General features: G+C 41.0%; 1 protein-coding gene across 5 annotated transcripts; it reads right to left on the bottom strand.

Moving 5' to 3' along the window:
• Positions 1-35393: 35393 nt before the first annotated feature.
• On the bottom strand, positions 35394-69858 carry ADSS2 (adenylosuccinate synthase 2). Of its 5 annotated transcripts, XM_015621994.3 has the most exons (14): positions 69787-69858; positions 68607-68639; positions 58555-58657; positions 56048-56116; positions 54577-54627; positions 52217-52283; positions 49157-49264; positions 48787-48868; positions 47004-47130; positions 44011-44165; positions 43458-43582; positions 42332-42429; positions 37598-37747; positions 35394-36852 (listed from the first exon to the last, which is right to left on the bottom strand). In XM_015621994.3, the coding sequence occupies exons 1-14, from the start codon at positions 69841-69843 to the stop codon at positions 36800-36802; spliced, it is 1278 nt and encodes a 425-aa protein (XP_015477480.1). In that variant the 5' UTR covers positions 69844-69858; the 3' UTR covers positions 35394-36799. The 5 variants fall into 5 exon arrangements, with proteins under 5 accessions (XP_015477480.1, XP_033368495.1, XP_015477481.1 ...); XM_033512604.1 differs by lacking the exon at positions 56048-56116; XM_015621995.3 differs by lacking the exon at positions 68607-68639.
• Positions 69859-72089: the final 2231 nt, after the last annotated feature.

The raw sequence follows: 72089 nt of genomic DNA, 5'->3' as shown, positions 1-72089 counted from the left end.
GTTTGAAGAAAAATTCATGCATGCAGGCTCCTAAATATGGATCTACATGGTTATTTTCAGCCGGAGTCTTGCACATCCATAGTTCTGGGTTAGAAAACATAAGCCTCAGGTGAAGTGCATTTGGAAGATCTCTGCCATCTGATGTGAATGAAGACCCCTGTCACAGAGTCATCTGTATGACCTACTTGCTTCTCACTGCTAAGGAATTGTCCAGGACTCATGTAACAACTTCAAACTCAGGCACATTCCTCGAGCTGTGTGAGGAAGCTTGCACATTGCCTGACCACATTATATCTGCCTCTAGGCAGTGTTATCACTCCTTCCCTTCCATATGCTTAAGCAGAATTTTTACAAAAATAAATGAAATACATATGTACATTATGCAAAGAGTGTTCTTGAGCCGTGCTATATTTGGTTTTGCATGATACGTATCCAGCGTGTAGACCATTGGCACTCGTTTTTTAACTGTTAGAGATAAGCAGAGTCACAGTAAGCTATAAAAGAGTGTAAAATATGCAGGGCCTGATTCTCCGGCTCGCGGAGGCCCCTTTACATCACGCTGGCACTGCACTGGAGTCTAAAAGCAAATGCACATGTGACTGGAATCCACTTTCAGGCCCTTTTATACTGCCAAAAGAGCTTAAAGTTGCCTGAATTCAAATGAGACTCAGATGCTTGTAGTACAAGCCGGTAGCCATCATTAAAATCTTTATTAATGCTGCTGCCCCTCTGCCCCCCAGCAGTGGGGTGAGCAGCAGGAGTCGACCCTGGGCATGAGGCAATTCTGGAATATTGGGGAACACTGTCCCTGTCACTATCCCTGGGGGTTATGGGGGGTGTTCCTGTGACCAGACATGGTGAGATGAATGTAGTGGGGGCCACCACAGGCAGGGAGATGCAGGGACACACGAACAGGGTGTGCGTGGGCAGATGAACAGGGAGGAGTATATGGGGCTGAGCACCCCACTTTTCCCAGATGGTTCCACGTCCAAATTGAGATCCATATCGCCTGAGTCTCCCTTTTCATGGCTGGTTTTTCTCCCTACAAAGAGCTAACACGGAACAAACTGTATGTACAAGTGCAGGTACACCCGCCCTTAGTTTTAATCATTCAGCGCCAGCCAAAGTGGGAGGGACAGGAAGGCTCTGCCCGCTCTCCCTATGGCAGCCGCCTCCATCTCGGCCCAGGTTGGATCCAGCCACCCACCGTGCAGGCTCTGGCTGCAAGCGCCTTGCCCCAGGGCCCAGACACAGCCGCTTCTGCATCCAGGAGGGAAACCAGAGCTGCTGGCTCGTGACTGGCGCACAGATCACCAGTTCATGGCTCTCTCTTCTGAAAAAAAAGTTCGTTTGCATTTAAAGTGTTGGGGGAAAGGATTTATTTTTTTATTTTTTTTTTCCTTTTCCAATCCCCAAAGTCACATGGCCAGACTATTTTAAACATTCCTGGCTATTCCCCCATGCACCAGCTCCCTTGGCTGGCACTGGGGTATTCTCGAAGCTCGGGTAGGAGAGTAAACTCTGCATGTATAATTTATCCATTGTAAAGGATGCAAAATCTACTGGGAACAGGAGGGGATAAGAAAGAGCGAAGACACTTGTGGATGCCAAGAATTCCAAGTGCCAGACCTTGCTAGCGCTCTTCCAAAATGGAGGGTCCTACACGGCTCCCGTTTAGCTAGAGCTGAGCCTAGCCTTGCCTGCTGTGTTGAGATTTGGCAGGCTGCAGCTCGCCATTGTTGTGAGCTCTCATCCAGGCGGCGGTGCCAAGCCTTGCCTCCGGCTGCAGCCCTTCCAGCGTGCACTAATCCCTTAGTATCTGCCTCTCCCAGATCCAGCAGGGACACCCTTCAGAGCTGGGGAGGGAGAGGGGGAGAGTCCTCTCTGCAGAGAACCCTTTCCCAGCAAGCTTCATGAAGAAGCCCTATTTGTTAACCCTAACAAATTGCCACTATCAATGTAGCAGAGACATTACAAATGAACAAGAAATCCATTCACCCCTGGCTCCAGAGCTGGGCAGCTCAGTGCTTGCTCTCTCGCCAGGGAAAGTGAGGATGGCATGGTGAAGCCTGACTTCTCATGCTATCTTTAGTTTGCTGTTTCTCCTCTAATAGCCTGCCTACATGGTGAAAGCTCATAGGAGACACAGGTCACTCCCTGTGCCCAGCCATCCCGTGGACAGTGTCAAAGTGGATGCAGCCAGTGAAGGGTGTTCATCCCAGCATTCCCAAAAAGAGAAGGTTAGAAGCTCTGCACTACCAGGCAGCTCCACAGCACTTGGGCCCCTCTTTCTATCACCTGCTCCTGGCTCAAGCACAAGAGGCAGCTGCCCCTTCCCTTCAGCAGAAGCATTCAGGGATCATGAAAGCTCTCATTCAGGGTAGGAGTGAGGGAGGCCACAGACCTCAGGCACCCACAGAGGGATCACCCTGAAACCCTCAGTCCACAGCTGAGGCCAGCCCTCCCTGGCACTCAGCCTTTGTAGCCATGGGGCCTCCAATGCCATGGTTGTGCAATTGCTGTAATTGTGTAGGTTTTCATTAGGCATAGGTGTTTTTGTAGGCATTAAACTGGATTTTTCAAATGCAGTAACTGAGTTCTGGATGATGTCCCTGCACCCTGGCTGTCATCCCAAAGAAATTCCTGAGGGAATGGATGTGACAACACCCCATTGCGTCCCAAACTCATTTGGGAGCAAAACAGGGTCCAAGGCACTTGGCCCTCCTGCCAAGCCCTTGGGTCTTGCCCATGGAGTGGGAAAGCATGGGCTTTCTGGCACCCCAACACAGGGAGACAAAGGGCCTGCCATGGGTGCTGCAGGGCTGCTGTAGCTCCAGCCCTGCGAGGGGACAACACACATCTGGGCCACATCAGGAGCTGGTGAGGAGCCCCCACAGAAGTGACCCCTCTGCACCATTGAAGCTCTTGACCCTGGACAGGATGGGGACAGCCTATGTGAGTGATTTTCAGAGAATAGGTCTCCTTGTGCAAAAGAGGTATTATTTCAAAGCAGGCTGTGCCCACCTGCATTCATATATGTTTGAAATTTTAAGACCAGAGTGCTGCTGGTCTGACCACAGGGATTGGAGTTGTCTTGAGGCTATTCCAAGACATTGATGGCTTCTCTACCAGAGGCCAGGAGATCAATTCAGCCTTCCTGTCCTAGCAGGGATAAAATCTGCCTTTTCTATATGATGTGATCACCACCTCTCCTCAGCAAAGCATCTGTTTTTTTCTAGCACCACAACCACAATTACCCAAATACACATGAAGCAGTGGGTTTGGCCACATCTGTGCTCCATAGGCCTGCCTGTTAGCATGTGTCCCAATGTTTTAGACAGTTCATGGGTGTAGCAGGTGGATGGGAGCTTTGGACAAAGTTTAATTAAAGAAGCTCTGCTGCTGAGTCACAAGGGGCCAAGAGGACCTTCTTGCTTTCTAAACTCATTCTGAGAGAGAAGAGCTAAGGGACAGCTGGATCTGATTTTAGCCTCAGACTGTCAATGGCTTAAACTTTATAAATTTGCCCCACAAGTTTTAATGATGGCAAATCAGATGTATTTATAAAAGATGAGTCATTTATTAAGACAAATGAACAGTCAGAAGATCTTCATTGGAATTACTTACTACACAGTATAGAAGATAGGCAACTGTAGTATAACATAAATGATATAGTGCAGCATATTAAAACAATTGTGTTAAAGCAATTATATTAAATCTAGCAATAGAAACATTAAGTTGAGGTTGATGTATCTCACCACACTTCTATTCGTGGAGTACTTCTTTCTCTTTCTCTCAGTCCCTGAGAAAGAACCACAAAGAGGTGTCCCAAAACCCATGGGAGAAACTCTGCACTTCCTAATTCAAGAAAAGGATGTGGAAGAATCTAACTTGTATGAAAGTAGACTGGACTTTTATAGCATAAAGAAGCTGGCTGGCAGTCATAGGCCTCCAGGTCAGTTTAACAGCTTATCTGTCAAGTCATACTTCAAAGGGACAGATGTGTGTTTGAAGCTGGTAAGCCAGGCCTGCCTTTTAGCATATTCAGCACCAAAAAATACCACTGTGGTGCCACGGCAGCTCCCCTAAGAGAGCTTGCATTGCTTTGTCTTCTGACTGGATTCCAGGCCAAGCAGATCAGCTTTTTCAGGGCAAAGCATCCTGCTAAAATGGGAAGCTGTGCTGCAAATGAAGCCAGGCTGCACCCCTTTACCCCTGTGCATGTGGCCCAAGATTTACTTCAATGCCTGCCAAGGTGCTGGTGTCAGGGTGCTGACCTTTTCCCTGTCCCCAGACACTGCAGAGAGTGCAGTGCACCCTCCACGAGGTGCCAGGGACAGCAGGGGACCTCCTGCCCCAAGCACTTCACTGCAGGGCTTCCCTCCAGCCTTGCTGCTCTCACCATGCCAGTGGGAAAGCCTTCTCACATTTCTGCCAAGTTGCTTCAAAGATCTCAGCTTTATGTCCCCAGGTTGCACTTAGTGTGGGAGTCAGGATTCCTGGACTACCTGTGCCTGTCCTGGGCTTTCTGGGGAGGCCAGGCAAGGCAAGAAAATTATTTTTATTGTCTTATTTCACTTTGATAATCAGCAATAAATCTATGAATTAAACAGAACAGCATCTCTGAGGCTAAACTCTGTAAGTAACTTGCCTTAGTCCAGCTTCCAGTGGGACAGAAAGGGAGGCTTAGTAATCGAAAAGAACTTGCTTCATAAAGAAAAACAAATAGAAGCAATTTGAATGAGTCACACAGCACTTTTGAAGGAAGGCAGTCTGCATCCTTCAGGAAGGGCAAAGCACTATCACGACACAGCCTGGCTCTACTTTTAATTCCAGGCTGTCAGGTACCATACATCTCCAAACTTTCTGAAGTGCAGGAGCTGGTGTGATGGGAATGGATAACACACAAACATCACAGACTGGGCAGAGCGATGGAAAGACAATGTGTAAGTGCTTGGCTCACAATCTTCCTGCATATGCAAGCTGAGAGACCACAGCATGCAACAGTGGGGCCATCCTGCAGAAAGTTTAGGAGGTTCACAGATAAAGCAGGCTAATTTCATCTAATGGTTAGAAGCTGGCTAACTGAACTCAAGTTCCCTTAGAATTTCCATTAGTGGCTTATGAGAAATCAAAAATGTCCAGCAGCCTCTTTAAAGAGGAGCTACCAGTAAAATTACAAATTAGACCAGTCTAGAGAAATATGCCTTTACTTGCTGACTCAGTGAAAGCCAATTGAGCATCTTCTTGAGCAGAAAACAGATCATAAACATCATCTTGAGAGAATCTCCCAGATGTTGGCTAAAGTTGAGTTTGTAGCAGGAGCTACTGAAGTCTCTGTCATAACTGTTTATTGTGCAAGCTGCACTTCAGAAAAAAAACCTGCACTGTGAGTCCCATGAATACAATGACTCATGGTAAAAACAGCTCTCAAAGGGCAGCCTCTAAATGATGGGCAGGCCCAGGTTGGTGAGGGCAGCCTCACCTTCTGCAGGGTCAGCTGGCCTAGGCACAAATCTGTGCCATTATGGAAGCTCTGGTGGGTTTTGTCCAGGCAAGATGTGGAGGGGAGCAGGATGGGCTCTGCTGTCACCGGGGACCCCCTCCAGCAGGACTGCATAAGCCTGGCTTGACAGAATACTGAAAGAAGGATGGGGAGTGCATGCTTGTGGAAAGCCATCACAGTGAATAGGCCTGGAGACTGTGTGATCACAGCAGCAGCTGCCAGGGAGGTCTTTGGCCAAAGCCCACATCACCCTGTGGAGCTCTGTAGCACCCTGGAGCCCTGCAGAGATGGAGCCAAGATGGAGCTGGAAAACCAGACGTCCTCATCATTGTCATCTTCTTGGGATGAAAATAGAGCGTATGTTCATTCCCAAATGCACAAGAGGAATATTTACTGATTGAAAAGCCTTTTTTGTATAATGTTTAACTGACAGTTTATAATTCCCATTGAGTGATACAGTGTTATTCAGATTGCCTGTGCTACTAATATGCTTAAAAAAAACCCACATTAATTGTCTTTAACTATAACTTTGTATAATTGTAATTCAATATTTTTTATGTTACCAATTCTGTGCTGTTCCTTGCCTCTTGGCAACATTCATTGCAACCCACTTCCCATTCTTCTGCTGATGTATGGAAGTCCATGTAACACAAATACCAAGGTTCCCAGATGCTTCATGATCAATGTGGGAGTGATTAAAGTGGGAAGGAAACCATGAAACCCATCTCTTCTGTTGGCCATTCCTGAAGGCCACTCATGCAGACATCCAGTGCCCAGGGAAGACTCCACAGGATCTTGTCCTTTATTAGTGAGTTCCCATCTTTATTTATGTGTGTGTGCAAACATTCATATGTAGGTACAATTCACATATAACCCTCACAAACATATTTCTTTATAAATATATACACATAACTTCAGTTTTATTCCCTTCTAATTGGGTTGGACACAACCTCTCTATCTTTTGAGTTTAGGGATTTGGGCATTTAAGAAAATATCTTTCAGTAATAACAATTAACATTTTTCTTGTTTTCTCTGCCAGGTTATTCAGCCCATAATCTCTATCAATGTAAGCACCAAATGTCCCTAATTAGTACTGGGTTTTAATTCTTCTTTTTGCACCAAAAAAATGAGGTCATGATCATCTGGTACCTAACCAACAGCCAACTTTTATTTCCATTACTCATTTCTCCATGTCTCAAGATGGAATCCAGTGGAGGACCCCTCTGGGAGCATCAGGGCCACCTGACTTGGGAGATGGTCTTTCCTAATGCCCAGACTGCCCGCCTCCACCACAGGCACTGCAGGAGAGGACCTGCGGAGGCTTCCGCCACGCTCAGTCGTGCTCAGCTGTGGCCGTGCCAGTCCAGCAGTCCCTGTGGGACTGCCAGCACTCACCTGGTTTGCATGGCAGCAGCCACCATGTCCAGCCCTCAGACCCTCCATGCCCTCCCTGGCAGAGTAATCTGGCCCTGAGGATCTTGGTGGGAAAGGTTTGCTGCCTTCTGCCAACTCCCCCAGCATGGCTGTTTCCCTCACTGTGCTCCAAGTGAGGAGGGAGGCTCCTCTCCCCTTTAATCCCTCAGCCACGAATACCTGGGGGCTGCTGGGCATCTGGCAGGCACCAGACCAACACCTGTGTGCCACATCTGTCCAGCTGTGCCTGTGACACACCGTCCATCTGCAGCACTTCTCATGTGCTGCTGCCAGTTTCTTTCCCTGGGGCCAGCTGGGAATGGAGATGGGGTCAGTGGGAGGGAGAGAGGGAGCAGCAGGGAAATTTTATAACAATGATTTGCATCCAAATTTATTTCCTCCTGTTGTCTCCTTGCATAGGGCAAGGCTCACAGCTATTGTGACCTGAGGGTGCCGAGCCCAGTGGGGCCAGGTGGTGCTGGCTGCTCCCTTCAGGGCCTGGGGCTGGGTCATGGAACATTCCTGGTGTGGCTCATTCCAGGTTAGCTAGGGGTTCCCATACAGAATATGGCTGAGAACCCTGGTACAGCTACCCAACACTTTGCATGGCTCAGGCACTCCAGGGATTCACTGTGTGTTTTGTTTTCCCTGCCTTGCCCAGCTTTATGCCCAGAACAGTCAATGTCAGTGGCAAAACTTCCCCTGACTTTGCAAGGACCAGCAGGAGGCTCTGGCCTCTGGGTGGGCAGCCGAAGAAGCAGACCACTGCTCTTCCAAATTAATCCTGGAGTCTCATGTTCACTGGAAACTGAGGCCTACATGATTTTGCTCACCTTCAGAGACCTGCAGGAAATGAAACAGTGCTTGAGCAGTAGTGTGCTCTTGGAGATTTGATGGAAAAGCTTTTTGTGTCTGTATTGAGGGTCTCTGACCCACCACCCAGCATGCACATGGCCTCTCTCTTGGCATGTGGCTCCCAGGGCAGCCACTCTCTGAATGTGCACCTCTCACTTGGGCACATGTCCAGGCAACTACAAAGGGCCTAGCAGAGAAAGGAGGACACTCCAGAGAAGTGTAAGATCTGGACACCTTGGTGTGAGCCAGGCAAGCAGTCACAGCGTGTACTGGCAGTGTCACCATGGCCTTGCTTAACCCCTCTCGGAGCGAGACTGGATGCTAATTAAAGGGATGCTGGGTGCCAGTGAAGCTGGTGGTGTTGCTGCTGGTCTGCATCAGTTCAGTGGAAGATTTAACAAAAACACCCTTGGCTCCCTCACTGCATTTGCTGCAGAAGAGGGGTTCACCCCTCACTGCCACGACCCGCCCTCCCATCGCTCACCACACACTGGGGCACAGCGAAGCGTTTCCAGGCACGAGGTCCCTGGAATGGACAGGTGGGAGCAGCCAGAGCAGCACTTAAGAGCCTGCTTTTCCCTTGATAGGAATCCTCAAGTTTCCAATGCTTTTCCACAAACTCATCTATGACCCAAAAATTCTGCATCCTGCTCCTGCTTTTTGCTTTGCAATCAAAAGGCAAGAAAATTCCTCCTCCTACCACCCCGCCCTGAATGGAAAAGTTCCTTCCCCCATGCTCATTGCTGCACTTCCCAAATGCCTTTTGCTTTCTTGCTTTTCTTTAAATACGTGCCCTAGTTGTCTTGTCTGGGTCAAACATGAGCTCACTGGTTCCTACGTCATTGCGCTCCCAGCTCAGCACATCCTTCCCTTCATCATCATGCAGAGCATCATTTTCACCTGTTACTGAAAATTCAATATTGGGAGCTTTTAATTCCAAAGATTTTGATTTTTCAATAAAAAAGTGAAAATGAATCTCGGCAGGATTGCGGCAGAAATGTTGCAAATGAGCTGATCGCATAAGGCAGAGAGGGAAGAAAAACATGGAGAAAGAGAAGGACAGAGTGAAAAAGAGGTTGCCCTTCCAGAAAAGAGCTTAAATAATTCAGATGAAAAGTATGACCAGCAGCAGTGGTGTAGGTTTTTGGGCTGCTACGCACAATCCAATGAAATATAGTGCTGCTTGTTTGCTGCCCTGTGAGTTGGCTGGACCATATCCCACTGCCTCAGCATCCCTGATCTCCCTGCTTACTTCAGTGCTCATGTGCCAACAGCTCAGTTTAGACCTCTCGTGTATCAGGGCCCCCAAATTTTGCGGTCATATTATAGCATGTCTATATGTCCTTGTCAATATTATCCTCATTAAATCAGATGGGACTTTTCTATCAGGGTTAATTGGATGGTTAAAACAACAGAAAAGTGGTGTTTAAGAAAAAAGAGTTTAATAACCAAAGTTAAATATGGGCCTTTTCCCCTATTACTTCTAATAAAATAGTGTATATTAAGTATTAATATATTGCTTTTTGGTCTTCTTTATAGCCGGAAATCTCAGTGGATGAAGGGGAAAGTGTTAGTCCTTTGTTAGCCATGAATATATTTTTTCTCCTAGATCTAGTGCATTACTGGAGACTTGACTCTTACCCAGATGAGAATCTGAAGTCTCATCTTTGTGTGGACAAGCAGGGATGAACTTGCATACAGCAAGGGTAAAACACAGCTTCCCATCTTTTGTCTCACCCTATTGCAGATGGATCCCTGTTTCTGAGAGCTCTGCACAAGCCATTCTTCCCCCACCATTCTCCCTCCATTCATGCTTCCATCCATCACTCCTCACTGCCTCTCCACAGAGTCACCTGGGCAGCGACTCCTGTGGGTGCCTCCCCTGGGCTCACATCCAAGCTCACTCTCTGCTGCTTGCAGATTCTTTCTGCATAACATCTCTGAGATATGGCCTTCCTTACCCATCTGTACAGCTAAAACTCTTGTCAAGACTCTCAGCATTTCACATCTCAATTACTGTAAAATCCTTCTTGCTTGGCAAATGCAGTCTCATCCAGCGCTTCCTACTCCATCTCCCTGCCCAGCCACTACCATACCCGCCAACCACAGCTTAAAATCATTTATGCTCTAAAGGATCACACACAAACACCTCCTGCAAGTTATTTTTCTTGCTGGCGATCACAAAACAACAGTGATGGCACACGTTCCCATCTGGATGTGATTTTACAGGTGCTGCCCTTGATGTTAGGAATGGTGAGCAGGAGCTGGCTCACACATCTCACGTCACACCGAGATCAAATAAAGCACCTGGGGCCAACCTCGGCCGTGAAGTATCCCTGCCTTTAGTTCCCGCTGGGAATGCTGTGAGGGCGCTGGCTGTGGCTCAGAAAGGCCCTGTCCCCGCAGTGGCACGTGCCATCCCCCAGCACTGACCTGTCCCCAGCCCTGCTCTGCCTTATGCCTTTTGCCAAGAGGGAGTTGCTTTCCGTGGATGAGCCCTTTCCTGTCCTGTGTGTTTAATTCTTACAAACCCTTTTGCTGTTGCTCTGTAGATTCTTACATTTTCTTCCCTCATCCTCTCTTCCCTGAGCTGCTTTTCTTCTTCCTTCTCCTCCTGCTGCTTCTCTCTTCCCCTCCACCTCCCCTCCACCTTGTGAGGAAGCCTGGAGCTGGCTCCCACATTTCACTCCTATTTATTCTCAGGTCTGTGTGGCTTTTACTTGCTGTTTTCTATTATGAAGATGACAGCAAACTGAGAGCTTAAACAAATTTGGCTTTAGGTGCTTTAATGAAAAATTAACAGGTTTAATACTGGCTTCACCATCAAAAGAGGAGCATTAATGTTTTATATTTAAACAATGCATCTTCACAATCATTCCATCGCATTTCACATAAAGAACTCACAGTAAATGCCTGGGGTAAAGCAATGAAAATCCAAAACTGTAACACTATTTACTATTTTAACTGTATCTTTCACAGTTCATACAATACTCCTCTACAAAGAGAATAATTTTTTAATGACAACTCCCTCTGTCCTCTGCCACCACAAAAGATAAGAATATTAGATTTCAGATCACAGTCCTGGCTCCTTATGCCTTTTTAAGACCAAGGACATGAAAATCTTACGCAAATGGGTTGCCCTTTAAATGTATCTTTAGGGAAAAAAAAATGCGACAACACCTCACTGAAAAATGATTGAGTTGACATTTCATCTACAGCACATGCTGTCCAGGTAGAGGTCTCAAAGAAAATCTTCAAATGATAAAGAGTGGCTCCAGCACCCATAAATTTGTGACATTTCCCCAGATTACTGTATTAAGGGGATTTTTTTGCCTTAAAAATGAGCTCTGCCTTTCATGGTGGTCAGAGCATCACCCCACGTGTGTCCGGACTCACTCTGGCGAGGAACACCTTTCCTGGAAAGGGCAAAACCATCGTGAGTTCCAGTACTTTGGGGCAGATGTTGATGGTGACACTTGGCCTCAGGAGGAGCTGTGGGCTTGTTGTCTCTCCATTTTCCCTTCAGCTGAGGGACAAGACTTCTGTATGTTCATTATTTATGAATAACCTTTGACTACGCAGGGCTCTCCCTAATACAGCATAAACAACTTGAGAGAAAAACACCTCACAAAGGAGGAAACATCAATTACTTTGTATTGCCTGGACTGGCTTCAAGATCCCTTTGCACGTAAAATGAGAATGATTTCTTAAACTGAGAGTATTTAATTGGAGAAAAGATTCACTGGAAAATCTTCATCTATAAAAAAGCATGATCCAGCTGGATAGCAAGAAAACAAATCACATGCACTGTAATACAGAGGAAAGAATCTACAATGCTTCCAGATGCGTATTACAGGAAAATAATTAAATAGCAGCCCGTGTAGGAGGCATCATGTTTGAAGTAGATAAAGAAGAAAGCTTTGTTGACATGAACCCAGAAATAAAGCAGAGGAGGAAAGCACTTAAATATAAAAAGTAATCAAAGAAGTTACATGTCTGCCTTGATCGTGCTTCCAGAAAGTTTGTGGGTCATCTGTCCATGCAGTTTTCCTGCCTCCAAATCTAAATCCTGTAGCATAACAACTGTTAGACAGGAAGAGGTGGACAGTGAAACAGGATGCAGACAAGGCTTCTCGAGCCACGACAAGAAACATCTCCTGACAATGCTGATTAAAATGTCTCAGCGCACTTTACCTGGCACAAATACGAAGGTAAATACATCATTAGAAAAAACGCTGGAATGTGACTTCCTCAGCCACAGAGCTGGGACCCCTGCTTGCATGAATCCCTTGCTATCCCATACACCATGAGGTCACACATTAGGATGTTTTGATTCCCCAGGTAAAAGTTGTTAAGGTCAAGAATGTTCTTCTAAAAGCTGCCACGTCCAGACAGTCATGGAGTATGTGTGCTGGAGGTTAATGTTGTTTTTAATCATCCGTCTTCCTGGAGCGGCTTGGAGAACTGTTTGTATGAAACGTAATAGCTTCCAGGTGTCACCCCCCAAAGTTCCAGTGTCCCAGCACAGCCAGTCTTCTTGTTGATGGCTACCACACACCCTCGGTCTGTGAGGCTGCAAGCAGTCGACACAGAGCCAACCCCCTCCACTCCTGTTCTTTGCAGCATTACCCAACTGCCTTTTTGGTTCTGCAGCTCTCTGTGATACCCTTAAGGTTTCCACAAACTGGGAGCATTTCTTCCTGCTCTTCTCCCTGTAAACTGTGCCCTCCACTCCCAGTAGAGCTGGCTTCCCTCCCCCAGGCAGGCTGATGGGCTCTGGCTGGGGGCCATTTTGGCGGGGTGGGAGGAAGCACCCTGCTCCGATCGCAATCAAGTGGAGAACATGCCGTCCTGTAATTATGCAGTTGTGCATGGCACAGTGCAGAGGGTCCTGCAATTCAAACTGCAGCTGCAATTCAAATCACAAGTAAAATGAGTAAATTTTTCAAGGGGAAACAGTGACACACAAGCCCTGGCTGCACAATGCCTAATTCCACTTTCCTTGGCTGTAATTTATTCCCCCAGCAATCTCTGCCCCATCTGTGAGGTCTTCAGCAGGAGGAAGACTTCACGTTGAGGACATCAGAAGGGCAATGTGGGGACACACTTCGATGCTCAAGAAACTTGCCTCTGTGCTGAATGGCAGTTTTGTAACAGGCTCGGCTTCTCTACGGTCTGTATCACATTCAGCAGCAGTGTTACATGTGCAAGATAAAGCCTTTTAACTCAGCTTTCTCACTTGTTTCCAGAAATTTTCACTTGTGGCAAGTACTAGGAGAGGGAGATGCTGCTTCCCTGCAGGGGCAGGTGATACCTGCTAGTTTAGGACGGTTTCCATTAGCATACGAGGCCAGGAAAATGTCAAACTAGGAAGGAGAAGAGGAATGGCCTCAGATGCACTCACTGCACTACTCTGGTAGGAAAAGCATTTACTTCATTCAGTTGCTTGTCACAGCTTTTTTTGTGTTGGAGCCATACACAACTATGCACTTAGAGCCAATTTTTGCACACTCTTGCAGGCCCTTCACCTTGGGTACAGGAACCTGGACTTGCTGTTGGTGTGCAGTGCAAATAAACAGGGTTTTATCCAAGAACTTCTTACTGTTTTGTAAGTTTGCAAAGAGCTTCACATGAAAGCCTACATTGTTTTGAAGTGCTAGACATTTTCCTGCTCTAAAGTTTCTAACAGGGAACTTCTGCTTGGTTTTGGATTCAGGTCTTGTCGGTTCCTTGGCTGCCAAAATGACTTTTGTGAAGCAGATAAAACTTGGAATAGATCTGGTTCAACCTTTGCAGCCAGCTCCTACGCCTATGAAGTTTCTGAAACAAAACCCAGAGTCTCTGCGGGGAAGAAAAAAAAAATCCATCCACCTCCAGCACTTTCGATTGTGGTTCAGTTCTCAGTCGGGTTTTATAGTTTGGGCTCGTCGTAGCCCTAAAATCGGCCAGCGAAAACCCCTTTTGATCCGGCCGTGGCTTTAATTTTCCTTTTCCCTTCGGAGGCGCGAGCCCCGGGCAGGGCGTGCGCGGCGCTAACAAAGGGCCGAGCGCGGCCCGGGGCCGGCCGGGGCCGGGGCCGTGCGCGGTCCCGGGACATTCCCGCATCCGCCCCGCACGGCGCTCCGGCCTGTGCCGCTGGCGAAACCACCTGCACGACACGGCAGAAGAGAACAGCAAATAAAAAGACGGCAGCACGCTAATAATGCCGGAGGTGCTGACTTGCTTTGAAAGCCCCGTTCACCGCCCGCTCCCTCCGCCCGGTCCCCGCGGGCCCCGCTCTGGCGGAGGCTCCGAGCGGAGTGCTCGGCGCGGCGGCAGCGGGCGGTCCTCTGGGCCGGCGGAGCGGAGGCGCTGCCCGGGGGCGGCGGGGAAGGGGAAGGCAGCAGCGGGGCCCCGGAGCCGCCGTCCCTCGGCCCCCGCCCGCTCCCGCCCGGCGCGGTCCCGCCGCCGCCGCCGCCGCCACAACCGTGAGCGGCGAGGGACCCCTGGCGGCCGCCGCCCGCTCCGCCCGCAGCCGCGCTGCCCCCGCCGCCCCGGGAGGCGGGGAGGAGCCCTCGCGTCCCCTGCCACCGGGTGCAGGGTCCCCTCTCGAGCTGGTCACTCGCCTTCGACGGGAAAGGACAAACAAAAAAAGTGCGGCCGTGTGGTGGTGTCGGTCCCCCGGGATGTCTCGCCGGCTTGGCCGACCCCCGCCAGCACCCAGCGCTCCAGAGGGGTCTGGCACGGCAATGGAGAGCACAGGGGGGCTCTTTTCTCGCAGAACAGAACCCTTAGAGCCCCCTCGGGAAAGGGCAGCCTGGGTCGACCCCCACACTTAGCTCTTTCCCGGAGGTGTGGAGGGTGTGGGGGTGTGTCGGACTGCTTTTCTCTGGAGGGGCAGCAGAAGAGTTGGTGTTTGGGCAGCTGCTGTCACTTCGCAAAACTTCTTAACATTCAGCCCGTGTCCAGAAATACAAAAGATGCTTTTGTACGTGTACGCACAAATAAGTATATATTATAAATAAACATTATACATAAATATAAAACACACTTTTTTATGGAGACAGCTCTGGAGGTCTCTTGGCTTTTCCCTCTGCAGTTCAGTAACATCTCACGTGCTCATGGGCTTCCCTGGCCCTTTGCCTGCCCTTACCCCTGCTCCCTGCTGTATCCCCTTTCCTAGCCTCATCCCATGCCCACAGGGCTGTGTGCATGCACTATGTACAAAGCAGCAGAAGAGCAAAACCTGATGCATTTCCCTCAAGGAAAACCCGAAAGTGACTTTAAAGAGTAGAAAGGTTGCATTTGTATAACTCTGCACATGAACTGCTGAGGTGATGCTGTGGCAGCCATCCCACTCCCTCTCTCTGGCATATTCATCACCCCACCATGCAGGCAGAAGCACCTCACTTTTCCAAAAGCATAGCCCAAGGTTCAGGCACAGCCAAGCCTTGGCTTGGGGGATTGATCCCACTTCACACCAAGCCTTCACCAGCAAGCAGCCACCACTTGTCAGGAACGGTCAATGGCACTGCATTTCTTCACTCTAGAAACGAGGGGACAGAGGGAGGACACGGTGATGAGGAAAGACAGAGGCAGCTTTTCATGCAGACTGGAAGTAGAGAGGGAAGTGCCACTCGCAGACGTCTGCAAGGGAGAGTGTCACCCAGAGAAGCGCTGCTTCTTGGCTCAGCAAGCAGGCATTTACTATGCTCACCCCTTTTTTGGGAAAGGGCTTTTAAACAAGACCTGGGGAGAAAATGTGTAGGGGCTCTTTGCAGAGGTTTCCCTGCCTTGCACAAGGATCAGCAGCAGTTTTTGGGCACCCTACACACATCTATGGATGGCACTTGAACAAGTGAGCAAACAAAGGGGTTTGGTGGTTGTCTTGAGGGACCTCAAAGTGTGTGCATTTTGAGATTGAGGAGCCTGAGGAGAGCAGAAGTCTGGCAAGAGTCCCCAGCTGGTTTCACAAAATACCTAGCAGAGCTGCAGAACCTGCAGCAAATGCAGTGCCAGAGCCGGTGCACAGGCAGATGTTCAGCATCCTGAGGCTCAGGGCTCTGCCACTCAGTATGTCTGCTGCTTCCACTCTCCCCATAGTCCAGACCCGGCCCCTGTTCCCTTTGCCCAAAATCTGTTTGCCCTAAATGGTTGTCTCCTGAACTCAGCCTGCAGGCAGTCAATGTTTGCCCTCCAATGAAATCATCCCCAAGCAGCTGTTGAGTGAATTTCACATTGTGAAATCACCACACCTATTTCTGACTGTTTATGAGCTCTTTTAGCTCTTTTGTCCTTCCTCTGCTGAAACATCCAGCACTACAATAAAGCTATTTCTGATTCCTGCTCTGTGTCTCCTCTTGTAAGAGTCCGCCAAAAGTCAGATGCTGATGTACAAATACGTGACAAAATTCCTTTATTTATGTGAAAGAGAACTGGAAAAATCACCTACAATATAAAGAGGGTCTATTTTCCCACCATACAAGGTAATGTTTGCCTTGCCCTGCTTTTTTTCTTGGAAGCCTGGAAGGATGACAGAGGAGCTTGTCAGATGGAGACAGAAGAGGAAAAAATCAGGTGAAAATTGATTTGCAGGGAAGTTACTTAATCATATTTTTGTACTTTTCATTGTGCCTCAAGCTTTTGTTTATATCTGCATATCTCATATATTTTGGAGATGCTGGAGATACATGACAGTCCTGTTGATGCATCAATTAAGGACCACAGTGACAAGTGCCATGCTCTCTGAGGTGCCCAATGAGCTTTCCAAGACAAGAATCAATGTTCCTGGAAAATGAACCTCAAAAGGAAAATAAATGTCATGGCTGGGATATCTTTTTTAATTTTATCTAGAAAAGTAAAAATTGCTTTTCCCTCGTGGTCATATATCATGAGCAATGAAGCAAGACTGTCCTTTTATTTTTTTCCAGAGAAAGCTGCCTCCAAAACAGGCAATGAAGAGCTGAAAGACCTAAGTATGGAGGAGGAGGAGAAGCAGAATTGTGCATGCCAATGCCATTGCGTGCATATCAATCTTCCCACAGTTGTACAGAATGGTGCAGACAAACACACGTGCCTGCCTCTGAGCCAAGTGCATCCTCAGTTATGGAGAGCCCTTGTGTCCTCCCTGCTGTGGAAGCTGTGCTGGACCCACTGTGCTCGTGGCCTGAAAAACATCATTTTAAAACAAAAGGCAGCAAGACACCTTCTGGGGCTGAAAGTTGCTGGAGGCTCTTTGGGGACATTCAACCATCCTGAGGCAACATCCACCAGCTCCTGCAAGGTGGCCCCTCAGCATCAGCAGCAGACAAGCAGAGGGACCATGTGCAGGGACAGGCTTGTGGTGGGGTCTATAGACCATTCCCAAATCAGCAGTGCCGAAAACTGCAAGGCCCTGTCAGCTGAGTCGGGGAGGATAGGCTCAGGCAAGAAGAGTACAGGAAGGGCATGGAATCCAGGAGAAGAGGAGATAGTTGAGGGTACTGCAGACCAGAGAATGCAACCAAGATGTGATCTCCACATCAACACATGACCCAGAAAGTTTGTATGGGAGACCAGGTGAATTAGGAGAAAGCAATAAGTCACTGAAGGGCCGACCCATGCAGTTACCAACAGTGGCTCCATCCCTGAACTGCCAAGCAGTGGGCACCGGGGAAGCATTGCAAGGTAGGTGTTTGCCACCTGTCTCCCAGTATCAGAGGGACAGGCTGGAGAGCTGCATGGACCACTGTGCTCCAGCACAGCCTGCTCCTGGCTGGGCAGCACAGCACCTTACTAGGGCCAAGACCACGGTCAAGGGGGAGAAGGGAAATGCTGTCACTGGAGATGAACAGAGCCAGACTGCAGGGGAGATGGCAGTGGGCGAGGCTCAGCCTGCGTCGTGAGGGAATGCTGGGCTCCTTGTTAGCTCCACGTTTTCCTTTCCTCTCCCTGCTGGTGTGAGAAAACGCACGCTGCATTTGTTCAGCTGCCAGGATTATGGCAGCTCAAGCACCATCTTGTTAGCTTTGCTGTGTGTCTTTTCCCACAGCATTGCTTTAAATAATGAAGGGAGTCATGATCCACCAGCTGGATTAGACGTTATGAACTTATCTGGCTCAAATCCAATGGTGATATATTTGGCCTCATTATTTTATGCACAAATGCCACAAAACAGCACAAGATATTTTTTTTCCTAAATACTCTTTTTCTTTTAGCACTGACATTTCTCTTATTTGCATTAAGATTTGCAATGAACAGCCTGTGCCAGACCAAATTTGTCAGATACTTCTGCTTTTATAGATGGTTTGTTCCAGGAAATCAGGGTTGGAATTGTATGCCCTGACCTCAGAGATAGGCCAGCAAGTACTCCCAGAACAGGGAACATCTTTTCACTTTCAGGGACCTACTGTGGAAGAAATGGAGGGGTAACTGGTGACTGCATCATGGTGCCATGGCCAGGACATCAGTTTAGGAAAATTGAAAACGAGGTTCTCATGTGATGGGGTTTTTAGCAAGCATCTGAGCTGTAGAGGGAAGATTAAAAACAATCAGCCTTCTTCCTAAAGTACTCAGAGGCTTACAAGACATTTTTTAAATGTAGGTCTAGATGGAAGAGGTGGGAAGTGCTGTTGCATGAACCACACCCATGCTCTGGCTGCTCCCAGCACAGGGACCCAACAATTGCTCGTGCAGGGCGACAGATGCAGCAGGGTAGGGAAGCAGACACACAAGACTTTCTATCCCCTGTGGTGGGAATCAGCCCCACGTCACTGGGGAGACAGAGACAGGGAAGGTTTTGTAAGGGAGGACAGCTGACTGCATGCAAAAGCCAGAGATATAAGAAGATCAGAGGTCAGGGATGGATGAAAAATGCTTTGAGCACAGAAAGATTAGAGGGCAGAAGCCTTCACTGTGGATGCTTTGAGCTTGAAACAATACAGATCCTACAGAGTCTGGCCTTACCTGAGAAGCATGGAATTGCTGCAGACCAGGCTCTTGCGTCCTTTGCTGTTCTAGCAAAGTAAAATAAAAAATTCACAAAGAGACGCCAGCCACCTGGGATGTTAATGCCCATCAGCTTCAAAATGATGATTTTTTAGTGATAAAAGTTCAAGAAATGAGGGTGCTGTGTGGGATGCTTTACCTAGCCATCCTGGCAAGATCATGCTGTGTTAAATTCAATTCAGCCTTCAGGCAATGCACTCCCCCTCTGCATCCAGAACCAGTCAATGTCTGCTCTGAGTATTTCATCTGACAATCCAGAGAGAACAGGAGAATAGAGAAGCAGAAACATACAGCATTTAGGGGGAAAAAATAGTCTTTTCCCCTCACTTTTGTTTTGTGTTTCATATAGTGTTAGTCCTGTGCATGCTGTTGTGCTGAGTCTGCTGTTTGAAGTAGCTTCTGAGAAGTCAAGACCAAGTTCATGAGAACCTGGAAAAAACATGAACACAATGAACCTGAAAAGCAAAATCAGGCTTTCCCCATTTTGTTTTTCATTAAGCAGAAAAATGGAAGAGAGTGTTCTATGTATTCAGCCATTCAAGTGCCATGTACTCGGATACCGTCTGGGTGAGCCGAAGCATCGCTCTGCAAATATTGACAGTCTCTTCATTTAAGCAAGAGCCCTCAGAGTCTAATTTTAAGTGCTCATTTTGTGTATTCCTCGATAAAAGTCAGGCAATTAGGGGAAGAACAAGCCTGAGTGTGGTTGGTATCTCTTCCAGACATTTCCACCCTGTACAACGAAGCACCTACTCATGACACGGCTGCATCATTGCTATTGTCAGAACCAAGCCTCCTCCCCCAACAGTTCAGCTCCTACATGGATGTTTTTGTCTCTCATGTGAATCAAATGATTTAAGGTGAAACCTAGAAGCGCATTAAATTAATGAAATTCTCCTTTTTTTTTTTTTTTTCTCTCTCTAATCTTTTGGTCTTTAGCATACTCTGGGACATTTTACAACCTGATTAAAATGCCTGCTGAACTAAAGATTTCTTCTCAAGGTGCTAAGTGCTGTTCCCAGGCACTTCACAAACCAGAATGACACGTTTGGATCTTCTGAATTCACAGTGGAAAAATTCCCAGCTCTGGGACAACATGAAGAAATTGTTTGATTTCCTAAAGTTTATTAACATAACTGGAAAACTCAGGGCAGGATGGAGGTAATGCCTCTTTCTTGCAATGTAGTCAGGATGTGGGATTTAGGAAGCTGGAGTGTATTTCCACCTGCACACAGACACACACACACACACACACACACACACACACACACCACCTTGAATGTGCTCAGGACATGGGTATTAGTCCTGCAAAAAGCACCACTGGATGTTTAATGGCCACAGGTGGCCAGGATTTTGACTACACATCATTTGCAGACAGTTCAATAAAAGAAAGGCCAGTGAGCTTTCTCTGCTGGGACAGTTCCTAATCCCATGGCTCCTGACGTAAATCGCAGGCCATCTGTGCATTAAGATGGCCCTCTCTCTTTTCCTGGGTTACAGAAATGAGATACAATAATTAGATCCTTTGAGCTGAAAGGACATAGGGCCATGCCTCCTCCTTAATGCGATGATACGAGGCAACAGGCAGAGGTTTCAGCAGCATTTTAAACCCGCCAGATAATCAATACGGAGGCTGAGGAGGAATGGTGGGGTTTACAGATAAACTGAGGAGGTGTCGCATCACGTTTGACCTATTTCACAGCATAAGCATCACTTCTGCCCCAGTTGTCTTTTAAAAGATACCAGTGGATACTGCTACCACTGCAGAACTAGAGCTAAACATTGCGGTCATCAACAGGGTGTTGAATGGGCTCCCTCAAGAGTTAAATCACCAATCCCCAGTGCAATATCTTTTATAATATTAACACTGAAAACTAAAACAAACAGTCCAATGGTTCAGTGGTTCAGGGCAGACTGTCAGCAGGCTTCTGCTTTCTCATACCCATTGGTCCACTCAGTCAGCGTCAAGTGTATTTGGGTCCCTCCCAGGCAGCCCCATCCCTATGGAAGAGTGGGGTATCATCACTCCCATTCCCACTCTCCCGCAGACACTACAGGCTGACTCTTGCCAAATTCAGGGCCCTGCCAAGCTTCCCGACTGGAGTAGGCAGGCCCAACAATGTAGGAGTGCAATCATCCCAGCTCATCTTGTAAAATGAATCCTTGCTACCGGAAAAACAAGGCCATGCTGATCAGCGGGTATTTGTGTGTCGGGGTCTTGCCCCAAAGAAGTGTGTTGGCTCATGTCCCAGCACCTATGGAAGGTCAGTCCCAAATGCCATCACATGCCACAAGAAAGAAGTTGCTAGGTTAGGAGACTCCAGCCATTATCCTGCAAATGTTGTACTGGAGGTATAAGGCCACTAGGTCAGTAAAGGTGTAGGTAGTGGTAGGTGTAGGAACTGGTCCAGGTTCCTCACATATGGGGGAGAAGGCAAAAGCAGCCGCAAGGTTGTCCCACTACCTGAATGACTGGCACTAATGACTGCCTCCAGTTTTTATGTTTCAATGTACAGAAATACACAAATGATATATGGTTCTTCTTCCCAATGATGGCACAGATCTGCCTTGGGTGAAATCCAAGAGCATGCAAGAGAAGGACTATCCCTGACACGGCACAAAGTGCTTTTCACTGCTGGGTCTCCATGCACCAAGTAATTTCCTCCTTAGCAAGCTGATCTTACACTGTGCTCCAGATCTGTCGCTGCAGGGTGAAGTCAAGGCCCATGTCAAGGATATTTAGAAACACGGGTAGCAATTTGTATCCCTCCTTTAATGAACAAAGCCTCTATGCTAGATTGAAACATGAACTACATGGCTTGGATCCTCATCTGGCATTTAATGAACTCTCCTGCTGGTGCTACTGGCCAGGAAACAAAACATTTTGGATATATCTGATTCATAGGCAGTGGGATTGGAAGTGCCTGAAGAGGACTTTCAGCCTCTCTGAACCCCTCACACATGAAGAGAGGCAGGAGAACACTCCTCCAGCTTTCAGGTTTGCGCACCTTTCCACCCTGTTCTCCCATGTTGACTGGGCACCGCCATTCAGTGCAGCTCAGTGCAGTTCAGAACATCTCCTGTGTACCCTAAACTCCATCCTATCAATTTCAAAGTACGTAAACATGTTTCAGCCCCCTGGATGGAGAAACTCATGGGAATTTCAGATTCAGTTTGAAACTGAATTACAAATTACAAATAAATGCTGCTGGGCAGATGAAATTCTGCAGGTTGGATCTGTAACCGCACATTCTGCTCCTGAGTTACCTTTTGTCTAATGTTCTCCCTTTAGCAATTTCTCCATTTTGTGCTGCAAAAGGCAGATATCTGCTGCTTCACTGCTTGTAAATCTCATTTTCTTCATGGCACCTGCTAATGCTGCTCCTGAGGTCCTGCAGGTCTGGGTTTGTTTTCTTCTCAGGTACCCATTAGGAAAAAGGAACCAAACTGCAGGGACTGAACACCTTTGAGAACATCACCTTCCTCAAACTGGGCAGAAAGTTTGGGGTTCCTCTGGAGAGAGCTAACAGGATGATTGATTGTCTTGGCCTTGTTTCCACATGAAACAAGGTTAAATAAAAGCCCCACAGATAAAAAATTATGGAAGCCTCTTTCAGCCTTAGGAGAATCCTATGCTGTCATCCCCAGTACAGCCAGCTGGTGCTCTCACCCTTCCTCTCCTCACAGAAGTGTGCCAGACACCGAGATTATGACCTGTGTCGCTCACAAATAGTCTCAATGTTTAGACTTCCTTCCCAGCCACTGTGTGTCCCCAAGGAGACCATCATCTTATTTTACAGTAACAGACTAGTTCAATCTGTTTTACAAGTTGCTTCCAGTTCCTGGGTCCTTTCCTCTTGCTGCCACAACCCAAAAGCCAGACAGGTTTCTGTGGGGTGGGAGCTGACTTCTTGCACCCTTTGTTTGCTCCTGCTCATGCCTCACTGATCCCCCTCCAGCACGAAGCTATCCTACATCTTTCCATTCTGTGATAAGGGCAACATATGTCTGGATCACATATCTGGATCAAAGATTCAAGCTGTATCTTTAGGAATCGCCAAGAAAAAATACTCCTTGATCCAGCCCATGTGTTGCTTCTCCATCCTGGTGCCAGAGCGTATGATTTGAGCGAGGCACCCACCCACCTTACGCCTCCTGAGGAGAGCTCTGCATCACTTACGCTCGTGCACGAGAGCTGAGAGCCGCACAGTGCTGCTCCTCTTCCTCTCTGTGAGAGTTAGATCCAGGCTGTCACACTCCTTCGCTTTTCTTGCTATTGCAGGTCAGCCCTTCCTGCAATAGTGGGTACTTGTCCCTGGCATTGTGGGGGGAGTGTTCTGCCTGGGTGAGCCTTGGAGAGAAGTTTTCCCAGAGCTTCTGTTTATGTTAAATCACTTCCTCTGTTATCTTCCAGGGGAAAATTATTTTATATTTTTTTTCCCAGATGAAGAACATTAATGCCATTAAAATAATAAGAGAGTTGGAGCATCCCTTTGTTTATAGAGGGACATGCCACAGTGACAGGCACAATATAAATAGCTAAACACTGAGGTAACCAAACACTTAAGCTGATGAAAAAACCCCAGCATTTTTCTCATTCCAAATTCTTTAGAGTAATCTGATTTGACCTCCAGCACAATGCATACTTTAATGATGCCTGAATAATGACTAGGCAAGGAATTAACTCCTACAGTGGGTTAATGCACTCACTTTCACCCAGAAGACCTAGGCTCAAATCCCAAATAAATCAAATGGATTTGGTGATCTCATTCCAGTTCCTCACGGTCCTTTATTCACACCCCGTGATTTGATGGAGCCGGCAGCCCCTGCCTGCCTCCTGCAGAGAGGGGCCAGTCTTTGGGGAGCAGAGATGGTGTGGGTTGGGGGGGGGTGCAGCAGCAAAAACCAGCAAATCCCTCTGATCCAGGGATCTCAGCTACTGAAACAACAGGGACAGAGATAGGGAGGGCTTTCACAGATCAACAGTGTTGCCACATCACTTCCTGGGTGTGGGACATTCACTGTTGTCAAACACCTTGATGTTAAAAAAAATAAACATTTTAAACTGCATAACTGGTGCTTGAATATAAAGTGCCTAAGTGTGACCAACCAGAGGTTTGTCTCCCCAGGTTTGCATGCAGGAGAGCAAACATAATTCACTTAGCCTCTGGCAAGGTTAAGGGAAGTCTTGAGTAGGTGCCTGTGCTGACAGTATTTATGAATCTTATGAAAGTGTCAGCAGGGTGGGATGAAACCATGCACCTATCAAACAGGAAACACAGAGAAAAGATATTTTTCTGGTGTCCGGTTTTCTACTTTTGTGATCACTGCTAAGGTCACTTGGATGACAATGGAACCTTTGGGTGGCATTTCCAAATTCTGTAACCAAAAGCCAGACTGCTGGCACCCATACTGGAGCCTACAAAATACGTCAGTGAAAGCTGAAGTTGTCCACAGCTATGAAAATTACATCACTCCTGCCTAGGAATTCCACTTTGGTTAAAAAAAATTGAAAGGCTGCTTTGTTTTCTTCTATTTTTTTTATTTTTTTTTAGCTTCTCCTGCTAAGACTGTAACAAAGTCACAACCAGTAACACCACAGACAAGTCCCAAGGAAATAACTGAGGAAGAATATCCTTTTACCTTTCCAAAGGTGGGCAGCAAAACATGAAGGTTGATGAAACAAAGGCTGTGTATCCATGCAAATGTAACTGTTATTGAAAACACCATGTGGGTGGTGTGCTCTATCCCAAAGAAGACAGAAACATTGGTAGTTTTACAGATTCAGCATGGAAATCTAAAATGACTAAGTGCTTTTTAAGATATTAACATGGACAAGTTTTAACAAGTTTAACTGTGCCTTTTTCTCAAAGTGCCATTGACTACAACGTGGAGGCCCCCAAAGCGATGTGAAGAGTTTGTGACAGCTGAGTAGCGCCAGCCAGTGAAATTCTGGTTACACCAGCATCCATGGAGGTTGCACCATCATTTAAATAGTGACAGGATGTCATCCTGTGTTTTCAAATTCTTGATGCATGTATTAATAATCCAGTCTTTGTGATGATGCCCATTGCAGAAACACTTAACACTTAAGAAAAGAGTTGAAGTTTCAGTCAGGAAATCAGAGGAATGTTGCTAGCACCAAGCAGGATATCCTTCCTGTGCTGACTTGACAGTGAGAAGCTTTACTTCACATGTGAAGTACACAGGACAAACCAATGCAGCTGAATTATGAAGCCCCAATGATGTCTGCCAAGCAGGCACAGTCCTCAGCCTTTGTCACATCAATCCTATTTATTAGCAGTGGCAGAGGGGGTGTGCAAGGCTCTTTTCAAGCTGTAGCTCAGCAATTAATGTTTCTGGGCTTAGCTCAGTATTTGTGAGCCATACCTGAGGCACAGATGCTCTGTGCTGACAGAGGAAACTAAGGGTACACAGGGATAATGCAGCCCCTCAGCCTGACCTCTGGGAGCAGTCACATCTGGGAAGCAGAGCTAGGAAGTGATCCCAGCAGGGCACCACCCTCTTCCTACCTCCGGAGCACCTGTGGCTCTTGCCTGGGAAGTGCAGGGAAGTCCATGCTGCGTCTCCAGGTATGGAAAACCACATCCACTCTGTCACAGCTCACCACCCTAAGCCAACACAGCCAGTCACCAAGTTCTGGTTACTGGCAGGAAGCAGGAGCCAGCAACCACTGAGGTGGGTGGGAAAGGTGGCAAAACCTTGGGTTTGTACCCAAGTGAGCCCACAAACACCCTGATCTTCTGGGTACTTCATCAGGGAAAGCACTGCCACGCTGGGAAGTCCACAGCAGCTCCCAGGGCGTGACCCATGTAAGCCACGGGAGGCTGCAGCAGCAAAGGATGCAGAGGCTTTTAAAATATCACGCAGACCTGCTGGAGCCGGATGGGGTCAGCCTGGCTTCCCAGCCAGAGGGCACAGAGAGAACACAGGCTGGCAGAGGTGCTCCTGCCGGCCCGGAGAGATGAAGCCATGGAAGCGGGCAGCGAGAGACCAAGCGAAATTCACCTCGCCCACTACACTCGCCACACGCACCGGGGGCTGCTGCTGCCACAGAGACCGGCGGTCAGGAGAGGCTCTTCTAAGCCCTTCTCTGCCAGGAGGGTTTGCGGCGCTGGGCGCTGCCCTGTAGCTCGAGGTACAAGCCCGCGGCGATGGGTTTGCGGCAGGGTCTCCTGAAGCTCTCTGGCTCCCGAGGGATTTCCGGAGGCCAGCAGGGCCAGGCAGGCTGGCAGCCGGGGAGCCTCTGCCTTCGCCTGTGCCCCCGGGACAGGCACCGCGGCCCCGGGAGCCGCGCACGCCGCACTGTTTGTGCTCGCGCTGTTTACACACACGAATCTAAAGCATCTCCCCCGGTTTCTCCGCAAATTGCTGCATTCAGATGAAGTGGCAGCTGCTGTAATTAAGACACAGTTAATTACATATCCCCTTAATTGCAATGATAGGATTTTGTCAATTTGGTAAATAAGAATTGTTAGGTTTCTTCCGGCAAGTGCAGCCTCAGCAGGGCTCAGATGCGGCTCCCTTTGTCTCCCGGCACGGGGCGAGCGGGCCGGCCCCGGGCAGGGACGGCAGCGCTCAGGTGCCAGCGGTGCCTGCGCGGCTCTGTCGGGCTCCTGAGCAGCCCTTGCAGAGGGCAAATGTTGAGCCTGAGATCCAATGAAAGTGTGGTGCTGGGAAACTTCAGGGGCAGGGCGGGTAAGTTGGTAGGAGAAGCAAATTTTCTCCATTCTTTCTTTTTCTTTATTTATGAAAGAAAAAAATAATGGAAATTAGTTGGATTCCTGAAATCTCCCGCTCACCTGCTGCTGGGCACAGACCGTGGCCCTCAGTACAAAAGGTTGCTGTCACAACCTTTTAAATTCCAGCTCTGCTCACAAGAATGAGTACAAAAAAACCCGCCTCTGTCTATTTCTTTATTTACTGTGTCTGTTTTTCTCCGTTACTGCCTCTGTGGAATTTGCAAACTGTTCTTCTAATTCGCCAAGCTCTAGCACATGCCCTCTGTCCCTGACAATTTCTGGCTCTCACATCCTGTGCAGCCCCACAGCTGGCAGGCTTCTCTTCCAGGGACAAGACTCCACCTGCACCAAGATTACCATGTTGATGTAATTTTGTCTGAAAGAAGAAAACAGGAAGACAGAAGGGCTGCTAAACACGAGGGCTGAATCTAACCATCATCACCTGTTTCTGGATGAGAGGCTGATCTGGACTCCTGCAGGAATGGCCAGAGCCTGGAGTGAGCAAAGCAGTCAGCGTGGAGACCCCTTTCCATCCTGCTCTGGAGGCTGCTTGGTACCGATGAGATGTATGTCCCTTTTGGAATTTTAGTGATTCAGTATACAGAGCTGTCATCCACATTATTTAATGAAATGTGGTTGACTGAACAAATATGCTCAGAGTGCTTGCACACAAAAAGAAAAGTGGCAGCAAAAAATTATCTAACTACAGCCAATTATTTAAGATCACCCTAGACTTAGTAGTTAGTTATGATTATCTAGAAAATAATGAAAATACTGTTTATTTGCCTCCCAATTCTTCATCCAACAGGCAAACTCAACCTTTCCCCTCATGGGAAGCACCAAGCACCACCTCTGTGTGAGCAAGGCAAACTGGTTTGGCACAAGGCTCAGCAACCAGAAAGCAAAGATCAGGGTATTTTCTTGACAGCATTGGAAAGCTGTTGGTATCAGCTCAAATGGTGACACATTCAGACTTGTAGGATGTTTTCATAAGCCAACAGAGGAATGTGGTTAGATGAAACTACTTTGGAGTAGGTGCAGAGTTGGTCAGGCAACAAACAAAAAAAATCACATCAAGAAAGTGGTTCATCTTCAAACAAGGAATTCAGTGAATGGGTCCTGTTTCATATAATTCAAATTTTTCACCAGTGAAGTCAGATATAGTAAAAAGAGTGTCCTTAGTAAATGTGCAGGTGATGCAAAGCTGAAAGGAACTAAAAGTACATTAGAAATCAGGGTAAGAGTTCAAAATAATTTTAACAAATTAGAGAAATGGTCTGAGAAAAATAGGCTGCAATGCACTAGGGCTGTGGGCAAGTTTCTAAGTGTAAGCAAAAAAAATATCAATAAAGCAAATGGAAAATGGACTGGAATATGAATCAGCAAAGCAATGACATTGAAAAGCTGGAAAACATCATACCACAATCCATAATTAAATTTCCTGATACAAGATACTTGATTTCATCCATCCCTTACACTCACATGCAAACATCAATGAACAAACTGTAACCATTTTCAGGTCTCAAGTCCCCAGGGACAGAAAAAAATGAACAGAACACACCACTTTGGACATCTCTAAAAATTACCTGCAAGCAGAACCTCAGAGAGTTAATCAGCCTGAGGAAAACACTGGGACACAGCAAATACACAAAACAGTACTGCAGGGAAAAAAAGGGAATAACCTGTCCTCCCTATCCATAGCAACTAACCACAGAAAAGCCAAGCCTAAACTTGCTGAGGAGGGCTCTGAATGGCTGGTAGGAGAAACTCTCCAAGGGTGAAACACTGGAACAGATTAGCACAGAGGGCTATGAGGTCTCAGGATAAGAGTTTAGGTCTCTGTCACTAAAGGCAGAAATCCTCCTATCCCAGAACCTCACGGTCTCTCCTGGCTTCAGGACATTGTGTCTCAGAAAAAAGCAAAGCCCTTCCTTCTCCCCTGCCCCACCTTGGTTTTTCTTGAGGTCTCCCTATTCCAGTGCCAAGATGTAGGTCATAGCTCATATGACAGAAGGGTGCATAAAAAATCCAGACTCAAATTACACCTAGGCTTCTAATTCCAGAAACGTTGAAGAAAGATTTACCTTCTGTCTACAGCAAGTAAGATGCACTGGAGACTATGTCCAATAAGATGTCAGCAGAAGATTTACCCTTTAAGACCCAACCCTGGGCTCCCTCCCACGTCACATCTTTTTTATTTTCTCACCCTTTGATGTTCTTCTTTAAACTTCACCAGTTAGGAAATGCTTCTACACTTAGATCTAGGAGTAACTTGAGGAGAATGCAACCTGAGGATTAGCAGGTACTAGAGTCTAATTTACTAAAGTGCAGCAGCACTCAGGATGATGACTCAGGTATGCAGGGACACAAGTTTCCAAGTGTTTGTTGACACATCCTCTCCCCTGTCCAGCTCTTAATCTCCCAAAACACCACTCCATTTTGTTGTGTATATACTCAACTGCAACACTGCCAGTAGCCTCACAAAGCTGACAACTGTGGGACTGCTCCCCTTACCCCTTGAAAACCAGTAAGGAAAGAAGGAACTATTACAAAGCCAGGCTTGGTGAGGTCTTGCTCCCAGCAGCTTAAGCAAGGCAAAGGGAGCCCAAGCTGACAGCACCCGTGATTGTACCCGCAAGATTTGCCTTTCCTAATCTTCATCATTTATCTAAGTCTGTAACCTCACTGCATGGATGAGGAAAGGCAAGCTCACATGGCAGCCTCAGTCTTTGCCCAGTCTGTAAGTAGAAATACCACTTAGTTAAAAAAATATTGCTGGTATGGCTTTCCTTGGTTCTCAAAAGCAGTGTAGACTTCATCCTAGAAAAACAATTCCTTTTCAGCATATTAAGTTTGAAAAAGTTCAAAACCAAGATTAGGCTATTTTTTAGTGGATTATTATTATTTAGCACAAGAAGTAGATTACGGATGGTCCTGCAAGTTTAATTGCATGGCTGTGGTATTTGGATGTACTGCTTCCCCTTGACTGCACATGCTCCCTGCAGGTCCCTACATGAAGTATTTAACCTTTGCCTTAAAACTCCTCCTGATGGGGCTGTCTCTTAAGACTGGAGTCACTCTTGCTCACAGCATGATGAGGTTTTTTAATACAGCAGGTTTGAAAAGGTGCTGAGATTTACAACTAAAGTTTTATGTGCAAAGTTACTAGAGAAAGATGTAACCCAAGCATTCTAATGGCAAATTTAAAAGCTATTTCTGGATGTATATCCAGGGTGAGAGATAAAATTCTGTCACGAGGGCCCTTGAATTGTACACCAGGAGACAGACAAGCAACCCAAAGTTTGGAAGAAACCTTGTAGATTCTGTAGTAGACACAGTCACTACTGGCATTCTCTCAGGTAGCTGGGCTGGCAACCTGAATACATGATTCCTGCTGGAGGAAGGAAGATGCAACCTCCCCCATTTCCCAAAGATGAAGGATGAGAAATGCTTCCTGCTGAAGCCACGCCAGGGTAAAACTGGAGAAGAATCACCCCCAGGGACGAGTTGGGGAGAGGAGAGGAATCTCTGTTGGTGCTGCTGACTATGATGAGGACAACAGTTGTGCAGAACTGGCTGACAGGGATATGGAAATGTTGGTAAATATAACAGTGATTCTCAACAGCTCATATTGTGTGTGAGTGTTGGAGTTGTCACTTTTGTATGTTGTATAGCTACATTTTCCAAGATTGACTGAAATTATCTAAAGCATGAAAATACATTCTTTTGTAGACTGGATTGGATAAGGAGTTTTTACATCGTGCTCTGCAACTAAGTGGAAGATGCAGTGGTCTTAGTTTCAGAAAAAAATGGAACTGTGGATGTGTTCAAGGAGTTTCTAAGACGGTTGTGTCATGATATACTATTCAAAACAATACTCCTACTTAAGATCTCTGGTGAGAACGAATTTTAACATCCAACTCCTGGAGCTGCAATATTAATTCACACTCCAGTGAAGTATTGCCATGGAATAGCCAAAACATAATTCATCGACTTTGATGGGCAACAAAGCACAGAAAACATCTACTTTGTTTTCCAAATACTGGTGAGTCAGTGTTTTACACACAGCAGCCAAATTTCATTCCTCAGGAGGCAGAATAAATTATTACTTAATTGTGACAAACAAGCAGACCATATCAGACCATGGATAAAATGAATCAGTTTGTGAAGAAATTCTGCCTTGAGTCACAGAACAGCACATTTTTGTCCTGTAAATAAGTCAACCGGTTCCTGCATTACTTTCTACTCTAAGACATGCCACTAATCATGTGCAACTCATTCTAGAAACTCCCTAGTTCTGCAAAATTTAACCTTATGTAGAACCTTTTCTGTTACATGCAGTTGCTGTTTCTTTTCTTCCTGAGGGTTTTCCAATAGGCATGCTAGCCCATAGTGAATTTTGCTATCAAAATGGGGATTAATACACTCAAGCCACATAAGCATATTGTTTTAGATTCAGCAGCAGCTCCTTAACAAAAGCACAAACCAACAAAACACCCAAATATTTTACACTAATGCTTGTAGGAATTTGGCATGTTACACTCTGAAAAAGAAGCTAAGTGAGTTTAACAGATCCTGCACCAATCCTGCCATCAGCCTCCTAAACCACACAGCACATGGTATGTGCACAGGTCAGGCTATCAGCTGCATAAAAAACATCCACTGAAGATTCTTAACATTCAGAGTGGTACATTTTTGGAGGGAAAAAGTTTGCTCAGCTTTTAATTCTTCTATTCAAAAAATTGCATGCATCTGCATAAATTCACATTTTTTCAACAGAGGCAAGATTTTTGCCTTGTGATCAATGTCATCCCCTTATTCATTTGTAAGCTCTCTATTGGGACAAATGTATTTCTCTTCCATGACCACTATACAAAAAAAAAAACAAACAACCTTTCCACAGCTTGTGTGGGATTCTTGCTCTCTAGTCTGCTGCTCATACCTTCACTTCACTATCTTCCATTTGCTTCCTTCATCAGCTCAGCTGTTCATCCTGGAAAGGATGTCTGGTTTCTGTCATGAGCAGTTAGGATGGCTCCACAAGTCACATGCATCCACAGGAGCTCCAGGGTAAGTTTGTGAATTGAAGTAAACCCCTGAGACCTGTGGAATAAGCCTTCCCCCTTTTATGCCTATTGTGGTCAACACTGCAACAACTTCTAGAGATTTATTACTTTTATCTACAAAAGTAACAGGCAGAGGAAACCAAAGCTACATTCAGAAGTTTTTTGCCGTAACAGGAGTGCTGCATGGCCTGAATTTATCATAAATTTGAGAATCTTGAATGGAAATTGCTGTAAAGAAACCTGGATTTTTTTCCTCCCCCATGAAAATTTGTAGTATTGCACATTGACTTTGAAGTGTTTGATGAAAAAAAAGAAGTAGAATGTTGTAGGCTATTTATATTGGGTACTCAAGGCTTTGAAAATCCTATTGATACTGAACTAATGCAGTTAGTTGCTTGACTACAAGAGGCACAACCCTTATCGGGCTAATTAAGTCAGATGGAGCCAATCAAACAATACTGAATTATTAAGGTCTTACTGTACATTCTCAGGCTGTTAATATCTATTAGATTACAGCTGCATTATACTGAGTGCTCATTTCAGCAGGAGATTAGAAAGTACATTTATAATGCTGGCTACCCTTTGGGTGGATCATGGTATTTACATACCATATGTCAGCATGAGATTACAGAATGATTTATGCTTTTTGCCCAGACCTTTCAGTAAACTGCAACTGGCACCAGTAAACTACAAAGCTGAAATGCCATTCCATCCTGACTCCGACAATTCAGCTCCCAGAAAAAGACCACCAGTGACTGGTATCATCACGCTTCATTCAAAGCAAGAAATGACTTGCCCTTTCTCAACACAACAGTTTTCCTGTTGAGAGGGACACAGAAGATAAACTAGGGAGGTGTGCTTCATTATTAACAAGTTAATCCTAAATTGCATGCAGGGAAAAAAAGTGAATAGTCATCTCATGTTTTGGAAAAAAGAGCTGCCCCCAAAGCCATGCCAACTACCAACACTCAGGTACCCCAGTTCCTTATGTAATAACCAGACCACCTTTTGTAATCACCAGATTGCTGTCAACCAGCGAACAAGACAAGGAAATTAATCCGTCCTTGGGCAATTGTTATCTAAATATAGTTACTCAAATACACTATTGATAATTTCACTAGCATGCATCAAAAGAGCTAAAAAGACCTGGATGCATGCACAAATAGATTAATCAGTGAAAAAATCTAATGGAGTATAAGAAAATACATTGCTTTGATACACTTGACTAGTGGTTCCAAAGTGGCAGTGAAGGACACTGGGATTTAACACAGCGTTGTCTGTCTAAAGCTGAATGGAAGATATTTGAATGTGTATCTATTGCAAGATATTTTAAAGACAACAAGTCAAATGGGTTGTTACACTCCAATCAACAAAAAATGGTGTAAAATTTTAAGTCAATAATGACTCAGCTGTGTGTAAAGAGGGATGCACAGCAGTCTACACCTTACCTTCAGTATGTAAAGCTGTCAAACACCAAAAGTGCGTTTGATTACTATACCACCAGGTTTGTTAAGTTTCACTGTTTCAGAGACTATGAGCAGTATGGCCAGGAGAAAAAAACTCACCTGACTGCATTGTCTATTTCCTTCCCAGCTATTTTGCCCTTTATTTTTTCTAAACTACTCACATATTTATGTTTCAGTAAAAGATCTGGCTGTGACAGCAAAAGGTAACAATCATCTTTTATCAGAAAGTAGATTTCCAGGATGATGGTAGATGAAAGCACCGTGACATCAACATCACATCTGCCCCTTCACCTGAAGGTTTCGTGCATTAGCTGCATGTCAAAACCCAATTACGTGTGGAACACAAATGCAAAGGCTAAGCAGCAGAAGTATCCCTCACTTTCCCTTATTTAGTTAGTAAAGGAGGCTCACTAATCTGTAGGGACATAAGGGCTATTAAATGCTATGGTACAGCACAAGCCTCGGAGATTGAGCCTTGTAAATATTTCAGCAGCAGCAAGAACAGAGTGAGATCAAAATGCCTTGTCTGTCATCAGCCTTGTCTGGTCTAACAGGTATCTGTGCCTCCTGTAAACATCCCATTAGCAGGAGGGGACACTTGGAGGAGAATCAATTTCAATTACTATCCTATGCTGCCATCCTCTCCCCTTACATGGCAGCAACTGAAGAGCCTTGAGAGAGAGAGAGAGAGAGAAAGACTTTTGCAAATGAGTGGGGAAATTCCTTTGAGAATTAGTTCAATTCCTTTCTTAACTAATGAAGTAGGGGTGAGGCAGAACATAGAATTTTATCTAGAGCTAAAAAACTACATATGTCTTCAAAGCCATTTACCTTTGCCCCTGCTGGACTCAGAGCTGAAGGTAAAGTATTAGGCTGCTGTTTGTCGTTCTTCCGGCCGTTCCCAATCGGAACGACAGCTGTTCTCTTCTTCCTTCTTGGTTCCACAGTTGAACATGAAGCTTGAAAGAACCCCTGTAACTTGTGGTATTTGTTCCCACCACACTCAGGGTAGTGATTACAACCCATCTATTTCCCCATCTGTACAAATGAAATAACGGGGAGAAAAGGAGGGAGAAATTTGGTAGGGTATAACCCAAGGAAAGTGTGCACCAGTCTAAGAATTCACTCCAGGAAAACTTAGGCAAAACTAGCATGCAGAAACAACATAAAACACTTTACAGATGCCAAATGTAACCACCTGAAATCGAAAAATTCTTTGTTCCAGGTCATGGGAATAAGTACACACCAACAGATCCTAGGCCACATATACCTTGGACAAGTTCTGCTTGGAGAAGGTTTTCAACTTTCCAGGCCTGCCCTTGAATGGAAGAATCAAAGAAAAATCTCAGCTGAATTTAAAAGACAGAAAAATAACATAAATCACTATTGCATCCAAGGCAATTCTATTTTGTTTCTTTCAAAGTACTGCACAAATACTTAGTATATCATTTTAGGCTACTGCTGTATTGCTCAGAAACACTGCTGCATTGGGGAATATGAATTCCTCCACTGAAAAACAACAGCAGTTTGTACAGTGGAGTTACAACAGTGGAAAAATTGAAACCTTGAAGGTCTCAGCTTGGCAGAAGTGAAACACAGCTCTATAGATGTGTTTTATTTATTCACTGACTGAAGGAAACATGCCCCCATTTATTTATTTATTTATTCACTTCTTGAACCAGCTAGGCCCACAGGTAGTTTCAGTGACAGCACAGATCGCCTTGGTGCCGTCTACAGCTATAGGGGAACAATACTTAGTAATTATTACCTATTGTTCACATTGCAGCATCAATTCCCTCTACTGCCTAGAAAAAAGTAACTTTTTTTCCTTCTAAATAAACACTGAAATTTATATTTCACACAGTTCTAGCCCTCCTTCTCTCCATCTGGGAACCAGGAAAATATTTTAAATTCAAGATGTCCTTTAGCTAGGGAGGGATAGTATGGTTCTCTCCTGGACTGTAAGGCTGACAGCAAAATTAGATCTTCATCTTCTCCAGAAAAAAAAATGAAAATGTATGACATTGCTTGCTTTTTAATACTGATGAGAATGATCTTTACATGCAATGCTGATACAAAAGTTTCTCAGTGTATTTGCCAATTTTCCAGCATTCTGTGGTATCCACCTCTTTCCTCATCTTACTCAAGTAAAATACAGCCCCCAGTAACTGCTCTGTCACATGCAAGCAATTCAACAGAAAATGCTCCATAAAAATTAGCAGTTTTATCCTTCAACCCTCCTGTCTCTCCTCTTAGGATGAGCAATTTTATTTTGTGTCAGTTTAGAATATAAAAACTGTGCTCACCACCTCAGCAGCAGCATAGTCCAATAAATTATTAAATTTCAGGCAACATGTGGTTAGTCAAGACAAACAAGAAGGCCTCGTATATTTTATTTTGCATTAGAAGTTTCTTATATTCATTCATATATTCTTATATGCAGCCAAAATCTACTAAACTAAATCTGAAACTATTGCCCCACCCTGATACAAACTTGGGTTTAGGAAACAAAGGAAGTTTTATTTGAACTGAAAAGGAAGCACATGAATACCACAGCACAGTGTATAAAAACAGTCTCATTCTCAGTAATCTGGAAAGGGAAAATGCAATTACTGGGTTGTTGAAAAAATAAATCAGATTCTTTGGAATAGATAATAATGGTTATAAATTTAAATAATTCTTGAATATTTCCACATTTCCCAACAATAATTCAAAGTATGTCAGATGTCCTGAGGTGAACACTTGTTATTTACCCCACACCCAAAGCAAATACATGGAATACATTAAATGTTATTTCTAAAGCATCTTCATTTTATAAATACTGAAGTATCTGCACTTTGGCAATCCCCCAGAGAAGAATCTTCAATTGACTCTGAAGAAAGGAATTTAGAAGGGCATCAAAATGTTAGACTTCTCACAAAACATAAATATAACCCCATTTAATTAGGGGAACAGTTTAAGAAGATACACTTGGAAGCAGATCAGAAGCACACAGTTTTTAAAATGCCAGGAAAGAAAGAGTAACATTATAAAGCATTTAACTCAAAATCAGAACGGTTCTTTAATAATTGCAAATGAACTTTTTACAATATCAGGTTTCTAACTTTCTGGGCACACTTCCTGGTAAACACTTGAGTATCCTCTGTGAGTTACAAAGAGTAAGTTTCCTGTGTTATACAGCTAAAAAAACCTGGACATTCATAACAACTTGGCATCACACCTTCTTTTAAAAAAGATCACACAATAATTTAGACAGCATTTATAGCATTATAAAATCAGACTCCTCCTCTTAAATCACTCACAAGAGCAGTCATTAAGAATACAACAGCCTTAGGAATACAAATAATGAGGATGTAAAACTATTTGTGCAAAACTGCATTATTTTTACTGTCTAAAATTTCAGGGAAGTAACACCGCCAAAAGCAGAGAGAGGATAACGAAGACAAATAGTCATGAAAGCAATGCTACCTTAGATTTTCAAACAGGAATTACATTATGAAGTACATATTAGGTAAAGAAAAAAAATCTGATGGCACCTTGAACAACAATGACAAGTGTCCTGGTAATTGCAGATGAACAGGAATTGATACAGGTTCATGTTAAGAGTCTCTTTGAGGAGTAGCAATTGATCTGGGGGTATCAACTCTAGCATTTCTTCCCATGCAAGAATCTATCTTTCCAACATCTTTGCTTTGCGGGCTACTAATGCATTTAAGAATGAGCAGTCTTTTGAGGAGTGTGCTTTCTTCCATGCATCTGAAATCTTTAAAACAGCTGGATCATTGATTCCCTGGATTTCCCTACTCCAATCCATTTAACTGCAGGAGAGAAAAGCAAACTTCTATTGTAAGTAATACAAAGCAAGAGGAGATTGTATCTTAAGATACAAACTCATCTTCTTAAGCACCACATTTTGAACAAAAACACAGCATCTACTATTCACACATTAAGAAATGGTAACTTTGTCTAATGGTCTCAAAGAATACACTGATAACTTCAAAAAGCAGGTATTCCTGAAACTGCATAATACATTATTCACTTTTTCAAATTATAAGAGAAAAGATAGTCAGAAACTATCAGAAAAGTAAAAAAATTGCATAATCTCCTAACTCCAAGCTTTGGATGGAACCAAAGGATCACCTTTATTAGGGAGCATAGTGAAATGTATCAGTTCAGGACCTCTTACTGATATATACAGTTCATCATACTAATTAATAACCCATAATCACACTGACTTGACTATAGTAGTGAAACTAAATCCCAATTGTAACAAGTCTAAAATACACTTGAGCAAATTACGAAAAAAATAATAAATAAATAATTGAACAAGAACTATAGTATAAGCCAAAGAAGGAATGTATATTAAAAATTCTGAAAATTTTGAGTTCAACAACTAAATAAAAAGTAGCTATACTATAATCACCAGTGGCACCAGGTACATCATAATAAGCACAGATAGAAAATAGTTTTCAGTATTTTGCGTGTTTTGCATTAATACAGAATACCAAACAGATTTCATGGAGCAGGAATAAACCTGACAACAAGAAAATTTGTTTTACTTACCAGGAACACCCAACTCCATTTCTATAAAACGAACGTAATTTTGTGCATTTACAGGCAGCTCATCAAACGTCCTGGCATTTGATATGTCCGTAACCCATCCTGGGAGTGTCTCATACTGAACCTCTACTTTGTTTAAGACTTCGTGGTTGGCTGAGAAACAAACAGAAACAAAAATGTTATGTCCATGGGTACTGTATATTCTCTATTATGAAACATTAATGGTAAAGCTTTTATTCTTTCCTTACACACAGAGGTTTGCTCAGAAGGTAATACAAGCACTGCAGCCGCTAAAGTGTTGGGTTTTCATTAATATAATCATAGGGGGAAAAAAATCCAGAAACCATCAGGAGTCAGACTTTAGGAATTCCAGTGCTCAGTCACATGCATATATTTTGCTGAAACCATTATTTTTTCAGTTCAGAAAACAGCTTTTCAGGAAAGCAATTCCCCAAAATGTCCTGATTTTTTTTTTCTTCTCAACAAATACTGAGATACAGATCCCTCTTAATGAAGGAATTGAGAAAGCAAAATTAAGAACCAGCTTGTAAGTATCAAGCAGCTAAAACATATTTTAAAATGGTGTAGGACTGTACCTTTTACTAAACATAAGATGTAGTTAAGACTTAACAGACTTCTGATGCTCACAGACCCTTTGTCCCAAAACTCTGTGTGGAGTCCCACTGGATGTATGAACAGTAACTGTTCCCACTACTTCTCAGAACAGAAGCAGTATTTTGTCCTTCCTTTAGTAACTTGCTACAATGTTGTCCTATGAATCTATGAATCCTGTGATGATTTCTTATACTGAAAAACATGCTGGGCATACTGCTCTGGAACTGAAACACTCCAGTAATTATCTGAACATTAAGTCTTTCAATGATACAGGGCAGCAAAAGAAAGGGCTTAAGTCTGAAAATGGGCAGAGTCAGGCATTCCTTCTTGCCTTCATGAAGAAGAGGGCATAATAACTAATGTTATATAGGCTCTGTGTCTCAGTTCAAGGCACTCCTGCCAGGACAGCTACTCAGCCTGGAAAAGGGTTTGAAGTACAAGAGGCACAGTAGAGATGCAACTACAAAGCCACATGCTAATCTAATGTGTGCAGCCAGCAAACTCAAGCTCAGCACATTGAACAACTTGTCCTGATGCAGGAAATAGTTCAACAGCAGCAGTGCTGTATCGACTGCCTTAATGGACTAGGCATTTTCAGAAAGAAAGAAGACTGCTCTGCTGTCCTCCAAGTCTCTAACATCAAATAAATGTGCAAAGTTTTGGACCAAGGTGTTCCCAGGTTAAGGGAATCCTGAACCAATACTCATGGCAACGACAACAGACAAGCACATTAAGAATGTTTAGTTGTAGGAGCCAAGCTAAGCACTTTATTGTGAGCAGTAACAACTGAGGCGCTGTCTGCTGTCCAGGTGATCTGTACAACAGAACAAACACACTCCAAGTGCAAAACCACAAACTGATCTCCCAGCAGGGCAGATGGTTGCTAACCTCACTCTTTCTGAAGAGGTAAAGTGAATGAACACCTCATCTTAGATGTTGACAGGCCCTTTTTCTTTGAAGCCTCTCTGATGAGGTTATAGGGAGACAGCTGAATGCATTTAGTACTGAACAGTCTAATATTGACTACAATCTTCCATTAGCCTGTGTTAGTTCAATTCTTTATGTTCCCCTAAGAAAGAAGAAAAAGAAGGGATGCATTGTTTTATGTTTCAAAGGATTCTTTAATTTTGCTCCAGCAGGTGTGATACAAGATGACGTGTGGTAAAGACAAGTCAGAAATTGAGCTCAGTGTAGTACCAGATCTAGACACCATCAAGATTACTCTTAGATTTTCACTGAGGGGATTTATCTTTAAAGGTCTCTAGAATATTCCTTAACAGGTTAACTATATAACAGAGCAAATATAATGATATCATAATTTGAAGAGTGATGTGATGTTACTTCCAACTCAGAAAAAAACCCCTCAGATTTGGGACCTGGGAACCTTTGTAAGACAAAGATACTCCAGCAATTTAGAGAAACTGAATATGGAAACAGTCATGTAGCTCAGACCAAAGGTGTATCCAGAATAGTGTCCCAGCTCTTTAATCTACAGCAAATGCCCAGGGAAAAAGTGCAAGAAAAAAAAAAAAACATGAAAGTAAAGCTTGTCCAAAGTAATCTCCTAATTTCCTAAACATCTGTGTTTTCAAAGTCTCCTGAGCTAAAGGTTATGTCTCTCGGTGCTGAAATCAACTGATGTCTGAAATCAGACAGGAGACTTTAGAGAACTAGACCACAGCTTTCACATTTTTAAACTGATTGGCTCAAATCTAGCAGGAAGTTCTGTCTTCCATAAACCCCTGTCAATGGCCAGCAAAAGGCTACAGCCTCAGTAACACCAACTGAAGTCAGCCGTAAATTTACAAGACATTTTAGGTTCTTGCTTAAGAGGCAATTATGAAATGCACACAGAAAACTAAGCTAAAAAAAACCTGAGTGAGACTGGTATGATTCTCTGATCCAGGTGGAAAAAGGAAAAATATATGAAACATGGCACACTTTTCCTGATATGGTGGGTACTGTGTGCACTTCAAATTTAGAGACAGTCATTTCACAAGAAGGGTAAATCATGAACATCTCCAAGAGAGTGGGAGGGTAGGAAGAGGAGCAAGAAAAAGTCTGCCAGTGAGAGCTTCCCAGACTAGTTTTCTTCTAAATTACATTCAAATGTCAGTGGCCCATTTGGGGAAAAAAAAAAAAAAAATACAAGCACACAGCATGCAGAAATGTAGACATCAGAAACAGTCTAATGGTCTGCAAAACACAAAGTGGGAATAAAGTTACCTTCTGTTTTTTATGCCAGGGGCAGGACTAACCTGCAGCATGTGTGTTGAAATTGCTGCCACATGTTGAGGAGTATAGCAAAGAGAGGTGTGGAACACACAGAGGCACTGTGAGAGACAGCACCTTTCAGCTTACCAGAAGTTCATCTTAAACTCCTTCCTGACACTTTAAGAAAGACAGCATGTCAACAGCTTCTACTAAAGTTCTACCAGAATTCTTAGTTGTTCGTACCGGAAAGAAAAATACAGGCAGGCGAGCCACATTGTGCTGCTATTTCCAAAGGTCAGTTGTTACCTAGGGGTATACAGGGAACAAAGTTGCTCCCTCAAGAGTTGTATCTAACAAGATTCTGGCCCTGAGACATACAATGAATGAAAAGAAAGCCCACAAATTACTGATATCTGAATACTCTACAACATGACCACCTGCTTATGTCATCTTTAAGGATGGACTGTGAGAAAAGGTTTCCCTGGCTTGAGCCCAGTCAAACAACAAGCTACAGGAAAAGCATTTACTGAGCAAGTCTCAATTCAAACGTGCAATCTCCATTATGTTCAAAGGCCATTTCAAGTAAACACAAATGTCCTCAATGTTTGGTATGAGTATCAATCAGGTAATATTTGAGTCTTAAAAAGGCAAAAGCATTCCCTGGTTTAGTGGAAGACGAGTACTAAATTTCCTGAATCAAAGTCATTCAGCATGCATTCAGACTGGAACTGGCATTTCTGTTTCAAGATCCTGGACAGGAAATCAGTTAGAGAACTCCCATAAGTACATGAAGAAACAAAAGGGTTTTTTTAATTCCTTATGAATTACTGTTAACAGATATGTACTGTTTTCAAGGACTAGTGGCAGATCACCACTTATTCCTTTATATATAATTACTTTCTACTACATAAATCCTGCTATGAGTTGTATCCAATCACTACAATTGATATCCTCACCCACAAGAAGTTCTCCGATGATGATGATATCACGTGAAAAATTGTAACCTCTAAAAAATTGTAAACTGTGACCAGCCTCTAACCCTCAGGTACCAATTAAAATGAAAATAGGCATCTATGTGCACATTATGAAAATCAAGAAGCCCAATCTTTAGTACTGTTTTATGTTCTTTTTTTTCTGGAATATGTCTACCTATCACAAACTGAACAAGATCCATTACCAATAAAAGCACTGGCTTTGTGACAGTTGAATATTTGAACATGCAGGTACACTCTTGAAGTAAAAATGACCACTGTCCTCCTCAGGAACTACAATTTCTATCATGCTAAGCTGATGTACATGGGCCATGCATTAGAAAATTGTCTTGCTTTCACCTAAACTAGTTGTTAGTTTCTTGCCCCACCCCTTGTCTCTCTTTCACACTATGTAGCTTTTGTAGGTTTTTGGCTGCTCTGTGAATCATTAAAGGGAAATGAATTGTTAGAAAAGTACAGAGGGAAAGAAAAATTTGGCTTTTCAACAGGACCAGCTCTCTAATGGGGTTTAACGCACGCTTAAATGAAAACCTGGCCTGCTAAAAATGGGCATCAATACAGTAGTGGGAACAAGATAATAAAGTTTAGAGTATGAAACAAGCTTCCAATTTAGTTTAAAGATGATGCAGCCTGTATAAAATAAAAAGGACAAGTAGAAGCAACATTTATGTTTAACAAGCTTTATTTAGTTATTTGGATCTTTCTAGTAGATAAAACCCAGTATTTGGTAGAGGTATCTTTAGGGTGCAGGTACTGGTATGGTGAAAGATATGTCTGGTGCATCTGGAAGACATTAATAGCTTGATGTTGAAGTAAAATATTGCACTTTTAAGTTTTACAAGTAGAAGTCAAATGCATTTAAAAGTACCACATTACATTTCACCAAAATCTAGTATTTTTAAATAAGCAGTCTTACCAGGAAAATGAGGTATGATTTCACCATCTAGTTTGTATGCAACACCAACTTTGATTTCTGGAAATACATCCAGGATATCCAGTTTGGTAAGTGCCAATCTATAAAGAAACATTGCTCTGGTTAAACAAGATCAACAACTCTTGAATCTTATCACATTGTTAAAAAAAAAAAAAACCACACAACAAAGAATCAAACAAAATTGATTCCTGCAATTAATTTTATTTCTTTAGAAAAATATCTCATATAGCACTAATCTGTTGCCTGGTCTGACTGAAAAAAACACTCCAAACAAAAAAAAACAAAAAACAAAAAACAAACAAACAAAAAAACCCCACAAAAAAAACCTGAAACAAAACAACTGCAACAAAAAATGATTAAACAGGATTAGTTTTTGTGGCATCCTTCAATCTACTACTACATCAAAATGTCCAAAAAAAATCAAAGAACAGGTATTCTCCAAATGAATGAATTTTTCTATGGCTTTAAGTGTTACAATTTTAATTGGTGAGGGTGCTGCCAAGATACCTAACCATTTAAGGTATAACCATTTAAGAGGACCATTTCATTACATGATGCCTGTTGGTGTCTGTTCCTGTCCTCTGCCAAATGTTCCTGTCCTACAGTGAAGGCAGAAAAATAATCAAACACTGGCTCTACAAATACCTGGCTGCATATTATTTAAAACAAAACCCACAAAGAACAAGAAAAACAGAAGTATTTAAATAAAATATGTATTTACACTATTTGATCTGCTAGAAATTTTATAGCAGGTTCTTTCAGGCACCTATCTTTTATTTTTATTAACATCCCCAAGACATATCCATATTTTTAATATTTACACATACTAATGGAGTCACTGATGGGTTCCCATCTAGTTTTGAAGATAAACTAAGAAAAGAAATCTCCATAAAGGAGAGAAAAATCTACATGTATTAATATGTCAAATGTAAAAATATTTAATTATAAGAAAAATGAGAAACAGCTAATTTATCAAAATATCAAAACAATCAACAGAGCAATATTAACAGTGCAAATGTTACTAACTAGTATATGCACAATTTACAGTAATCCACAACATTTCATGATTTTCTGTCAAGTTGCCAGCAAAACTCAGCAAACAACTCACGCAGTAAATCCATTAATCATATAGACATATCGAAGTGAGACAAGGTCCAGCCAGCCACATCTTCTCTTCCTACCAGTGGTAACACCAAACTCTTTGCCTCTCTGTTGCAGCAATTCTCCAATTTCCTAACAAAGAATAAGACATATGACTGTGTGGGTTTCTTTTGATTTGCAATACATGATGTAAGTGTTTAATTAACATTTTACAATATATTGTAAATTACCTTGAAAGTCCTTCCCCCAGTTATTCACAATGCTGTCCATTTGGATGAAGACAGCAACACAAAATGCTCAAATTCACGAAAACAATTTTTAGGCAAACTTCAAAATTTGTTCCTGCTCTAACCTTCTATTCCACAGAAATGTCTAAGAAAATTGCAATCAGGTTTGGCAGTCCTGTAAGCTCAGTCTAGAATCAGAAGATTGAGACATCCAAACACACTGTCACCTATGTACTTGCACTTAACCATTGTTAACACTGACTTAATAAAAGACAGACAAGACACACCAAGTTATTTCACCCAGCAGGTCACACCTGAGGCTGTAATACTCACATTATCCTGTTCAGTAGGAAAGGCACCAATTCCAACTCTGGTTGTGTAGGCTTTCACAACCCCATACACTTCCCCAACATTCTGTGGCGGCATACCCAGACCTGTGCACACACCTCCAACTGTGCAGTTTGATGAAGTCACAAAAGGGTATGTGCCTATTAAAAACCAAAACACTGGCTTTAGAAAGTTATTAAAACACTGGGCTTAAACTGTTTGGTTTTTTAAAAAGCCTAACCTGGTGAGAAATAGTACTTGCACTGCACTTACCTAGATTTTAAAACTCTCAAAACCAAAACACACAATAAATGTATTTCACAGTCAAGAACGCATTCAATGGGCTCTTAGCTTTGTATGTCTGATCCACCTTCATTAGAAAAGGCAGAAATCTTACTACTTACTTCACCTGGTAAAGATGGACTATATACTAATTCTGAATGACTGTACAGGTAAAAAAAATGGAGTAAGACACACCAGAAAAACATGCCTTACTTTCTTACATTAAATATACTCACTAACTGAACAAGGCAAAAATCTGAAGGGAGACTCTTAAGAAAACAGTATTAAAAGGTTAGAGAATAGAGGTTTACTATTTTTCTTTTTTGGAGGAAAAAATAAAATGCAAACACTACAAACTGACTGGCACACTATAAGGATAAGAAATTGCAATGAAATGCAGAATTCTGAAAAGAACAACTTTGTTTGCATAATCAAATGAAAAAAGAAGACTCATGGAACATAGTCTAGTGGTACAAGTTTGTCACTAGTTAAATATTCAGCAGTCATTTAAAATGCAAAGAAAAGGAGTTAAGCATCTCAAAATTCTTAGGTTTATACTTTTTTTTTTTAATTAAGTAGTGGAAAATGAAACTGAGCATGCCAGTCCTCAGCAAAATTGTGAACAAATACTTCAGCCTCATTATAACTGCACATAAGCAAGAAACTTCTACCTGTTGTGTCAGACTTTTTTGAATGTCTCTTGATATGAATCAGAGATAAATAAGAAAGGAACTACCAAGACAAAAGGAACTAAAAGCAATACAGTTCTTTCAGCAATACAGACATCTTTACAAAGTCAAAAATCCTTCAGAGACTGAACAGTGAGGTTTCACTCAATGATTATTATTACTGAAGATTAGCTTCAGGTATCTCAAATCACTCCAGAGAAACACTGAGGCTTACAGGTGATATGTAACAGCACTATGCAAGCATTAATTAGTTTTTAATCTTAGAACACAGTAGTAAAGCTTTTCTTAGTACTGACAGATGAATTTAGCTAGTGGATGTCAAAAACAGAGTCAATGAGCAGTTCTTACTCACTTTCACCTCCCAGTGATATTTATATATTTACATTTTTTATATTTATACTATATAATTTATATTTATTATTTCTTTATATTTACATTATATATTTACATTGTTTTATCATTACTCTGTGCTTAAAAACACAGAAGACCACACATGCCCACACCATCCCCCACCACTCCCAAACAAATGCACATGTGAGTTTCATTAAGGCTCCAGGAAAGTGGGATGAACTGCAAGCCTGGGGATTTACTATCCTCACAGCCAGAGAGATATTCACAAAACTTACTTCATGATTAAGACTTCTATGCAACAAAGCACAGACAACAGCCTCATTCGGAATGCTTAATAATCAAATTGGTGATGTCAAACCTTTTGACCCGGGCTTGCCTACTGTTAACACAAGTGTCTACTCCACTGATGGTATCTACCTATGGAGAGCAGATTTTCTCATATGTTTGGGTCTCACAGCAGAGGCGGGAAAAAAATCTAACCAATCTGAACAACTCCGTATGTATTACAGACATACCTAATGTGTTTCAGACTGCCTGCATCTTCTATTCACATGAAATCCAAAATATTCACCATTTACAAGAAAACAACCCCCTAGACTGACTTTTTTGGAAATATCTCCATTTTGCATCAAAGATTTCCCAGTGACAAGCACATCTGAAGACATCTTTCTTTTTTTGTCTTGTCAAAAAAGGAAGTGTCTTCTAATATTCAGATTATCATGACAAAGTTTGGTGCTTACACTTACAGTGACTAATCTAAGACATATCTTACTCTTAAAAAAAGAGTCTTTCAAACTGAGTACGTTTGAAAATGTCCAACACTAGAACTCACATTAGTTGAAAGCTGAGTGCATGCCAGTTTCATAACTGCTTGACAGCAGTCCTTACAGGCTTCAATTTCAGGTGTTAGCATCTTCCTAACAATAAAAATTATGCCATTCCAAGGCTAGTGAGACTGAAGAAAAACGTGACTAAATACAGGAGCCAATCACATAGGCTGCTTACGCTTACACAGAGGTAGCAGATTATCTTGTCTTTACAACATAATAACCAAACATCATAATCTCATAAAAAAGAAGCTCCTTCTACTACCTAGAACCTGCTAATTTATTAGCAAACTTAGAGTGATTAAAGAAATCTGCTTCATTTTGAATATCAAATAGGGATAATCTTTTCAGTCTTGCCTCATTAGCAATCCAGATTACCAACACCTTTCCCAACAATGTGAAACAGTGGAAAACTAAGTGTTATACAACAATAAAGACTATTTTTAAAAAGCAAGCTGATTTTTCAAAAGTCAAGAAGTATTTTCCATATATGCTTTGCCTCTCAAAACTCTCCATTTTTATTCACAAGTGATTTCCACAGATGCAAAAAATTGTGAGTTATTTAATTTAAAATTTAGAGATGTTGAAGTAATAGCTACACTCTAAGAGAAGCCACTTGATGTTTACTGTCAAATTATTACCCTTGGGAGAGTCTACAACTTTTTGAAATAATTTAATTAACACACCCACTCACCCACCCCTGTATTATTTGCTAGTCAGAGTGCTGTTCTTCCAAAACAAAAACCGCTTCTTCCATGAGAACCGCTTATTACAGGAGAGTTTGTATTTAATGTTCCTTTTTCACAACACAAGTGTATATCAACATGTGTCCCAAAGAGACCATACCTACCAAAATCTATGTCCAGCAGTGCTGCATTTGCACCTTCAACTAAGATCTTCTTTGGTGGTCCATGTAAAGCCTCATACATGAAATAAACACCATCCCTTACCATTGGTTTTACTTTTTCCATGTAGCCCTGAATAACACAAAAGACTATTGTATAGTATAATTTCATTATGATAAAGGCAGCCAGAGCAGATTTGCTACTGTTCCCTCATAATAACGCTCATACTCCTTTTGAAGAGGAAAAGCAAACAAATGAATGTTAAATACGCCATATTGTGAACCTCAGATTTACGCAACAGATATGTACACTCATCCTAGGAGGAAAGAAAAAAGGGGGAAGGATGAGGATGAAAGAAAAATCTAAACTTCTCAAATGCTTTAGAAATATTCAAGCATGAGTATTATCACTGTACTGTATCTGAGCTTTCATTTCCAAGCGTTCAAAATGTCTCCCCCAAAAACAGCATGTAAGGAGTTCCCCTTCTGGCCATCTGAAGCAAACAAATGCATATAATTGTGAGCTATAATTTTTAAGTAGAAGTGAAGTTATTTATTGGAATTAAGTATCAAATGCTGAAATAACACTGAGTAGCTGGATGCAAGAAACCAGTAATGTTCAGATTATCACCTGGTACACAGGCTTTCTCCTCCATGAGAACACATGGAAGTTCTCATTTTAACAATTTACTCCACATGATATGTAACACTTCGTCTTTCAGAATGGAATCAAGTGCATTAGCATAAGACAAGCAATTTTCTTCAAGCTACAAATACATGTGTTTCCACTTAACAAGGAGTTTCAGATACTCTAATCCTGAAATGCATTAAGTAAACTATAAAGCATTATGAAGCAATCAACTGTAACTGGTCTCTAGACCTACATTTTAGTAAAAATACTCCAACATGTGCAACAGACCTTACTTTAAGCAAAACAAATAGAAGTGCTAAGAACACCCATATATTCTACAGAGCTGCAAAAATTGAAGACAGGAAGGATGATTTCTTTGGACTGATTTTCTTAAAGAATCATCATGTAATTGTGTGTGTCCTCCCTGCTCCTCATACACCTCAATGGCTTTAAACAATGGCACATTTGGTTGACATTTTAAGGGTTAAAAAAAAATCTAATACAGATAAGTTTGTATAAAAAGCATGAACAAAAAGGTTGGGTAGAGTGGTAAGACACCTCACAAGACTTTCAGATAACTTGGATGCTGTGCAAATTAAAACCTAATTCCAGCAAGGAAACTCCAAATCACAGGGAAAACATCACATCAGAATCCATAATTAACCACAAGACCAGTCTGCTGGTAATCAGGCTTCATAGTTCTGCTGTTATCAATTTCCATTTTTCTATGTTGCTAGACAGTATTTTTTCTTAAGGCTAATTACTTAAAAACTATTTACTTCAGTTCTTAACTTTCCGAGACAAGAACTTAACATTCTGCTTTACAACGAAACATACTTGCCCCAGCTACAATCCTGGCTTTTCTCCTAGATTGTATGTTTGAGCAAGTGTAAGTCAAGAAGAAATCACCCCATACAAGCCTTTTTCTTAAAATTCCCAGTATCTCTCTTGAAACCAAGTTTTGAAACGTTGCCATTTCAAACAGAGCCAGGAGCGTCCTTAAGGATAAGCAGAAGACTTGTAACAACACTGATACATATGGTTCCCCATGATATAGTCTAACTCCTCACACAAGCACAAGCATCAGTCACCGAGCAATTTGCCTATCAGTAACTGCACAGGGTGATTATATAATCTAAGAGACAGAAGCAGACTTACCTTCAGCTTTTCCAATTCCCCTTCAATATCTATCTTTAAGGTAGGATATATTGCTTTGTACTGATTGGCTAACACCTTGAACCTGAAAGGCAAAAATGCTTCACTGAGGTTTCTGTTTGTTTTCCTCCTAAACTCTCCACCAACCCTTGATTTTTAGTGGCTACATATCTGCAGTTATTTGGTAATTTAACCATTTCAAACAATGAATTATGGTAACAATCACAATCATGTAAGTTAATAAAATTATATGTGATTTTTTATTTTAAAATAAGTTTTAATTAAGAAAAGTAACAGGAATCAGATGTAATTGCTTCCACAGGGTACTATCCAGAAACTGAAAACTATGATTACAACTGCATATAGTAATTACCTCTCCGAAAAGTCATCAAAATCAGAAACAAGATCGCACATTCTGAGTCCACTTCGAGCTGCCTTTGAAGAATATACCGGACCAATTCCTTTTTTTGTAGTTCCCAGACTTTGAAAAGATAATATTAAAGAGTTATTGATATAATGGTGTTTTTTCTTTAAAGCTATTCCACCCTTAGGATAAAATGAAATGCTGTTAATTATGAGCATTTAACCTTCTTTTAAGCATTAAAAACAAAAGATACTTTTAGGATACTACCTAGTGTCAGAGTATCTGTTTATACAAGCCAATATGTTAATCTTCTACATACTTCTGGTTTTAAACCAATAATATTTGTACTTTAGTGAATGCTTACCAATTAATTTGTACACAATTCTGCACTTTTATACTTAAGGAACCAAATGTCAAGAAAACATCCTTCAGTAGTATGAATTGAAACTAAATAAACATCTTCCTAAAACTTTGTCCTGAAGACCTAAGAAAGTCCTCCATAAAGCACAGCACAAAGAGTATGGATTTTAAGTTTGTATATAAGAAACATTTCATTTAATTCTAAATACCTCTGTTGGAGCCAAGAAAACAGAAAACACTGCCAAACATCCAAAAGAGACAGAGACACTCCAAATTCTCTCTCTGTATTACGAGTTCAGGTATGGATTTTCCACTGTAGCTGATTCTGAAAATCTGAATTCTTTTTCTTACCCTTACCTGCCCACTCTGCCTGAAAAGACCTTTCCAGCTCAAAAAAAAAAAACTTGCTAGCACTGACTTTACTGTGAGAAAAGTAGAGCTACTTCAGAGAATGCCTTCTGCCATAGTCATGCTAAGTAGCCATCAAAATGGAGCCAAACTGGACCCATTACAGGCAGATTATCAAATATCTTCCACATCATGCTCAGTATATTAACTAACTTTTTTAGGAGAAGTGAACAGGTTTGCAGCATTTTCAGAAGTCTGCTACATGTTGCTAAGCTTAACTGTGCACTGAGTTTTAACTGGTTTGGGAGTCCCCCCCCACATCGCCAGACACAGAAAGCCTTCTCCAGTTATAAATTCTGCACATGCAGAGTGTCCCACAGTACTTCAAGTTGCCTTGGAGATACCACACCATAACTCAATTCAAGAGCGTCTCCAGGTAAAGTAGGAGTCACAGGTCATACCCAAACTTTATGATAGCGAGTATCACCCGATATGTGAGTGAACAAAAATACAGTTCATAGTAAGTACATAACTCCTTCGCAGTTTGGATTAGATTCAAAAACACCTTGGAAAAAAATCCTGAATTCTTCCAATTAGACTCAATACCAAGTAATCTCAGGGAGTGATGTTTATCTCCAGTCAAAGAAAAAAAACCTTCTAATGAACTTTGCATCACATTGTATCCTTTAACCAGACCTGGACTTTGTGGCTTTAACAACTGACTCTAGCCTCCACCCCAACTGATACTCTCCACAGAGAATCTTTTAAAGGAAGGGCTGGTTTCCATTTTTTTTGTTTCATTAAGACAAACCAATTAATAAAAAAGTTGTCAGAAGATTGTATTTATAGAAGCTAAAACAATTGCATAAGCAGAATATATTGTGTTAAATTAGCTTTTCTATAACCTTTCTGCAAGGGAAGCTATATGATGAGCCATAGCAGTGACAGTTTTTGAGCTACATTTGACCAGGCAAAAGCATTCAGTTAAAAGAAAAAATAAACTTACCTTTTAGAATGCTCAAAGTCTTAGGCACATAAGAATTTTAACACCAACTTGTGTTAAGTAGTCAAATCTACAGTAAGACATGCTAGCAGACTATTTCAATTCCTTGCCCCCAACAAACAAGAGAATCTTTTGATAATCCATGATAACCTGTTCTTAGCCTGTAGTAGTACTCTCCCCATTAAAGCTTAAAATTTAAGAGGAAATAGGGTAATTTTAACAAGCTTGAAAACCATATGTTGCAGAATATCGAGAACTCCACAGAAAGAAGAAATACAGCATTTTTAAGAGTGACTTTAGTTGCTTTGAATATAACATTTTTCCTGAAGCGTTTTAAAGCAAATTAATTTGGCTTTCCCTAGCAATCTTTAACACTAACCAATGAAGTGGTGCCTTCTCTCAAGCAGCTGATTTGACTGACAGTGTTTCGAACTGCAAATACTGTCATACAGCAATTTTACACTGCGCTCCTTAAGTATTCAAGAATAGCTGATACACACTGATAATAGCTGATAATGGTTCATTAAAATAAGAATATTCTTCCATATCTATCTGTATGTTCTGTTTGCTTTTTAAATCCTAAACCAGTAGGTAACAAGGGAGCTGGTACAATGCAGGCAAGTGTGAAAATGACCCCTTGTAAAAATCACTAAAAAATCATCACTTAATGGCAACTTGTGTGAAGCAAGATAACACTCAAATCAGACACTCTCTTAAAGCTTATTATCATGGATGAAACATTTTTCAGATAAGTGCATCTGAATTACTTTTCATCCATGTAATCTCTCTTTTTGGAAGTTCTAAGTTTATTGTTATCTGAGAAGTCTATAGCAGTACACTGCTTCCCAGCGGTAGACCAGGCATGGTTAATTCTGCAAGCTTTTTTCCCATTCCCAAGAACTAGTGAGCTACTTGGAAAGCACAAGTTAAAAACATAGCAAGATAGTTTCTAAAAGTTTTGAAAGCTTCAGAAAGTCAGTAGCATTCTGTAGAAGACAATGTGAACATCCACATGCACCTCTGACTTTCAGTTATTATGAGATGCCAAAGGAGTCCTTCAATATCCATAAAAAGAAATATATTTTTACAGAAACAAATTAAAACCCTGGGAAGCAGAAACTAGCAAATTAACAACTAGAAACCTTTTCATAAGGCAAAATATAAAGACAGAGTCCTTTAATTAAGCATATAATCTTCCATTGGAAGATAAAGTATAAGAAATAATCCCTGCATAGTCCACATTCAAGAGTTACATGGGTAATTTTTTTTAACCCACTGACAAAGCAAAACAGTGATTCAATGTATTAAGTTCTGTTTGTACTAAATTGTCTCATGTTTGACAAAATAAAACTACCTACTTCTTTCCTGCTTGTTCTTGCCTCTGCTGTTCTTGGATGCCATCAGCAGCTTGGTGGAAATCAAACACTAAGAAAATACAATAACTTAAGTTGAAAATTTATGTGAAACAAATTATATCAGCAATGATTTCTTCAAACCATCTCTAGACGCATTTACCAATGTGGAAAATAAATACACACACTGAAAAAAGGCAAATAAAATTACAGATTTTTCCTTTCTTTTACATTTTTTCACAGGGAAGAGTTATAAGGTTTTTCAGAGACTTTTATAGAAGCATTTACTTTGTTGAATATTTGTAGAGTGAGTACACACATCCCACACAGTAACTAAGCCATTTCAACTTTGTAGTGGCCCCAAAGAATATATAGATAAATGATGAAAAAATGCAGTTAAAAAAAAAAAAAAATCCTGGAAATAGAATATAGTAAACAAAGGCCATACTGCTAAAATTTAGGTGAGACCTGAAGTTAACATTCTCACTCATTCTACAGATTTCTTAAACCATTTTATTTTAATATTTTAGGCAACATCAATTAAAACACATTTGAAAATACAAAAGCTCCCACCAATGTCTGTTATGTAAACAGAAGTCAACTTCATATGCCCTGATTATTTTTTTATGCATTATACTGTTATTAATGATAAAGATTATGCAAAGTATCTCTTTTATCAATACTTTGTCTACAATAAGAAAAAAAAATAAATCAAAAACCAAAACAGAACAACAACAAAACTCAAAACACACACACACACACACATGCCCCCCTCCACCCCCAAAATCTTACAGGACTCATGTCAAACACAAAGACTGGTTGGCTGGTGCACAGCTTATAGGCTAGCACAATTAATTTAACTGGTTTTCTTAAGTACTATTTCCTGAAAGTTAAAAACTATCTACGCACTGCACAGGAAAGACTGATTTAAAAAGTATGCTAATCTCTCCAGAATAAGAGTGGTTTTCCTGTTTGCTGTACCGATTTGACTTTGGGTTTGTTTCCACGCATTCCCATATTTTAAAGAATTACATTATGCTCAGCAGTATGAACTTACCTTTGGCTGACCTTTTGTTACAGACTAATCATTCACAGATCAATACCCACTTTAGAGAAGACATTTTTATCATGGTAACAGATTTTCAAATTGACATCAAAACTTTCTAAATAGAGGCATTATGAAAGCTCATTTCTGTGAAGAGGTTGAATGATTATGAGTGACAGTCAGCAACTGGTCCTTTTTACTCACAATCTGTTTAATTATAAAAAATTCACAGCATTGCCATTGCAATATAATCACCACAGAACAGTTTTTTTAGTAATCAAACAATTTCCACATAATTCACCTACATTGATTCTACTGTCAGAAAAGATACTGGTAGTTTCAAAACAATTACTCAACTATTTCAAACTCCTTATTTACTCCAAAGAAAAAACATATTTACTCTGAAATAACTGTCAATAAGTTCACTCACTAATCTCTTCCAGATTGGTGTAAAAAACAAAGCAAAGCAAAACCAAAGAAAGCAAAACCAAAAGCAAAACCATTTTTCCCCCGTGTTACAAGCTTTTACCTTATAAAGTCCTAAACAGCTTACATCTTCAGAAAATGACTACCAGAGGCAGCAATAATGTTGTAATATCTAAAGAGCTAATCTAAAGGATGAATTTATGTAATAAAGATGTAGTAGGAATGGTACAGGAAGAGTTTCTAAAGCTCTGTGTTGGTGGATTAGACTCAAAACTATTTTACTACTTTGAACTGCAGTGCTGTCTCAAGCACAGGCTGGATTCAGAGCTTCAGTGATGAGCTCTTTGACAGTAAGGCAGCCATTCTTTCTATCCCTACAGAGTCCTTCCCATAAAATCTCCTTTAGGAAGCATGTGGCAATTTCCTTGGTAGGAAGGCCATTAGTTTCAAGTCCCACCCAGTCACCTGATTTCCCAGAAGAAACTGTTACTGTGAGCAACACCACTTTTAAACCAAAAGAGGAAATGAATCCTTAGTCAATTCATTTCTGAATGCTTTCTGACTGCTCCATGCTTATAATCTGACTTAAAAAGTGAACCTGCTTTCCTGCCTAGGTGATGCTTATGGAATTGGAACAAAATATCCCTAGAATATAAAACTGGGAGGGTTCTGAGTAATTTTTTTTTTTTTCCCTAGGACCTTCAATAAACCAAAGTAACCCAGGCAGACTTAATCCAAAGACAAGTATCTATATAAAAAGATGGCTAAAATCCACCACACTTTTACTGCCACAGGAAAGTCCAGAAAAAGCAAAAAGTAACAAAACCAAAACAAACCCCCACAAACAAACAAAGAAAAAAACCCAACAAAAAACAAACCACAAACAGGAACTTACCGATATGAGCCCTGTCAGAAATTATTAGTCTCTTCTCCCAGCCTTCCAGTCCTTTAAAGGCAAAATGAAATAGTTTAAATTATGTTTTGTATAGCATTTTTGTCTTCTGATGTATAAAGTATAAATACTTTTCATGCTTAGTCTTCAGTCAATCTATTTTAAGAGTGAGCAATCACATTGCAGAGTGAAAAGAAAAAAAGGAATTTCAGTAATTAAAACTTGGCATCAACCTATAAGCTGAGAAAATCAGGCTTATTCTGAAGAAGAATTCAAGCTACTAGCTCCTCAATTTTAGCAAACAATTAGTAGCTCTTTTGGTTCTGAATAATCTAGACCATTGATTTTCCCCACTTACAGCAGACTGCTGCCAAGCAGGGCTATAGACATAACACAAAGTATTCAAAAACTGAGTTCTGAATAAAGAAGTGATCACCACAGCACCTGTTACAGGGTTATCAAAGTCTACACCAATATTTTAAGAGGTAAAATGACTTTGAAAAGGTTAACATACTTTTATAAAGCATTTTCATTTCTTAAATTAACTTTTTTAAACAAAGAAAAATGTCTGCAGAAATTCTGATTTAGATTATATTCTGAAACTGTACAGAGATTTCCTTTATCTGCCTTCCCATGAGAGCTCTGGCACTTATACCAAGATGCCTGTCAGAAAGCAACAGCTAAAGGAAGATGTGGAAAAATACATTGTATGTAACCTCTACAGAGGCATCCTTCATCTAAATCATTTGAGGACTGGCTTGGCTTGCAATGCCAGATGTTACCAAAAGTATGGATTCTATTACCAGCTGTTAAAACCAGGTGGGGCAATGTTCTTTATCTCTTCCACAACCCATCCTCCCTCCAGGGGGGTATCTTCTGTTAATGGGCCATCGAGTCTCACTGCATGACTGATAAAATTACATCATCCCATTGGGAGATGCTCCACCCAGGGGGAGGAGCCAAGCATTCCTATCTGAATATAATCCGGAGATTTACATAACTGCAGCCAGCCTTTCTCCACTGGACTCCCAGAGGAATACTGGACCCATCTATACCACCACTGGACCTCCAGAGGAAAGCTACACCTTTCTATGGGATCATTACTTCAACAGAACCACATCTGTCACTTCAGGACTGCAGCCACCATTTAATTGGACTGCTACCAACACCCGAACCAACAGGGTGTCAAGTTTTATTCTCACTCTGGCAGTGGGTTTGTGAGGGGTTTTTTTTGTTGTTTTTTTACTACTGCATCTTTATTTTACTTTTCCTAGTAAAGAACTCTTATTTCTGTTCCCATATCTTTGCCAGAGAAAACCATTCTTTCAAGATTATAGTAATTCAGAGATGGGGGTATTTGACATTTTTCCATTTCAAGAGAGGTTTCTGCCTTCCTTAGGAGACACCTGTCTTTTCAAACCAAGACAAGGAGTGTCCCACAACTATTTTAAAAGTAGTATCTCCAAATTCTCACCTTTTCCTTTCTTTAAGTTTTTTTCAGCTTCTTCAAAGAGTCCTGGCAAATGAATTACAACACCATTTCCTGAAGAAAATCATTATACAAAATTTAATTAATTATGTTGATAATTATGTTAATTATGTTGATAATATAATTATATTTAAAACAATATATTTATAGTTCAGACACACTTTGTATTTTGTGTGCAGAGTATTTTATTTAAGATTTTTAACTTAATGCAATTTTGATTCTTGGGAATGTGTCTAAGCTGGATTTGCTCCTAAAGTATGCACTTCTACCTACCTGCCTTGAATCTAACAAATGCAACAAACTTTCAGTTTAGATCAGTACAAACAGTAAAGAATGGTAGAACAGTCTGAAGTCCAACTTCCTCTTATCTAAAATCAACTTCCCACTTTGTACTTCATTTAATAACCCCATTGTTTTCTAAAAGCTTGACACATTTCTATCGCCATTGTAAACAGTAGCATCCTTGCAGGCACTTTTTTGCTGTAAACAGACCCAGAATATTCTGTACATAGAGGTGGGACAGTTAAGAGACTAGCAAAACCAACAGAGGAAAAAGTCCTATCAAAAGCAAGCTCGCCTTCCTACAGCTGTCACATTGCTCAGAAAAAGACTACTAGTTCATACAATTAACCAGCATCACTGAGTGCCTAGGAAGGAGCATTCTGCAAGCAAAACTGAACCATCTCAAGGCCATACCAAACACAGTAGATTCAAAGCTACCAGTATAACATCTAGCTGAAAAAGGGATCTGCCATCCAAAACTATTTGCATATCACCTAATTTCACACCAATAAAAACATTCTAAACGTAAATTATTTTAAGACTTCTTTATTATTACCTTCATGATACAGTCCTAAACAATAGGAATACTCTACTATAATACTCCCATCATTTTGCCCTTTTTTTTTTTTTTGAACATACATTTCAGTGGAATCCTAAGCCATTTTTTTCCCCTGAGATTTTATACATAAGGCATACCTAAAAGAACCTAGAAAAAACTTCCGAACAGGCAAGACCAAAAGAAAAAAGATACAGGCAAGAGAGTTTGTAAAAAGTTCTCTTCCAGCTACTGTATTGTTAAAGGATGGGGGTTTTCCTATCAACCAAGTCCACCAAAGAACACAAGGCAAACGGGCATCCTTTTTTACTGTTTTCAAGCAATAATCTTAAGAAACATAGCACAGTAACATCAAATGAGAAGTAGTATCATCTGCCTCAGCCCTCAAAACTAGGAACAGTTAACATCCCAAACTTTCCATCATCAACAGGAATCCATTACACTCACTGGCTCCATTTCTGTGGAAGTATTAGGCAGGACAAGTTGATCCGTAACTATCCCATTATCAAGTCACAATGTAACAGCTGAAAGAGGCAATTAACCACCAAATCCCATCAAGTACAGATTTACTGCTGACAGAGTATACAGTCACTACCAGCTGGACTGTTTATGAATCAACACAACTTGCTACAGAGGCTCTTCAGCTGCTCTTTAGCAAACTGTCAATGACCACTTGCTCTTGGCACATACACTAAAGCTGAAAGGCAAGACTGCAGGCTCAGAGCAATGAGATGCAGAAGTGACAGGAAGAGCATGGCAACAGAATCCTGACTTGGAGACATACACTGCCTAAGGGACAGGAGCTCTAGATATCAAAGGAGCAACATGGAAGCATTGCTAAGTCATAGCCTTTAGTGACTCAGAGACCCAACCCGTCTGGTGAAACAGCACTCAATCACAAACATAATTATAATGGTGTGTATATATGTTTTATGTTTATCTTAATTTTTAGAAGGAAATTCCATGCGTTACACCACATTATTAAGTAGGTTGACCATCCAAGCAATCCAAAGAAAAAAACCCAAATCATGCAGGATTGGAAACAGGATTCCAAGAAGGGAAAGCAGTAAGGACGTAAGTAGTTTTTTAGGGACAGCAGATTAGATAGCCTAAATCCCTCTTTACAAAGCAAACAGATTCTGACGTCACCTAGTACTGCCACTGCCCTAAACCTTCCAATGTATTCTCCTGAGGGGACTTCTTAGTAAGAACTCTAGAGTGTGGAAGTCTTTTGCAGTTAAGCATTCATTTCACAATCCAATGGAAAAGGGAGGAAAGATCTATGGTTCAAAAAGTACTGGTAAGTACTTAATAGGGCTGAATATTAAAAGACAGAGCAGTATTCTGAGAATAAAAGAAATAAATGGTAGAGAAAATAAGAGAGAACGGGAGAATGAAGATACACTGGGCAGCTAGCTAGCATTGGTAGGATAGGTAAGAACAAAGGTGAACTATCCAACACAAAAGAAATTTCTGTAATCCAAACTTCACAATTGAGAAAGGGCAGTATTCGGAAGACAGTAAAGAGTCTAGGCCTAGGAAAAATTGAATAAAAATAATCCTGATCCTGTATGTCCTCACATATATTTTGTGCTATTTTAATGTGTCAGAAGTAACTACAGTACTGTCTGTTTTTTAGAGATGTCCCACTTACCAATGAATGCAGTGACTTTTGGATTGATGATCCCACTTGGCAGAAGATGAAAGTCATACTCCACAGCATCCACAACAACTGTATGCCCTGCATTATTGCCTCCCTGAGTGGTGGGGGGAGGAGAAAAAAAGTGTTAAACAGTTTTTGATACTAAAGACAAATGAACACACAGTACAGAGATCGAATAAATTGGTTCCACGGTTTTCAATTCTTTTACAAAAAAGCATTCAGAGATTTCCCAGGAAATCAGCCAAACTTGTTCTGTCAAACTGGACAATTTCAACATCAGTATTATCTGCCATATAGACTTTGGACAGTGTTTTGGTTCATCAAAGGTACAAAATTGTGGAATAAGATTAAAATGTTTCTAAAATTATCAGATGGAAAACATAAATATTCTAGAGCATGCGAAACATTTCTAAAAGCCATCATCAATATTATTAGTTTTCTGTTACAGTTATGGAAAGTAAAGTATTAAGAGTGGAATTGCAACTTTAGCAAAGTAAAAAAATACAACCCAAAAAAACCCCAACCAAACAAACAACAAATCCCCAGTTAAACTGGGAGTATAAAACCATACAGTTATTGGGGTAGGTAAGTCTTGTCATCTGGCAACATGCAGGCTTCTTCTGAATTTTGGGTTCAGTCTTTTGAGTGTTCTTCTGTGAACAGTAACCTGCAAAACTACCTAGTTCATTCTATACCTCCTTTCTGATAAAAGTTATGTAATAGTAGAAGTCATTTATATTAAATACATGTTATATTAAACATGCTGTTTAAGTGATGAATCTAAAGACAACTAAAACAACTCTGGTTTCGTAAGTTACCAGAAACCATTTACAGCAAACCAACACTTCAAACATTTCTAGCTCTTTTCATTATGACAAAGAGAGCATTAAGAGATTCATTAAACTGTGAAATCCATCTAAAATACTAAAAGAAGCTTGTGACCAAGTCTTAAAGACGGTCAAGAAAGGCTTATGAAACTAAAAAGATTACAAAACAGTTACCAAATATCCCCAGTTCTTCTTTGCTGTACTTTTGAAAATAAGCTTATACTCTCTTGTGACCCAGTCATTTGTGCAATACAAGGTTACATACAAAATGGTTCTGTTTGTCATAACCACAGGAACATCCTTTATAGGCACCTCACACCAGAAGTTAAACAAACTGCTTCACAGAAAGAAAATCTTAAAGAAAGACTTTTAAGCTAAGCCACCTTTCAGCACAGACTTTCATATAACGCCTTTCTTCATTTCAAAATGAAGAAAGGCGTTATATGAAAAAAGAGAAACTGTAAGAGTTATTAATGCATGGAATTTTAAATCTGAAATATTTCAGAGTATTGCATCACAGATGGACTTTTCTAAACAATGGACTCAACAGCTACTCACTACTTCTACAACAATTACAAAGCATGAATCCAACATATTAAGTTGTATCTGACAATACAAATAAAGAGTAGTTGTTGATATCAAACATTTGTGCCAGTACACAGACACACACGCCACAGGCACAAGCCTCATCTCATTGAAGTCAGCAATGAAAATTTTGTAATTTCAGCACTATTTATTTGAGGACTTGCAACCATTTCACCTCCTCTGAAAACAGAGAAAACTTACAAACCTTCACCCAACAAAGCACACGCCTGAGTTTAATAAAAGTTTAAATTTTTTAGTAACATACTGCAGAATTTTTCCATGCAGTAAACATTACCTTGAAGTAGCTGTAAAATTTTTGGATGCAGATTTTCACTGCAAGAGACTCAACCAGACAATGAGAAATTTTCACGTCACAACAAATGAAATATATTGAATGAAGACATAAAGCAGGCTTTTCAAATTTACTCTTCCAAGAAAGTAATAAATGCTCAAGAATAAACTTCCTGTTCCTGTTTGCATTCTTTCTACTCAACAGCTTTAAGAAAGGTTATATAGCAATCTACCATTCCACAATTGTTCGTTTGACTTAAAAGGATGCTAACTAGATACATTAGCAGATTGATCATTCACAATTATTTTTGAAATACAACACTGATACTCCTGAGCTACTGCAAGTTTCTCCAAAAGTCAACAATATTTTAAGAACTATTAAGTTTTATACTTATATAAAATGCACTAGGTATTTTTAGTAATAAAAGACATGAGTTTTCTACTCAATGTTTGAGATGGTAAGCAAAACCTTGCTTGGCAAAGAAGTTATGCACTAAAGCATTATTTACAGTCAAGTACTTGTGCTTAAAGTGATAGTCACCTTCTTCCACATTAGACTCCTTCAAATTATTCCTTCCTATTAGATTCACTGCTAATATCAGTCTAGACAACTTTAACATGAGCACTGAAGTGCTTTAAATGAAAATTCAATAGAGAGGTCGAAGTACAACACTGAAGTATGAGATATTAGTACTTTACAAATGGGAAGACAAGTCCAAAGTCTCCCACAGGAGCATAAATAAACTGGACTAACCCATAAATAACACTAACACTAGTGAATGACTATTCATTTGAAATTCTCTACTAGCTGACTAGCTGGACAAGTTAATTTCATGTTTTGCTTCTCAAATTATTAAAAAGAAAAAAAAAAAAAAAAGTTCTCTAGTGTCATGAATGCCAAAAAAAGAGTAAGAAAAACTGGCCACTCTAGAAATTAGATCATGATCAACAATAAGTTTTTAGTGTCCTAAAGTTTGCCAAGTTGCTAGTGCCATTCAGACATGGCAACTTAAAGTTCAGCAGTCATATGTGCCTGAACAAGGTGTACAGCATGCAGCCTCTGACTGTCAGTCATGAGAGCATACTGCTGACTTCTGGCTGTGTCAAGATTTCATCTTTGCACTGCTGAATGATGCCAAGGGTGTTAGTTCCATGCTCACTGGAAAATACCTCATGGCTGACAAAATAAAAATGGCATTTTACCTTTTAAACCTTGAACTGTTCAGGCAACAGAGATCAGGCTTCACCTAGAAGCAAACCAGTGGTATTTAATTCTACATGTTTACTGTGAGCAGCTCTACTTTAAGGGATTTTGCTAGAGACTAAAGTAGAAAATGTGTGACAAATCACCATCTTAAGCCATGTGAATACCTCAAGGTTTCCAAAAGCATACTTTCAGATTAGACCCAAAGTTGAATCTCAGAAATTATTGATTATAATATTACAATGCCTACAATAGGAAAAGACTCAATCCCGAAAGTGCTATTGATGGAAGCTGTCTGGTAGAATATTAAGTCAGTCCTCACATTGCTCTTGATGTTACTCTGTCAAAATGAGCCATTTTGAAAAGCATTTTTAATTTCAAACCGTATTTTAAGAAAGCATTAAAGTAACAGCCTGTAATGAACTCGATTTTCAGAATTCTTCTGCTGATTTACAGGTATCAAACTGTACCCTAACTACAGAAATGCAAGCATGTGGTTACACAGTATGAGTTGTAATATATTAAAATAATGGTTTACACTGTACACTTTACAGTGAACTTGCAGTGAAGAGTACACACGTTGTGTGCTCAGACATTGCTCAACATGGGTTTGGTAAACAATTCTAATTACAGAAATCTGAACTCGGCGTTCTAGTGGTGCTGAGGTGAAGGGGAGGGTTGTTTTTAGGTTATGGGGTTTGAATTTGTTTTGGGTTGTTTTTTCCCTTCTCCAGATATTGACGTTAATGCAGGCAACTATTGCCTCTGAGCATAATTTAAGCTTTAAACTGATGAAGTCACTCCTGGCTTCTGTGCTTTCCATCTGGATTTCTCACTCCTCCTCCCTCATCCAACTAAACCAAATGGGACCAGCCAGGTCATTCAAACTAACACTCCTTTGATTCACATATTTAAACATTACTAATGGAGAACTAACTGTGGAAAATATTTTCACTATTAGTTAAACAAAATTCATGTTCAAATGATATACAAAACCTTATATAAAGGTTTTGCCAGAGGGAAATTAAGACATACAAGTCATTTCCGTTAAGATATACAGACATTGAGGCTGGCAATACTCCCTAGTTAACTAAATAAAAAATCAGTTTACCACATCTCAGTAATCTTTTATGTACCCAAACAACACAACTTCTCTCCCATATATATGAAAACTGAAATACCTCTGTGCCAACACAGGCAGTGTGCAAATGTGCAGCAAGACCAAGGATGCTCCTGCTCAGTCTGGAATACACTACACATGTGTAGCAGTGGTTTCTTTTGCCTTTTTCCCTGTGCAACAAGATTTCCTTTGGCTGAGCCAACAAGTGCACCATGGCCAAGATTCTCAGCCCTGAGAGTGAGGCAACTCTGGATTCAGCTACAAATAGACTGAGACTGCACAACAGGATGGACAGGGGTGAAAGATGGTTTCTTATACATGAGAGATGCAAGATCCCAGCAGAACTCTGAACAAAGAACTTTTTCAGTGGGATACGTTTTTCCCATTCTGCAGAACAGCAGCAGAGGAAATCTCTTTCATCACAGAAAAATGAGTATATAGGAAAAGAACAAAAAACAGAACACAAAACCAATTCTCCATCTGGCAACAAAACAGCAACCCAAAACAAACAGCAGTAAGAACCAGCAACACCCAGTAACACCATGCTCCTTTCAAGGGGCTAACTCGAGCACTATGCCTGAAGTCCCAAGCATACTTTACTTAAATACAATGCCATTTATTTTTACATCTCTATCAAGACATAGCATTGCAGTCTAAGCATACTTTAAGGTTTCTAAAATTGGATTTTCAGAAGTCAGCAACCTTCTTAGCACTAAAATAAGTTAAAAGCATTCAGTTTCTTTGTCCTTCTTCCTTTCACTATTTTTTTTCCTTGTACCTTTCGACACAATACTTGCAACAGCTTTCTCTCCGCTCCCAAAAGATTTTTGGTGACCAAAGAATCAGCACTTTCAGCAGCCCACAGCTTTATCAAATTACAGTGTAAAATTCAGCTCAAAAGGTTGCCAGTTGGATTAGAATGAAAACACTTCCTTCCATTTATTGGGAGACACAGCATGAAAATCATCATGAATAACAAGCATGAACCTTTGCTGTGTGTCTTGACGTGACATGAGCTGCTGAAGCAAGTCCAGAGGAAGGCCACAAAGAAGATGAGGGCTGAAGCACCTCTTCTGTGAAAACAGGTTGAGAGAGTGGGAACTACTCAGCCTGGAGAAGAGAAGGCTCTGGTGCGACCTTACTGCAGCCTTCCATTACCCAAAGGACCTACAAGAGACCTGGAGAGGGACTTTTTACGAGAGCATGTAGTGATGGGAAAAGGGGGAATGGCTTTAAACTGAAAGAGGGTAGGCTGAGACTAGATATTAGGAAGAAATTTTTTACGGTGAGGGTGGTGAGGCATTGCAACAGGTTGTCCAGAGAAGTGGTGGATGCCCCATCCCTGAAACTGTCTAAAACCAGGCTGGATGGAGCTCTGAGCAACTCAGTCTAGTGAAGTGTTCCCGCCCACAGCAGAAGGGGACTGGAACTAAGTGATTTTCAAACTACCTTCCAACTCAAACCATTCTACAATTCTGTGATTTCAGTACAAGGATCTAGTAAAGGACTTAGTTTGATGCCCTGATGGATGAACAATTTAAAATCCTATTAAGAGATAGTGACTTTTTTCTCCTTGAATAATGTTGACACTATTAAATTACAGTATTATTTTAAAGTATTTCAAGTGGAATAGGGAAAGTAAGGTCAGGAACATGATCACTCCTTTATTTGTAATATTTAAACAAAACCTGTATAGGATAACTGAACATATAAACTCTTAAAAGACATTATTACAGTTTTACCAGTGCAGTATGCTTAAATCACTTCCTTGAAACTGCATATGATCCCTGACCATTAGCTGGTAATCTTGAAATATCCAAATTATTCAATGTGTAGAAGAGCTAAATTTACAGGAGACAAAGGTGCCCACAAATTATCACACTACTACCATTAAGATTGACAGCAGTCCTTGTAACAAAAACCTCATACCTACCTGCTTTCTATAAACATAATTCCATAAAACATTCACTACAAAACACTATTTTTGAAATATTTTACACTGGTAAGCTGCTCAGAGGTATTTTCACAAAGTAAACAAAAACATCAAGGTTTTTTTACCTCAGCTTGTTAAAGATTAAGTAGCCCAAAAATCCTTCTCAGGGTAAGCACCACACCCAAGAATCTGCATATTCAATTCAGATAGGTAGGTCAGTACTACACACAACACAAGATACCATTCTAAAACATACCTATCCTGGCAAATGTTAACAGAATCAGTGACACGCACACAGAGGGGTCATAAGATAGCAAAGGCAGCTGCAAGCATTGCTCATCTGGGAGCTGTTTGATAAACACTCTTTGCAAACACCCTTTTTACAAGACTGTTGAGGGCCTAAAAATACTAATTTGAAAGGGGAAAAAAATCATTATCTGCTAGCTGACATTTTACTAGAAACAAGCCTGAAATATCAATAAATCAAACAAGTGACTCCTGCTAGCCAAAAGCCACTATCAAAGCACTGGAAAGCAACACTTACCACTAACACTATACTTGTATACCTGAAACAAACACAACAGTTACACAACATTGTGCCCTTGTCCAGACAGCATCAGTGGAAAAACCACTGAAGACTAATCAATAGTATCAAAGAGGACACATTTTAAACATGCTGATTGAATAGAGTTTCTAACAGAACATCTATGTCCTATTTCATCCTATGACATCTATCAGTTTTAAGGTTAATCATTTCAGCACTTCCTCTGGCTATGCAAAATTACTTACTTTTACTTTCTATAGCTTTTAAACACCATAACTGCCAGCATTTTGGGAAGAACAAAGAACAGAACTGAACTAGAAACAATATTAATGGAAGCACCTGACTGCAATTTTACAATTTTTTTCCTTATAGCTCTGAAGACTGAAAAAAATTTTAGAAGTGTCACTATTACAGAGTCATGCTTTGGACCCAGACTGGTAAACTCCTAAAGATGTATGAGCAACTTTAAGGATAAGTCTTCTCACTCTGAACCTTCCCAAAGCCCTTTAGATTGATACATTATGTCCATGCACAATAGCTTTCTAATCACATATACAGCATGGAGAAGAACCATTAATAATAACATTTAACAGCAATTTTTCTTCTGGAATTGCACTGCTGTACTAGTGAAAAGCCCCCAAGGAACATTCATGTATTAAGCTGATTCAATGGACAAATAAGAACCAACCTTTTTATTTGAGTTATTGATAATTTAATACAGTTAATTTGATGAAACAGTGATGACCTATGCTGGTCTTCAGAAAGTTGAACTGATGACTACCTAATCAACATTTTTGCACCATGACCAATAAACTCCCAGGATTAAAGAGAGATGCTCTTTTTTAACCAAAAGATTATTTTCTTACAGAATTAAAATAGCACAAGAAAGTTTAATCAGCTAAGACTTCAAGTTTACAACACTAACCAGCCAAAACTCAGCTAATGAAAGTGGATGTTACAAGCTCTAGTTTATGTGGAATGCCTCTTAACTCAGGAGCTCATGTGAAGCTGAGTGACGTCAACAACCCAGGAAACATGGAATCTCATTTTCCAAAAAGACTGAAAATTATACAAAGCCCTACTCAAATGCTTACAGAGACATCCTGAACCAGAACACCTTTCCTCTGGTGAGTTTGAGCAAAGAAGTTCCTTGCTCTTCAGTTTGCAGCCAATCTCACTGGTTTGCCTGAAATGCATGCAAAGGATGTCACCACTTGTCTTTCCAGTTTAAGGGATAAGAATTTGCAGTTCTTCCATCTTCCTGGCACATGGGACTCTTTCAGGAAAAATATACACACTTAGTACATCCATCATTCACTGAAAGACAGTCCCTTTTAGTTTTAAATTCAGTCTATCTTAAAACTTCGGGGTTTTCCCTTCCTTTTTTTTTTCTTTGGCAAAAAAGTGCCAACAATCTAATAGGAAACATGAATGGACCAATTTAGATATTCAGCAAAATCAAAAAGGAAAGCTGAGTTCTTATTCATAAAATGAAAGCAAAACTATAACTCCGCACTATAACAGAAAAAAAAAAACAGCTAAACATTCCTTGTCCTGGAAAACCTTTGTGTAGAGCAAGAATACATGTGTGCCATGTGCGTTAGTCAAATATTAAAAGTGCACATACATAAATAGAAGATGCTAGTAAAAAATCATTGCAGAAACATATAGTGCACATATGAAACAACATGCATGAGGAACAACAACGTATCTTTCTCTAGATTTTAGATCTACATACGTTGAAATCAGGTATTTTATTTCCAGAGCACATCTTCGTTAGTCAAGGGCAGAGTACATGTTAGCATAAACACCAGAACTGTTAAATCCCTTCTGAACACATCAAGACAGTTCAAACCACCTTGCCTACAGCAGTCCTCCCATCACTGCTAAGACTGGTCTGCATTACAACTTCACTTTGCAGTGGAGGTGCTTAGGGAAAAAAAAGATTTGAGGAAAGCAGACTGCAGTTGCAATTAACACCATATTGTGAAATGACTCTCTAAACTGGTACTAAATACAAGAGTATTCAGAGCAGCTTTGAAATACTGACATGTGTATTTAAGAGAACCATCCACCCAAAAAGTCTATGATGACAGTCACTGCCTTTTCTTATGTCATGATCATGCCAAGTTGTCTATCTAAAAAATATGATGCCTCAGGGAAGAGCAAAGAAGTCTTTCAAGTTATTTCCTCTAGAATAAAAATTAGTTGTCTACTTTAAAGAGATGTTATCTCATGCAACGTTAAGGAAGAAGCCATACACTCCTTTCAACTCTCTCCATCAGATGTGTGTGTGTATAATTTTTTCTACAGTTTACTTTTATTGCTACCACATTCCAGCATTCATTTTTAGCTCAGGGCAACCACTGTTGTTTCTGAGCTAGCTATCCAAGTGACTGCCAAGTTGGGCAAGAAGCAAGTCGATGTTGCTTTGGCATCATATGGTTGTAAACATTTTCATTTAACTCTCAGATGAAAAGTCAAAAATACACCAAGAAAGCTGAATATTAACATTACTTACAAGAAACATATGAAAGGCTACTTCTTGCCACAATCAGATTCTGAATGCTGAGCACACCTTTAAAAAGTTCATCAGTCTAGTGAGGTTCATGTCTGAACCCCATGATGTGTTTCAAGCAGGCACAACTTTGCAATTACTATGCTAGTCATTCCTCATTTCAAGACATATTGTCAAAAATGTATTTTGAACTTAAGACTGCAAACTATCCCCCTTTTAAAAATGTATAAACTATTTTAAAAACAAGGTTTTTCTATTAATTAATTTTCTCACATTCTCATATATTTTGTGATTAATTTCTCTCTCTCCCCTCTCCATCCACAGTGAATAAACAGCTAATAAACCCCAGTCTATAACCTATTACTGAATTTCAGTATAAACAGCAGCCAGCAGCTAGCCATTTTCTTAGTTTAAAAATCCATTCATGTTTGCAAGATCCAAACCTAGTTCAAGGAGCCATCATGTTGCACACTTTATAAAGGTTTCTCAAAATTTGGCTAGACTTCAGAAATTTCTGAATGTGTAGAACAAGTGTTGTCGCATCAAGAATGTGGTTTGAGGCAGAATATAACAAAATAAGAACACTATGTTTTACATATTCACCTGTTTTCTCCTAACAAATAAAACATTAACTTTACTGAAGGCTATTAATCTTAAGAAACTCTATCCATTTCTCTATACTTATAGAATTAGCTCTGAGAACTACTGTTGAAAGGAATTATTCAGAAAGACTCTTTAGAGATGGTTCTGACTTGACCTGCAAAACTTTATTCTGCTGCAATGTCTATATATGCTAGGTAGGAAACAGGAGTCATTATTCAAGTCCAGAACAAAGACCAATCTATTCCTAAGAGATAAAAGAAATCAAGTGAGGCAAGCAGATACGGATCAAAAAAAACATTCAAAGCACAGATATGTCCAGCACCACATTGCTTCAATGCACAAAACCAATGTCTGTAGCAATCACAGCAATATTCAAGAAAGGACATGAAAAACAGAAAGTGACTTTGGGAACACTTACAGAAAACACCTTCCAAATGCGTGAAACAGTACACTAGAAATAATAAAAAAAATCATTTGAAATCTTAATGAGCTGCTACAGAGTACTGCATCTCAGTCAACAAACACATAAATTAAGCTTCTGTAGTAACAGGTGACAGTAAGATGTTAAGAGCATTGAGAAATCAGTAGATCAAGGTATAATTTGATCTTCAGTGCCTTTAAGGACTTCTTTGTTAATAGTACAAACTTTATGAGCTGGACAATCATATTTAAACTGTTCTTCTGTTTAAAATAATGTAGACACTGTGTGACTGTTTACAGTAATAGGAGATCACCTGCCAGTGATGCATTAAAGTAGGTCTGTAAGCACTGATGGGGTAGGCCAAAGACATCATTTTAGTGACTCTTTCCTCACCAGAGCACACCACTGGTATGCTGCCAACCACTACAAGGTCCAACAGTGCACCCAGCACTTAAAGAAAGCTCTAGCTAAGCATCACTTACTGAATGCCTGAGCAGCTAAAAAATAAGCACCAACAGCTATAGACATTGATTCTGGTATTCCTAATTCTGCATGGCTTGCACAGACTGTAAACTAAAATATTTTTCAAATAAGAATATTTAGAAAAACAGTGGGCTTGGCAAATGGAAGATTTAAAAAATTCCCATTTTTTTAAAAAAAGGTAGCCATATAAAAACTAGTGAAGGTGTCAGGCAGCATTGGTGTGAGGACTTCAGTCAGCAGCTGTTTGATAGCAACAATGTGATCCTTAACCACAAGTATCTGCACACTGAAATCTTCTCTAGATGTTGCGTTACAGTTGACACATTACAGTTGACACCAAGTGATTAGCAGTGGCATTGCTGTACACACTGCTGTTGGGCAGAGGAGGAAAAGGGAGTATGAAGATTCTACACACTGCAATTCCTTCACGTTAGCAACCCAGGAGTAGAATCCCACAGCAGGCAGATCATACTGAAACCAGACATGAAGATATGGAAAGAAGCTGCAATTCTGCTTTGAAGTAGCAACAACATGTAGGACAAAACTAAAGAAGAAGGAAAATGGGATTCTGTAGCATGGGCAATATGGCATAAAAAAAACTGTGAAAGCTTAGAAATCTTACTTCTGTAAACTGTAGCTGCTGAACATATCAACTACTTCCAATAGTAAGAAAAGGAAGTGACCAAAAACTTACCGATGAAATGAGTGAAAGAGAACAGAACCGGTGCAGATATGACATTCTTTGCTGCATGGTAAACACTGGTAGATTGGGTGGAGTCGTGCTGTTACTCTAAGAGATACACAACATCTTTTGCTACTGTATTTGTTTTGAAAAAAATTATTATCTAAAATAACTTTGCATGCATTAATCTGTCATTTCCATCACTCCCACTAACAAATGAAACTCTGGTATTTAATTCCCTAACTTGGCTGCACTCAGTAATGGTAGGAAGTCCTTAATTAGAACAAGAAACATTTTCCTTTAACTTTCCATTATCTGTGGAATTTACAAAGCACAAGGTAACCTTAAAAATTACCAGGTTTGCTGGCATCAAGGCTACCTGCTTACTAAGAGGAAATTATAACAATCAAATCATACAAAACCAAAGTTTTTTCGGCAATTATTCCTGAATCTCAAATCAATTCTTGCTCTATTTTATTGTCTGAACAATGACTTATGTGATAGCAGGTACACAGACTTTGTTCTTTAGTACACTGAAGACAAGATAAAGGTTTAAGTGCAAAAGTCTCACCAATCTATTAATTTTATCAATAGTATAATTTTACCAGAAATCTCCAAGAGGTAAATCAAGAGCAATTCAGATTTTACAGTGGAAGAACAACTAAATACTTCCCTTGTTAGGCAGACACGTTTGTATTAATTGTATCTGAACCCTGTGCACTAGCAGTATCTTCATGAAACTATCGTAGTTGCCAGTGCAGTTGCATTAGCAATCACATACATGTAGCCCCTGGACATATTTTACTTCTGGCTTAGCTTCTTATAACAGTTGTTTTTGAAACCATAATAGTAACTCTGATTAATTCTGGAGGTACCTTCTGAAAAGAAAACACCATTTTCTTCCTGAGCACAAGACTTCACAACTTCTAAACCTAAGATAAAATACTCTAGAGGGTGCTATTTAAAAGTAGAGTCATAACACAACTTATTTCCTGACACATTTATTCAGCTAACTGCACCCTAGTAAGCACCTGGTTCCAGATGCCACAGTTGGTTGATCAAATTGGAGTCATCAGCACACATGCCTAGAAGGCACAGCCACAGGTTTCAGAGCACTTCTCGAAATGCCTCTACAGGCATTGTAACACTAAGTGGTAAGTCACATCTTGCTTCTGGGATGGGACCATTTTCATACTCTGCATCTGCCCAGAACAAAGGACACCGAGAAGAACCTAGAGTATTTCACTGCAAGTACAACACAAGTTTCCAAGACATATCAGACCTGCTACATCAACTTTCCTAGGCCTCCAACACTTGTACTAATAAATTTTCCACAAAAGCACGCTGGAAATGTTTGACATCATCTGCAGGCATTCTAGCAACTCTGTGGCCTTATGAACAGAAGGAACCATCCTGGAAAAAGTAAGAGCATAATGGTGAAATAAGAATCAGAAGCTCCAATTACAGAAAGCTGATATTAGCAAGTGCCAGACCAAGTGTGTGACTGTCTTTCTTTCGGGACTTGTACCACTACAAAAAGCACAAGGGTCACCCTCCAATTTACCAGCAGTAACGAAAAGTTCACAAATATGCTTGTATACACAGCAAGAATATTCGATAATAATAAATAATTTTATTTTATCAGTGCCACTGAAGGAGAATATTCCTATTTTCTCCTTTCATTCTGAGAAACCATTCTTTGTGTTTTTCCTGTCCTGGACCCCTCTTTTCACCAAGGTCCTCTGAATCAATAAAATCTAGTTTTATTTACAAGAACAGTAGAAAGTAAATCAAACAAGTAAGTTTCCTGCCACTCTGATGAGTTAAATCAACTTACAGAAGTGTTCAAGTCCCAGAGCTAATGCATGGGTGGAGACTCGGGGAGCACAACCATCAACAGGAAAGGGAAGAAAGGAGGAAGAAAAACTCCTTCCTTCATCAGGAGCAAGAAGCTGTTAGAAATGGCAGAAGTTCATGGCTTGGGATATGGCCATGAATTTCAAGCTTGAGATAACATCAGAATTTTTCCCTTTCCTTCATCCTTTACCCAGCCGATTCAAAACAAGTAACAAGCACATTATGACACGTGCAGACATAAATTCACTATTTGTCTCTCTTGTCTCTCCTCCAAAACTTAGTATTAAACATACACGTTTATGTGCCCTTTAGGTTTCAAGAACAAGGTCGTAAAAGATGAACAGAGTGACTCAGTTCATCTTTTACCCATAAAGCCAGGCAGTCATACCACAGCACCACATCAGATTTTATTATTTAAAAAAAAACAACTAAAAAACCAACAAAGCCAAACCCAAAAA

This window comes from Parus major, chromosome 3 (genome assembly GCF_001522545.3).
Source record: "Parus major isolate Abel chromosome 3, Parus_major1.1, whole genome shotgun sequence".
In the NCBI taxonomy this organism is placed as follows: domain Eukaryota; kingdom Metazoa; phylum Chordata; class Aves; order Passeriformes; family Paridae; genus Parus; species Parus major.
This window is presented reverse-complemented; position numbering and strand designations above follow the sequence as displayed.

Excerpts from the sequence above, each read along its gene's own strand:
- ADSS2 (XM_015621994.3), bottom strand. The coding sequence starts at position 69,843 with ATGCAGCAAAGAATGTCATATCTGCACCGGTTCTGTTCTCTTTCACTC. Across the intron at positions 43,583-44,010 it reads TTCCTACTGAACAGGATAAT|GAAATTGGAGAATTGCTGCA; the intron begins GTGAGTATTACA and ends ATTCTTTGTTAG. Across the intron at positions 36,853-37,597 it reads AATGGAGTTGGGTGTTCCTG|TTAAATGGATTGGAGTAGGG; the intron begins GTAAGTAAAACA and ends TCTCTCCTGCAG.